Source organism: Glycine soja, chromosome 4, assembly GCF_004193775.1.
Source record: "Glycine soja cultivar W05 chromosome 4, ASM419377v2, whole genome shotgun sequence".
Taxonomy (NCBI): domain Eukaryota; kingdom Viridiplantae; phylum Streptophyta; class Magnoliopsida; order Fabales; family Fabaceae; genus Glycine; species Glycine soja.
The window spans coordinates 14,851,857-14,923,945 of NC_041005.1; the positions used below are offsets into that span (position 1 = coordinate 14,851,857).

Sequence of the window (72,089 nt, forward strand, 5' to 3'; positions counted from 1 at the left end):
TCCATTAAAAAGCAACATTTAAAGAGAAAGGCAAACAAACAACACATTTAAAATGTGAGAATTTAGTAGAAAGTGGAATTTGATCTCTGCAATGTTTTGTACACTAATTTTTTTGCCACACTTGGCCGACTTGCTGTCTCAAACTTGAGAATCACTAGACTAAGTTGTTTGATATTTGTAGGACTCCTAGAAAAGTTGTTGTAGAATTCATTGACTGCTTTTACAAATTCCAAGTACTACCCCTTATTAGATGCTCAGAAAAGTATTCGTTTTTCTCCTGTTATCGTAATATTTAAACATTGAATCTACGACATGATTTTAAACAAGACTTGGACTAAGAAATGTGAAAATACTTAGCAAGAGAGATTTATTGAAGGTCGCTATGAAATATATGCACTCACTGCATCAACTTATCCTGTTTGAGTCCACTTTTTTTTCTTATGACTCATGTACTATGTTTTTAATCACTAATTTTTATATTTCATTTGAAACTAGTAGCTAGCACGCACCACTTTGGTGGCAAGGGAGCATCCCTCGGTATGAAGGTCGTAGATCTCTTCATGAAGTTCTCTCATGACATAGTCTGCCTGTTGGCAGTTCAGGCATTTGAGCAGGGATGCTGTTAACCCTCTTTTGAATAGCTCGTCATCAAGGATACATAGTAGCTAACCTTTCCTTTTAGCCGCTGGGCTTCGTTCTTGTCTACTGGCAACACCCCCCAAATTAGGAAATTCTTGTAGGGGGTCATCCAGTTTGGTTCCTCCTCTTCTTCGGCCATAATTTTCTCAATGTCTATAGTGGGAGTTTGGAGCGTCTCCTGGATGATAGTCTTGAGGTGACCGGTCTTTTTGGTGCAAGCCAATTTGGAGAGCAAGTCTTCTCTGGTGTTGCTCTCCTTGGGTATGTAGTACATCTCAAAGCATTCAAAGTTGTCAATTAGAGTTTTGGCAATGTGGTAGTACTTGAGCAGTACTTTTTCCTTGATCTGGTATCTGTTGGCAACTTGCCCCTAGACAAGATGCGAGTCTGTGTAGCATTGTAGCTTCTTGTTAGTTTTAGATGTGCTATAAGTGCCTCATACTCATCCTGATTGTTAGAGGCTTTAATGTTAAGCTTGAGAGCCTAATCTAGAGTGACATTCCCAGGGACTTCGAGGATAATACATGCCCTGCTTGGATTCGCTGTCCACGTAGAGGTTCCACTAGTCTGGGGTGGTTTGGTCATTTCTAGAAAATTCTGTCAGAAAGTCTACCATGAATTTTATCTTCATGGGGCAGCGAGGTTTGTATTGGAGATCGAACTCTGACAATTCTACTAACCATGCTACCATCCTTTAGGCTTTTGCAACACATGTTTGATGGGGTAGTTCATCTTAACTACCACTTCGTGACTCTGAAAGTATGGCCTGAGACGTCGGGTCGAGGTGATGAGTGCTAGTGCCACCTTTTCTATCATTTGGTAGCACTTCTCAGTGTCATGGAGTATGCGACTAGTGAAGTAGATGGGAAAATGATGCTTCCCTTCCTCTTGTACGAGGGTTGAGCTAACGATTGCGTTAGCTACTAAGAGATATAAAACTAGGCATACTCCTGCCTTGGGTTGACTCAGGACTGGCGGTGTGGCAAGGTCTTCTTGAAGGTTAAGAAAGCTTGTTTGCAGACCTCGTCCCACAGGAATGACTCAGTTTTCTTAAGCAGTTTGTAGAACGGCTTAGCCTTTTCAGTGAGCTTTGGGAGGAGCCTAGACAGGGATGTCAGTCTACCATTCAACTTTTGGATTTCCTAGATATTGGTAGGACTGCGCATCTCTAATATAGCTGTGCATTTGTTGGGATTGGCTTTTCTTCCTTGACTTGGGATCATGAAGCCGAGGAACTTGCCTCCATCGACCCTGAAAGTGCATTTTTCCAGGTTGATGCGTATGTCGTATTTGCGGATTTCTCTGAATCCCTCTTCCAAAACTGCCACGTGTTGGGATATGCTATGGGATTTGACGAACATGTCGTCGACCCATACCTCAACATTTTGTCCGATCTACTGTTTAAAGATTTGGTCCATCAATCTCTGGTATGTAGTGCCTGCATTTTTCAGGCCAAAGGGCATGACCCTGTAGCGGAAGTTGACATCTTCAGTGTGAATGCCATTTTATCTTCGTCTGGGGCATGCATCTAGATCTAATTTTATCTTGAGTAGGCGTCCAAGAAGCTTAGTACTTGGAAACCAGATGCTCCATCGACTATCCTATCAATGTTGGGCAAAGGGTATGCATCTTTGGGACATGTCGTGTTAAGATCGGTGTAGTCGGTGCACATTCACCACTTTTCGTTTGCCTTTCTGACCATGACGACGTTGGCGAGCCAAGTAGAGTACCCGAATTTGATGAAATTAGCTTTGAGGAGCTTGTCTACTCTCTCTCTAATTGTTTTGTGTCATTTTTCTCCCATCTTCCTCTTCTTCTATGATACCGGTTTGAGCTGAGGACAAATGGCGAACTTGTGGCAAATAATGCTGGGGTGAATTCTCGGAATGTCAAATGGCTGCATGCGAACAAGTCTGTGTTTCTATGTAGGACATTAATTATGCGTCTGTGCTCATGGTTGGTGAGGTCCCTGCTGAGTTGCGTAGACTACCTAGGTTTGGGTTTGAGCTACAGCTTAACGAGTTATTCAATAGGCTTTGGCCTCTATCAGAAGTGTCGTTGTGCGAATCTACATCAAATACATCATCCAGGCTTGCTTGGTAGACGGTCAGGGTTCGGACTTAAGACCTTTTGCCGATGCTCATGACTTGAGTACCACCACCCGCTGTGGGGTAAGGCCTTAGAGGCTCCTTTGTGGGAGGATAGGGTGCTACTTTTAGGATTTCTGTGTAGCACTATCGTGCCTACTTTTGATCTTCCTTGGCAGTCATGATCTCTCACGTCAAGGTGGGGAACTTCATCTTCAGATGCAGTGTGGAGACGATGGCTCTGAGCTCATTGAGCGTTTTCCTAATTGTAAAGCTCCTTAAGAGTTGGCCTTGATCAAAGGTGGTCATTAGGTCGACATAGCCTTTGGTCTTTACTATTTCTCCTGCGAAGCCAAGGAGTGGATCAGAATGAGGTTGGACGGTATCAGACAAGACTTCGAGCCTCTAAAATGTTTTCCAATATAAGATGTCAGTAGAGCTGCCCTAGTCGATGAGGACCTTGGACACCATGAAGTTGGTGATTATGATGGAGACAACCATGAAGTCCTTTGGTTGATATCCTTGAAGTCTCTATCGGTGAAAGTGATTATGGGGGTGATAGGTCGACACAGTTGATGTCGATGTCCCAGATATCATGGAAGTGGCATTTGCGGGACTAATTTGACTGCCTTCCATAGGAAAATTCATCCGCAATGGTGTTGATTACACCTTTAATTTGTTGGGTGGGCTCATTTTCTTGTTCCTGCAGAGGTTGTTACTGGCGTCTTTGATGGTGGTGTCTCCATCTTCCTCGATCTTCTACTTTGTCTCTTTTTTTGTCGACATCGTGGTGTCTGTGGTGCTCCTCTTGGTGTCCTCCGGGTCTTGCTTGCATTGCATGACTATTCGACCTTTTCACGAACTGGGCTAGGTACCCAACCTGTATGAACTCTTATATCTTGTCTTTTAGGGCCCAACAATCTTCTGTGTTGTGATCGTAACTACGATTGTATCTGTAGTATTTTGTCATGTATAACCTTGGCATAAGAGGAAGTGACAAAGGTAGTTTTATGGGTACCTCTGGGTTGAAGGCCTCCTTAAGGATTATAGTGCGGTTGGCTGTTAGGGGTATGTATAGCTCATACCCGGGCCTTTTTGGGAGAGGCTAGCGCTTGAACGGCTTGTGTCTTTTGTCCAACTTGTGGGAGTCAGTCTTGGTACGTCCTTCTCTCTTATCGCGCTTTTGTCCAACTTGTTGGATCTCGTTTCTTCACTTGGACATCTCTTCCATCTGGATGTAGCCTTTAGCTCATTCGCACAACTCATCCATGCTACTAAGGTTTTTTTGCACAGACTATTTGCAAACTTACTGAGTTGAAGGGCGAGGAACATGGAGTGTAATGCTATCTCTGGGTTGATATTTCAAATCTAGATAGCAATGCGTCCAAACCTGTCCATGAATTTTTGGAGAGATTCATCATCTTCTTGTCGTAGGCTGGCCAAAGCGGCCGATGTCATACGATGTGACCAGTTGGTTGCATATTGCAAACTAAAACGTACGACAAAAGTGTCGAAGCTATCAATGAAACTTGGAGGGAGTCCACCATACCAGGTTAATGCCACCATTTTGAGAGATGTTGGAAAGACACAACACAAGATTGTGTTGTCATTGGTGTATAGATTCGTTTTTGTGAGGAAAACGTCCAGATGTTCATCTGGATCAGTGGTTCCATCGTACTGCTCTAGGTTGAGTGGTTTCCAACCTAGGGGTATGTCGACTTCCATGATGCGGTCGACAAAGGGGTGTTGACGAGTAGTTCACCCTTCAGGATGGTGTATATGGGAGAGACTAGGATCAACTTAAGTGTTGACTGTGTGTCGGGGGTGTGATTCCTCTTGAGTGCGCTCAGGCAATGTAAGAGCAGAATACTCGACACCCTGTGGGTGTCTGACACGAGCCTCCAGCTGATCATGGTCAGCCTTTAGCTTTCTGAGCTCCTTCTCATGGTGTCGCTCCATCTCTGCAATGCAGTTTTGAGTTGTTGGAGAGTATCGGTAACCATCATGGTTGCTGGAGGAGGATTGGAGCCTTTGAAAGAGATCTCACGTCTAAGGCCAAAATAGGTGCTAACCATGGGTGGAAAAAAGAGGTCGCGGGGTATGTTTTACCACGGCCCCACAGTGGGCGCCAAATGTACTTACCAAAATGTGTAGCTGTTCCATGTTAGGGTGGACGCAGCTAAGGTGCGTTCCTAGATCTCACACGTCGGATGATAAATAACCTTTGTTAAGAGGACAAGAGGGAGGACCTGCTAAATAAAGGATTTCGATGCTCAAGTAAGTACGTGAGTTAGGAAAGTATGAGTGATTATGAAAAGAATGAGATGAAACTTGATATTTATAGAATAGAGTAGGAGCCATGGGTCCTTGTTCGTAGGGATTGTTATGGTGACATAACAACCCTTGCAGATAATTACCGACTTGTAGATAATAGCCAATAGATAATGGTGGCTTATAGATAATTGTATATTTGCCACGTGATAAGAAAATTGCAATATATTCAAATAATAAGTTAGAGATGACCTGTCATTTGAGATCCCGACTATTAAGGACATAACGTCAGTGCTCCCGTGCCAGGATTGACATGTGTCTCAGAGTAACAGATAGCTTACCATGTATATTTTTTGCACCTTGAAGAGTACAATATATATGCAGCGGCAGAGCCGCACAGGATCGATCAGGAGGGAGAAGATATATGAAATTAAAACTTTGATTTTATTGAAACGGAAAGAAAAACTTACAAAGATTTTTTCTTAGCAGAGCTTCTCTCTCTAAAATCTCAAATCTAACTATCTGAAAGGGTGCCTCACAACTGAGCCGAGGACTCCTTTTATAGCCAAATTGTTTTACTGTAGCTACAGTACCAGTTATGTGACCGAAACTATTTGAATAGTACAAGTAAATTACAATTAATCATCATTTAAAGAAATACCAAAATAATCATCTTCATTTTGGTAAAATGGGTCTTCTTCTTCTGAGGAATTGTTATCTTCCTTTTTTGAGGAAGAGCTTTCTTCTTCTTGTTGAAGAATTTGTAGGACTTCTTTCAAATTTTGAGCTAGACTTTCTTTTGATTTGGAGCTGGCTAGAAAAGCAACTAATTGAGACTTTTGATTGAGAAATAAAGAAGTCTCTGTATTAGCAACTTTCAGAAATTCCAGATGGGCTTGAAACTAGATTTTTACTTGATCTGGTGCTACTTTAGATATACCAAACTGATTCCACCACTTGATAAATGCGTGTCGCTGCAGTAATGGAAATTGCTTGTTGTTTTCAGTTTTTCTATAACTATATTGCCATGAAAATATCCATAACAATGCAAAACTGGAAAAATACATCAAATCTGAAGGGATTCGTGATTCCTGAGAATTGAACATTCGTCTGAATTGATCAAACCCTTGTTGGACTTGCTCTGGATATACCTCAGAATTTGGTCCAAAGAAATCCCACCATTGGAGGGACCAATTTGGAAAATTATAAATTGTGTTAGTTTTGAAGTAAATCAACTAGGAATGTTTAAACTTGCTATTTTGATGCCAGAATACATTGGTCCAGGCATTTACATAATCCCAGTAGGTGTAACCTATAAGGTCAAACGGTGTAGAAATTTTTTTGGGTTGATTCAAATTTGTTCCAAATTTTCTAGGTTGTAAAACCTTTAAAATCTGGATAGTTGAATAAGTATTCAGATTTGGGTCATTTGTGTCTTTGAAGTGTTTAATAGACACTGAGTTTGTGTCTATTAGTATGAACTCATAAAAGATTTTTGTTTTATTTGTGGCGGTGCGTTTGAAATGGAAGCCTGGTGGAAATGCCTTGGTCGTGGCTTTGAATGGATTTTTGTCCCAGAATTCTGGCTCCATATGCAAAACAGTTGAAATTTATTTTTGTAAATGTAACTGTTAGTAGCTTTTGGTGCTGGTGTTTTTTGTTGGGATATAGTCTGTTTCCCTTTTGGATTAATTATTTTGGATTGTTTGGAATTTTGGATCATATTTTGTAAATCTGTTTCAGAATCTTCATTAGATTCTGAGGCAATGTTTGCCCAAGTCTTTTTGGCTAGTTTGGCTAGACCCATTTCTTGTAGGGCCTAGAGTGTTTGTATTGACCAAACATATTCGGCCTTTGTTTGTTTTGTGGTTGCAGGTTTTGGGTGTTCCTATATGGATGACTCAGGTTTGATTGTAACTATTTGGGTCGATGACCCTTCATTTTTAGGTTTCTGGGTAGATGACCTGGGTTGGTGACCCAAAAGATGTTGAAGAACTCTTTTTGATGGTTGGCTCTAGTAGGGCCAACTTAAAACTTTTACCTGTGCTTCTGCCTCCCCTTAGGGAGGTTCCCGTTGCCTTAGGTGGCATGACCGTTTTTCTGTAAGGATTTACGGGTGAGATAGTCAGGTAGAGAATTTGAGGTGCCCTTGATGTATTCTATATCAAAATCAAAAACACTTAAGATTGCTTGCCATCTAGCAAAAATTTGTTTAGAGGCAAGGTTTTTGACATCTTTTTGTAAAATATCTTTGGTTGATTTACAATCAACTCTTATTAAAAAAATTTGGTTTAGTAAATCAGATTGAAACTTGGAAATGTACAAAACAATTGCTAAAACTTCTTTTTTAACAGTTGAATATTTTAATTGTGCAGAATTCCAATGCTTTGATGTGTATGCAATGACATGTTCTTGTTTGAGGATACCACCATAACCTATGTTAGATGCATCAGTTTCAACAATTTTGAATGCCTGCGGAATTGGAAGATACATGCATTTTATGGATTGGACTTTGAGTTTGATGTCTTTGACAGTTTGAGTATGGATGTCAAACCAATGAGGCAGATTTTTCTTCAACCTATCATGTAATGGTTTGACAATATTGTTTAAGTATGATACAAATTCTCTTACATAATTCAGACAACCAAGGAATCTTTGTAACTGGGTTTTGTCTAAAATTTGGTTGGGAAATTTGTCCGTGAATTCTATTGATCTATCTATGGGTATGATTGTTCCCTGGTGAATGTTATGACCAAGGAATCGAATTTTTGTTTGAAATAGATTGATTTTTGTTTTGGAGACAGCAAGGCCATTTTGTTTGATGACGTGAATAAAAGTTTGTAAATGTTTGAAATGTTGGTTTATATTTTGGGAGAAGATTTAAAAATCATCTATGTAGACGATGAAAAATTTTGAATAAGGATTGAAAATATCATTCATGATTTTTTGGAATTCTGAAGGGGCATTCTTTAGACCGAATGTCATGACATTCCATTTGTATTGCTCGAAAGGTACTGTAAAAGCAGTTTTGTACCTATCTGATTCTTGTATCTGGATTTGCCAAAATCTGGATTTCATATCAAACTTTGAAAATATTTTTGTAGAATTTAATCTGTTGAGTAAATATTTTTTATTTTGAATAGGATACCTAATCCATTGTAAAGCTTGATTTAGAGGTTTATAATTTATGACTAAATGAGGTGTACCCCGTTCAAGCTTTGATTGTTTGTTGACATAGAAAGCAACATAAGACCATGGGCTTTTACTCTTTCTAATTAAACCTTTGTCCAACAGATCTTTAATTTCCTTTTGGAAATATTGAAGAAGTTCTTCATTCATTTGGATTGGTCTAGCTTTTGTGGGAATTTGTTTTTCCCTAAAAATTTTCTCATAAGGGAGATCGACAATATGTTTCTTACGGTTCCAGAATGCATGTGGCAAGTCGAAAAAAAATTGTTAATTGAATGTGTTGTAACAGGTTTTGGGTTTTCTCTTTTAATTGGGGTTTTTCCAATTGTGACTGAATGTTATTAAAATAGATTTCTTCTTTCTAGAAATTGATCTGACTAATTTCTCTTCTATGAAATTTATGTTTCTTGTGATTGGTTTGGTAGAAAAATTAAATATAATTTTTCTTCCTAAATGAGTGGTAGTTATTCCTTCCTTGGATATCTGAAAGGGGGAATACGACTCTAATGAAGGGTATTCCTAGGATAACCTCATTCTTTAGGTTTTTTACCAGAAGAAAGTTTGAGTTAATCCTAAGACCTTGATTTTCTATGATTGCACTTGATAATTTGTAAATAATTTTGAACTTTGAGCCATTTGCTGTGCTCAATTTCTTTGAGGTTTTCTCAAAGAATTTTGTAGGAACTAATCCCTCTAAAATACAGTTTGAATATGCTCCCGTGTCAAATAAGGCCATTGTGTCCAGAACAAAATCATTAATAATGATTCTAATGTTTATATAGAATTTTTGGATTTTAATCTTGTTGATTAATCCCATAATCATTTCATCTTTTAGGTTTTTATTTTCTTCATTCCTCTCTATACTTTCAAAATCACTATTTTCTTCAAGATGAGATAGGATGATTTGATGAATTTCTTGTTGTTGACGAAGTTCCTTAACTTCTTTTTTCAAATTATTAATCTTTGTTTGGAGATCTTGGATTGTAGTTGGTTTTGCTGAAATATTTTCTAATCTTTTGAATATGTTACTAACATCGAATTTGTTATTTGTAATAAAATCTTTTGGTTTTGGTTTGGTTTCTAAAGATTTTCTCAGATTTTCTCAGTTTTTCCAAGAAAACCTTCTTTTCCTGGGGGTCTGGTATAGAATTGATTATCGTGAACAAGAGATCTTGTTCTCTTGTTAGAGTGTTTATTTCTTGTATCTCTTCATCGTCCGTAGACGACGGTTGGTCATCCTGTTGGATTAGATTGAGGTTTTCTTCAGAGGATGTAGAGGATGTATTTTCCGTTTCTTCCTCCGATGTCTCAATAAGTAGATTATTAATCTGTTTTTCAATGTGAGTATCTCCTTTTTGGAAATCTCTTTTTGTTGAAGGTTTTATTTTCATGGGGTTCTTTCCTAAGGTTTTGTTTCTTCTTTTGTTTTAGATAGATGGGTAGTCCAAATTGTTCACAAAAAGATCTTAAATCTCTCTTCGTTTGGGCCTTCTCTTTGGCTAATTGTCTTTGGATTTTGTCATCCTGATAGATTTTTAAGGCTATTTTTTGGACATACGAAATTAATTGCCCATAACTTAAACTCTCATATGGAATACCTCCATTGAAAGATTGGCTACAAATTTTGTCTCTAACCTTATCTCCTAATGATCTTGGAAGACCAGTTAGAAATTTTCTTTCCAAAAAGGTTGTTGACTATCTTCTCTAGTGTAGACTCTAGTTAGGAAGGCATCTCTATACCACCTAAAATCCGCTAAAGTTCTACACTTAAGAATTGATAACAATTCCATGGACCTATCTTTCCAAAGGGATGGGTCACCAATAAAGTGTTGGGCTATTGTAAAAATAAGTGTATTAATAGCGTCAGGAATCTCCTTATTATCGTCATTGGTAATAACTTTTCCATTGAGATTCGTTTTGACTGCACCATAAATTTTTGATTTTTCATCATTAGTGAGATAATTGTCCCACCATCCTTTTAATTGGCCGGAAAATCCTGCCACTAGGATATCGATGATTGTTTCCTCATAACACTCATGGGATGTCTGGTATGCTGTGGCTACCATGGTCATATCTTGAAGTGTATTCATGATATTGTACTCCGTTTAGGCATCTATATTCCACTCATAGATGTTATTTGCACTAAAGCTTTTTGAAATTACTCTTTCCTCTGTCTTCTAATAGGAGATCTGGGGCGGTTGGTCTTTGGTAACAAAGTTTAGAGGGTGTTTTCCAATGTTTAGAATTTATAGGATTAATGTCCTTCTCAGATACTGAACCTATTTCAGTTGTATTTTTTGAATTTTGGTCACTATCTTCATTAATAACATTAATTAATTTGGAGGTGCTTCTCGTTTTCATTTTTGATGTTTCTTCTGAAGGTTGGGGAGTTTCAGGGATGACCCTAAGAAAACTATCAAGCTTATTTAATAATTCACTATTATTGTCACCTACTCCTTCTATGAGGGATTTTTTTTTTCTCAGTTCCCTAATTTTTTGTTTTGCCTTATCACTAACCTTAAAAGGCTTGAATAAGGGTTTTTCTATAGGGATATATGACGAAGATTCTTCATGACTTTTCTGTTTAGGAGTTGCCTTTGTTTTAATGGATTCCCCTAAAACTTGTAGATATTTATTGGTGTAATTAGCTTGTTCCATTAGGCATTTGATGTCTTTGGAAGTTATTTCTTTGTTAACATCTTTTGTTTTGAACGGACTGGCCATGACAGGTTTATCATTATTGTCTTTGACTTTTAGTAGTTGGTATTGTGCTGTGGGAGGTAGTTCCGATTGGATTAACTCGCCATCCTTGATTTGCCAATTGGTAATGACATTAGTTGTTGAATCACCTATGTTATCTTGTTTCCACGGGTAATCTATGTTTTCTATAATGGTATAGGCATGAAACCAATCAAAGAAAAGGACTTTGATCTTGACTCTTTCAACAAATTCATAAAATTTGTCTTGGATTTGTTTTCTATTTGAACTCTTAAAATGTTCAAAAAACCATCTCCTCTGAGGTTCATTCTCTGGAGAATAGAAGTATTTTCTAAGAGTGTCCTTATTTGATGCAACCCTACCCCGCAAGGGCATTAGATAAAAGACTCTAAGAAAATTGAGCCAGAGATGCAAGAGAAGGCCCTAGGATTCTCATGAGCCTTAGGGTAGATTTCGGGCCCATAGGCTAAGTATGAGCCCGCTTATCTTTGTACATATTAGATTAAGGTTTCATTATTTTTGTGCCTTGTATTTAGAGCTCCATAATATAGGTAAGGTACCCTAGAAATGTAGGATTTTTCAGCCCTTGTATTTTAGGGCACCTAGACTAGTTTTTGTATTAGGGGTAGTTTTGTAATTTCACATGCATTAAGTGAATATTTGATGTGTGTGATTGAAAATAAATTTAATTGAATTGGGAGAAGCCCAATCCAATTAAATTTTAGAGGGGGTGGTGAGCATTTGTTTGCTACACTCCATTGCCACATCATATAGTCACACTTTGTGCATGTCCTTCATGCTTTACATGCCTCATGACACCTAAGCACACTTAGTGGAGAATCTTGGACTTGATCTTGGATTAGTGGGCTGAATCATAGCTAAAATTCACTAATCATAATTAGTGAAATTTTGGCTCCACAAATTCAATTTCAAATTCAAGTGAAATTTGAATAGAAATTCAAATTTTCCTTCAATTTTGTGTGACACTTAGGCTATAAATAGAGGCCATGTGTGTACATTTTTTCAACTATGATCATTTGAGAATTACACTTCAAAGTTAAGACCTCTTTTGAGGCACAAAATTTCATGCTCCTTTTCTCCTTCTCCCTCCACTCATCTTCTCCTACCTTCAAGCTCTTATCCATTGCTTCCTATGGTGGTGAGCTTCTTCTTGACTCATCTTCTCCTTGAAGTGGCATCTCCTCTCAACTCTTATTCTTCTCCATTCCGCTGCCATTAAATCCAATGCCCTTGTGGGGTAGGATTGTATCATTATCTATGCTAAAGTTATCAGATAACATCATAAGGTTCATGCATAGAAGAGCAGGTTAGAGATTGGATCGACTTTTGGTCGTCCTCTTGCTCTTGATTGTATGTTGTTCTAGGTATACTAGAAGTTGTGTCTAATCCTTGGAGGTTTATACTAGTAAACTGGTTTTGTGACACAGATCTAGTTAATCCTACAGGGATTGATCGGGTTCTTATTGAAAAAGACTTTCTTGCCGATTCGTATTCGGATCTTGAGGCTTCTATTCTTGAGGAAAAATAATTTCTCCTATTAAAGTTTATTTCTACCTTTCCGGAGTTATCTTGCTTAATTTGTTCTATAGTTGGAGTGGGCCGGGGGACTGATGATGTGGCCTTGTTCATGACCTATTTTTCAGGAAGAGTTACCTCGTCCTATTTTATGGTTCTTGGGAGAAAAAGATTGGACTTTTTCATATTAGTAATAAACAAAGTTGTCTCTCCTCTTTGTGGTTTTAGAAGGACTCGTGGTGCACAAGTGTTCATGACTTTGTATTGAATCCTATATATTAATGCTGCTAGGGTTGATCATTCTTTCATGTGAAGCCCATGAAAGTGGATGTTTAGGAACAAAGAGTCAAGAATGTTTCTGTCCATCAGACTCACTGTTTTGTTTGGATAACAATTGAAATAGACTGAACCTTGTCCCAAGCTTGTTTCTACAGTTCCTATTAAGGAATCTTCAAATTTGTTGTGCCTAATGTATCTAAGGCACATTAATACTGCGAGATCTATGCTCATATCAATTAAAGGCTTGATGGCTACTTGTACACATCCTATCTGTAGGTATTTGTATTTTCGACTGTGTTCAAAGATTGAATTTTTGGAAAGCAAACGAAATTTTTCCCCTATGTCTTGTCCTAAAGGAATATTATTTTCTACAGATTTGATTATGTAATCAAAATTATGTTTGTCTTTGATTGTCTCAGGGACATACAGTGAGTCCTGAGGGATTTTCAGAATACTTCAGTCATCCATATTTTGATTTATTTCTTCGAATCAGACCTCTTTATCGAAGAGATTATGTTTTGGGGCGACCTTGTGAGTGTGGTTTTCTTGCTCATTGAGAAAATTTAGGTTTCTAGAGGAACTGTTTAAGGATGATGATGAATTAGACTGAAAAGAAATATGGGAGAAGGAACGTAAAAGACGCAACATAATGATTTCATCCTCTAGTATCTTTGCCTTCATTTGGTTTCATAGATATAATTCCATAAGGTTATATGTTACTAAATTTCTTAGATATGAAAAATAAAAATTAACTCTTTTTTTTTGAAAAATAAGAACAATACAATTTGAATGTTACCCTTATAGCCACCAGTATATTATGTCTTAATATTTTACTTGAACAATACACATTAGCCTTACTGTCCTTTCTCATTCATAGGTCTTACTGCTACAGTACCATTCAACTAAAATATCAGACTGCTGTACTTTCAAGAGTACTATTCAAACATGTATTGTTTAAATCAAACGTACTGTACGTCATAGGAAAATATTCTCTGTACATATAATATTTTAGATCCATAAAATCAGTTAACATATGTCCTTATAGATACTATTCCTACTTTCCTATTAGGCTCTGATATCAGAGCTCAGCGGAACGAGATAAGTCGGACAAATAGGAAGTAAGAAAATAATATATGTCAATATGTATAAATTGAGATAAAACTAAAGATAAGGAGTGCAGAAAACTCTAAATGAAATTAGAATGCACGAAACATATAAGAAATAGAAACGACGACAGAGTCGAACAAAATCCATGAGGGAGAGAAGAGAAGAAACCGAAGCGGTGGCAGAGCTGCACAAGATCGGTCAAGAGGGAAAAAAAATATGAAATTAAAACTTTGATTTTATTGAAACGAAAAGAAAAATTTACAAAGATTTTTTCTTATTATCGGCAAACAAGGCTAATATTAAAGGCACAAGTTGTGCAAAGATTTACAACTAGATAGGTTCACAACGTGAAAGCACTCGGAAGAGTATCTTATATATACAGCAATACACTGCATAAAATAATGGCAAAGAAGCTCAACAACAACAAAAAAACATCACACAAACTAAAATAATGGAAAATAAAAGATTTTTCTTTTTCGAGAATCTCTTCTTTCAATAATCATATTTTTTTTCTTGAGCAAATTACATCAATATTTCTTAAAGTTTCATGTAATTATAAGTATTTTCTGCTTTTTTAACCATTACTTTTCGTCTGGTGTAGGAAATTATAATATAAGGTTTGGGGGATATTAGTGTAATGTTTTTAAATATATAAGGAATGTTAGTGTAATATTTTTAAATTTAAAAGGAGATTAATGTAGGAAAATAAAAAAAGGTGACATTATGTATAATTACACAAAATCTCAAAAAGAATGTTATTATAATTTTATCTTTTTTTCTTTTATAAGTCTCAAATCTAAATCTTACTTAATAAATTCAAACTCTCCTAGGCTTCAAAATCACTTTTTTTAAACGGTAAACCTATCCAAATAAAAACTGATTCAGATTATAATCGATTGAAATAATTTAACTTTTGTAGTTGTCCCAAATTAGGACTTAATCAACCCTTCCAATTCCTTTTTTTGCAAAACAAATCGTGATGATGATAATCAAGGCATGCTGAACCAACCCACTGCTGTGAATGGAATATAAAACTGCCCAACCAACAATGTACTGGTCTCAGTGACAGATTCATTGGCCCCATGAGAGGAACTCAAATAAAGATCAGTAGAAGGTGAGGGGGAACAAATGCGTCGAGGTCCCTTAACCAGCTAGAAAAAGATGGACTTACATGGCTGGGATGATAATTTGTGTTACTGTTATGTGCGTAAAAAGATAATTAATGATATATTTAAATTCTTGTTACTGTTACGTGTTAAAAGATAAATTAATTATACATCTTAAATTTATATTATTTGTTTTTTTACCCAACGTTATTGTTAAGCATGACAAGATAATTTGATTATATATTAATATGTATATAAACAAATTTATGCTACTGTTCGGCGTGAAAAGATAATTTGATAACAATAAACGGAATTCAAAGAGAAATAAATAAACAAATTAGTGCATCTTTGATGTGTGGTTAGAAATGTAAATTTGACGTATAAAAATAAAATGAACTGTAAAAATAAGAGTCCCTAAAAATTAAAGTAAGAGTCATGATTCTTGATGAAATTATTTTTGCCTCAAATTAAATTTTATAATTGCAAACAAAAAATGCTGTTAATTGTATCCAGCGAGGAAATTGATAGGATAAATAACCAAATTCTACAATTTAGGCCATAAAAATAAAAAATTTAAATTTAATTTACGAATGTAAAAAAAATATGATAAATTCATCATACAAATAATTTAATAATAAGTTAATTCCTAATCTTTATAATTTAACGTTAATTTGACCATTAAATAATATGACCTAAATATTAAATTGCCCTTAAATATCATAATTTAATAATAAAATAATTTTATAAATTTAACGATAAAACTAATTTATTATACTTTGTATATTTTTAAAAATTAAATTTATATTTTTTTATCTGTTAAGATTAATTTATGACCGCAACACGCCCTCAAATGACGAATTGGGGTTTACAAACATATTTTAAACGGAGAGAGAGGAATATAGTTGCGTTACGTAGACGCGCGTGAGGTGTGAAATTGTTCCCAGGCCCACACTCCATCCACTCTGCTACTACAAGTACGCTTCGAACGTAACGCTGATTAGCAACATCATCATCGTCATCTACAACTAGTAACAAAGATCCAACAAGCAGATCAATCTCTCTCTCTGTCTCCCAATCAAAACAGACATGGGTTTGAAGGTCTGTCTCCTTAATCTATGTGCTTTCATGTGTTTCAGCGTTTGTTTTTCATCAATCATTATATGTCTCCATAATAGATATAATTGTTGAATATCATGCATATCATTCATAGCATTCAATTTTGCTACTGCCTTGTGTTCTTCTATTATGATTTTTTTGTGGGGGGTTTCTGTGCTAGCAAATATGTTTCTTCTTCTGCTATGGATTTTCAGATCCGTGTCACTGTTTAATTTGTTATGGGGTGACGAATTTCTTGGGAATAAAGGGAATTTTTGTTGGTTTTGATTGGTGGGTATTGCAGACTCATCTTGAAGTGAAAGAGATTTGATGGGGTCTGTTTTGTGGCCTCAGAGGATGTAGTATCCTTTGATTTGTTGGAACTTTAGATTGAGTGGCTTCTTCCATAGTTATGCCTTACTTTTGAATAAAAGAAAGTAATAGATAATTGTAATTTCTCTATGTATTCATTTAGATTTTATTAGTAATTCATGTGGACAACTGTCGATTCAGCATAGTACCATAAAATGTGATCTTTGGCTTCAGTTGCTTTAGGGTTTGTAGCAGGAATCCCTTGATCTACTGTTTGTATTGTAGACTTGAGGATACTGATTAGGTTTTTTGGGGAATTGATTGTTCTTTTATGGATCCTCGAATGAATGCAGAAGCACATGCTCTCAAATTAGTAATTTAATTTGCAAAGGGAGATTATTATACTTTCAGTGATACTGGTTATATTAGTAAAGCAATGCTTTATATAATGCTTTTAACAACTATTTATTTGACCAAATTGTGGAAAGAATCCTGGTCTTCAAATGCTGTAATTGGCCTATTCTTTTGCCAGTGTGAAATTTAATTCATCAAATATGCATCCTAAATCTCTAGGAAGGGATGCTAATTCTGTACTCTATAATGATCATGGATAATTGTTAATGTAGTTTAGTATTTTATCAGAATCTTATTTGTGTGTATGTTCTGAATTTTGAACTAGCTTTATACTTCTATGCTTGATATTGTTCTGTCATAAAGAATTGACACTTGAAGCATCACACACTAATTGGGACATGGTCATGCAGGAGGATTTTGAGCAGTATGCTGAGAAAGCAAAGACTTTGCCACCGACTCAATCAAACGAAGACTTGCTTATCCTTTATGGATTGTACAAGCAGGCCACCGTTGGACCTGTCAACACCAGTGAGTGCTCTTGTTTAACCAATATCAATAAATCAATGTCTTTCTACTTTTGAATTCTCACTATCAATAGGTGGTGGTGGTTTTGTAATTCCACCCCTCTTTTCTCTATTAATAGGACTACCCTTATTCATGAATTTTCTGTATGATTTACAGGCCGTCCGGGAATGTTCAACATGAGGGACAGAGCTAAATGGGATGCATGGAAGGCTGTTGAAGGTAGATAAAAGCTAGGTTGATCAATATATGTTTTGTTCTATTACTTTTATGTTTTCTGAGAGACATCAAAACTCTTTTTTGGCAGGGAAATCCAAGGACGAAGCAATGAGTGATTACATCACTAAGGTGAAACAGCTGCTGGAAGCAGCCGGCATGCCTGCTTGATAACATTGTCATGCCTTGCTTTCTTATTCTGTGCTAGAAGTTCCCAACAGTTTGGAAATAAACAATTGCAGTGTTTGAAGCTTTTATTATCATAATCTTATTTATTTCTGATGATTTAGACATGTTGCTTTGAGTTCAGTTATCTGTATCACTATTATTTGAAATGCCTGTAGACAGATGCAGAGGACCTGAAAATTTCTGTCAACTTTTTACTTAAGTTGCTTGATTCGCACTTTCCCTCTCAACTCTCGGTGATATGAATCTAAATTTCATTAGATGCTTGAGTTTGTCTTATACTTGTTGTGTTAAACAAACTCCCAAATAGTGCATATGTATTTTTAACCACACTTTGATGATGTCATGCTTGTTGTACTGTGGCATGCAATGATTTCATCTCATCAACCACAAAGGTTACTAAATTTACTTTAACTCTAGAAGAGTCAAATCTCATCTCACGCGTAAATAAACCTGAATCCAACAGTGCTGTGTTTAGAGTCGCAGAATGAAACTTTCCTAGAAACAACAGATCAGTGTGGAGTTTATCTATGTTGGTATTGGTAGATACGTTGCACTTATATTTTTCCCAACTCTAATGAAAATTTTCATGTCTCCCGATGGAAGCATATCAAACACACTGAACCCATGTTTAATATAGCAGAGGAAATAACTGTCAGGAATTCTCACTTCTTACTCGAAAAATCTTACAAATTAAAATGAAAAATGGTCGTATAAGGACTAAATTTAACACCCCTTCAAAAGACACAACTGTAAGGACAACGTTTATAAGCAAAAACATAAACAAAATATTAGAAAGAAAACGCAAGATAATGTTGATAGTTCATAAGGCTCTTAAATTTAAAAAATAAAATAAAATCGGAACATCACCTTTCATTGGAATTGTTGATATTCCAGTAAATTATAGATAAATGCCACTGATACGATTGCATGTAGTCACAATGTGATAAAAAAAAAACTTTGTTGAGGTTACAATTTTCAGACCATTTTATAAAATCTTGCTTATAAAGTTGAGATGCTAAACAATTTTGCACCATAAACAAAAAGCAAGTCCATTTTCAATTTTGACGTTTCTGAATCTAATATTAGTAATAGTGTTTGTTATTTCAGGATGCATGAGATTTGATAAGATTCTGAATTTTGACTTGGTACCAAATATTCAGTTTAGTCACAATCCCACCGTTCTCTTGAGACCAGACATGAATGCAACCAGCATCCATGTTACACTGGTCCCATGCTTTCTGAACTTCCATAACCATACCTTTTCTGTCTTTTATTTAATCGATTGTAACGGACTGGATACAACGATGTGGCATATGATTATAGGCTCGTATTCTTTTATAAGTCACTAGATTTTAAATAATACTCTAGACCTGACACCACGTACGTAATACAACTATAGAAAGATACTGTGTATAATTAATTTTAAGCCGTTATAAGTGCTAGGTTTAGTTTGATGCATTGTGGTCCTGTAAAAATGCTTTTGTGAGCTTCTTTTCTTGATGCTTTATGATACAACAATGATATCCATATACCATACCATATTTCAGCCGTTATCAGTATCTCTGCTTCTTTTTCACCTCATTTTTTATTCTATTTTTGTTCTTTCTATTCTCGTCTTTTTCTCTCTTTTCCTTCCACCCCAAAATGGAAAACTATTATTTATTTATTTATTTTGTGAGAAATCGAGGTGGCCCTTGGCAGTTAAGTAGTTGTTTTGCTAGATGTAGGTTGGTATTGTTTAAATGGAACGGCATGAATAGTTGGAAAAGTTAAGGCACTTATGAGTACAGTGAGGATCTGGAATACACATAAATTCGTCATCGATCTAACCCACAACCACATGGCCAATTATATATACCGAACAAATCTTAAATAAACACACCAAAGTAGTTGGTACATAAAAATAAACTTAGGGATTTTATATTTTTGAAAATTATTATTAATTTGGTTTATGATTTGTTCCAGAGAAAGACTAGGATGTTGTGTTGAATTGTTGGTGTATCCAAGGTAGAGAACTAATTTGCTCCTGATGTTATTGATTTTGGCATGCTTTAAGTGGATCGATATTTAAAATCTTTTGAGTATGATCGTGCTCCACCCAGTGTAGCTGAGATGTGGTAGAAAATGGATAGATATCTGCAGAAAAGTATTTTGATGCTCAAGTTATAATTAATATATGTTTTTTCTCCTTTTGAAATTGAATTTAATTTTGTCCCTGTAAAATTTTTATCTTCATAAAATTATAATGTGTTATTTTTGGGTCTGAAATAAAATTTAATAGTATTTAAACTTATGATGATAATTGTTTATATCGATTAAATACCGGATGTAAATTGTAAATGTAATATTTTTTACATTGGTTAAATAACGATGCTCAAGTTAAGATTAATTATATATTTTTCTCTCCTTTATTTAAATTTATCACACTTTAATGCAATCATTAGGTGGGATCAGTCACAAGTACACAAGTCCATCTTTCACTCAAATAGCCAAGGATATGTTTGGTTTAAGAGGGTGAATTGAGGTGTTTAAGGAGTGAAAGTTGGGAGATGATTGTTTGTTTTGGGTGAATGTGCGATGCAATTTTTTTAAAATTGTGGGTCTCATGTGGGGTAAAATTTTCACTCCCAAATGAGATGAAAGGGAGTAAATTGTGTTGGCGGGTAAGAAAAAGTGACGTCTTTCCAAAATTGCCTTAGAGAAGATCTCTTGTTTCTTGTGGTTGTTTCTTTATTATTCTTTGCTTCTTTTTGGTGTTAGTGTCTCATTGGATTGTCAACTTAATCAATTATGACACTGAATTAGGTATGACACTGGATTGGAACATTTTGTCAAATTGACTACATAATTGATTGTCATGTTAGCATAATCGATTATGCATTTATTGAATCGTTCAAAATATGAAATAGTTGGTATCAGGTTTGTAACATAATCAATTATGTTTATATCATGATTGATTATGTGGTAAGATGAAGTTGCATAATTAATTATGTAATTTTCATAATCAACTAAACTAACAGTGTGATTCTAAAAAAAAATTGCCGCCTAACAAGTAGGAACCCTACGTATTTAATGGGAATAAAATTGACATTTATTTTATCTCTATTTTTTTAATCTTTTCTTTTTATTCTTTATCTACTACTAATTTAATTAAAAAAAATCGTTTCTTTTACACTTTCTTTCATCTCAATCAAATAACTTTATTTTCTATTCTCTTTCTAGTATCTTTCATATCTTTTCATTTCTTCTCATTCTTTATACTTTCATTCCTCTTCACCTGATATTACCCAAATCTTTTTTCGTCACAAATCATTTGGATATGTATTATTTCAAACAATGAGTTATCTATTTATTTCTTGACATAGGTTTTATAGGAGAGAGAATTTGAAAGACTATAAAATATTTGGAAGGATTAACAATGACTTGACATCAAATTACCCAATTGACAATAATGTTAGTAAATTCATTATAAGTATAAAAGTTATTTGAGAAAGTTTCGGACTTGAACTCGAAATCTATAATTAAATAAATTCAAAAATTCTTACATTAATTTTTCAATGAGCTGAGTGATAAAATAAATAAAATTATATATAATAACATTTAAATATTATGTCATTATATGTATAATTTTATATTATATATATATATATATATATTTTTTTTTTTTGGAATAAACTTTCAATCTAATGAAAAATTTTAAAAAAACATTATCCAAAACAAAATTTTGATCTATTAAAACATTTTTGTGTGGGGTTTGCTAACAACAACACGTACCACTTTTCTGTTTAGTTGGAGTATTTTTTTTTTAAGATAAAGCAAAATTTATTAAAAGATAGTATGAGGACAAGGAGTATCACTGCCCTTTAGTTTGAGTGTGTTAGTTTTTTTTCGATATCCGACTTGGACATAGGAATACCTTTTGTTGGCTCCATCTGCCGATCACTCACCAGAACAAGAATCGAAGAAGCCACTTCTCAGCATATAGGATCAGCATTTAGAGATTTTTTTTTCTCAGCAAAGAGAATTATCATAGATAAACAGCAAGAATCTTATCACAAGGTGTGAAACCAGATCCTTACCACCAACAATACAAATGGTAACAAGAAAAGCGCAAAAGCACTACAAAGAGGAACCATACATACGACCCTACAACAGTAAAAGCTTGAACAAAAAATCTCATCAAAGACGTTTCTTGACTGACAAAAAAAAGAAAGATTTCCTCCTTGAAAATGATAGCATTTCTATGCTCACACAACCGACATCCCCACCACCCTAGATACTAGACATCACCGATTTTCTTCCCCTTAGGTGACCACTATGTTGCCAAAAGTGAGATATACAATCCACTGATAGTAATAATTCAGATTTAATATATATGTGATAGTATTTATTGGTTAAATATTAATAGATTTTATTTATTAATTTACATTTATAGATGAGTCACATGTGAATGTGATCATTAAATTGACTCAATTAAAATTTTCTAATGATTAAAATCACCATAAATTGTCAATAGAAAATTCTCAAGAAGAGGTTTAATTGTTTTCTTTGACCTGAGATTGTCATAATAATTAACAGGTTATTTGTTATGTTTTAATTCCGGACACTTAATGCTTTAGAGCACTTGTTAAATGAATATTGAATATGATTATGATTAAATACATGTAGAATTAATGATTAATCAAGAAGGAATCTATCAACTCTTGGTAATGAGTTTGAACTCTATGAATAAAACTATATCATGGCTAAGAAAATTAAATAAAAGAAGAAATGAATTTCTTAAGTCATTATAAGTTAACTAAAAAAAAGAGTTTGACAATAATACCATACTCTAGAATTAACCTAGAAATGTAAAGATGAAAGAAATTATTGTATTATTCTTCTAATGGTTATTGAAAGCAAAATGTTACTTCATACTATCCAGATGTTAAGCAGTGTTACTAGATGTCTACCTTAACTAATGTATTAATTTGATTAATATATTACTAACTTAGTATTGAACCTACGAGGTCACACATAAACGAGTGTTCTAATCTCTATTTAGGAAATTATTTTAATATTTGATGATCAATTAAATTAGAGAATTTAATATAATCAAATGATTAATTAATTTCCTAAGTGGAATATTATTATATTTTTTGCTAACACAGAAAATATAAATAATATAAATATTTGGTAAAAGAAAAGAAACAAACCGGAGGATTTCATGTTTGTAATTTGGTTTGAAAAGCTCTTACTACAAGTTGGACTTGGTTTATTATTTTTCAAATTGCTAAATTGTTAGCAACAAAAAATAACAAGAAGCAATATTTTAAAATGGCTTAAAAGATAAGATAGCTATTTCGATTTTATCACAAATCTATTATCTTCAGCGTGCTATTAATACAACCCTAGGCTGCACGTTGAATAGACCAGTTATGACTTTTCTTCTCATTCTCTCATAGCACCAATTATTGTTCCACCTGTTAAAATTGTTAACGAATAGAGATTAGTCTCGATTGCAGATACACATGAAATCTTTACATTATTGAAAAAAATATTGCTTTAAGAGCTCATCCACAGGTACACATTTAATATGTCATCTATTTAAATGCAAAATAGATCTTTTTTTATTCCACTGTATGTTTTGAACACTTTTTATATTTCTTGACAAAAGGTTGTCCTTGGTTTAGAGCCTATTATGTGCCAGCTTCCAAATCAAGCATTTAACCTTAGATGGTGTCGTTACCTTCCACATTATGATGAAGAAATTGTTGTCACCCGAGCCTTGTCCCTCACACAATTAAGTAGCTCATAAACATTTTTAACTAAATAACCATGATCGTTGGTGTTGTTCCATTGCCATTCATCCAAAGCCCCTTCTCTCAGTTATATCCCACCAATAACCTCCCATAATTGTTGTACCAAATCAAGTTCCCACACAAACCACTCCCTCCTCCATTATAACTTCCAAGTCCCAATACTAAAAAAGGGCTTTCTACGACGCAGTTTTTACAACGGTAGTTATGTAACCGTCTTAAAAATATAGGCGGTGACATTTTGGTAATTTGAAGCTGCTATACGAAGACGGTGTTACTTAAACCCGTCTTAAAATTACTTCTTCAACGACGGGTACTACAACACTTTCGTAGAAAGCTCAATGGCATTTTTTTAAATTTAATTTAAAATTATTTAAGACGGTGCGAACTTGCACCGTCTTTGAAGCCAAGAGAGACAACGACGGTCATACTATAAACACCATCTTTAATTGGTAGACATAAAGTGTTTAATTAAAATTAAAATATGACCTGTGGCATGCACTGTTAGTCGCTTTTCACGACGCGCTATAGGAATTATACATATTTTCATGTTTAGCTTGATTTTATACAATAGATGCTTCCATTTTTGTGAATTAACGTTGAAACCACTTCAATTTCAGGCTAAAAGAAGAGAAGGTTCAAGTAGCTGGTGTCTCGCTAAGCGAGGGATATCCGCTTAGCGAGTAACATCCGCTAAGCAAGGCATACAACTCGCTTAGCGTGTTGGGAAATCCTAGAAGAGGATCAGTCATAGATGTGCTCACCCAGCGCGTTGCTAGCTCGCCTAGTGAGTCGTTTGTTTCTTCTCGCGCTTAGCGCGCCCAGCTCGCTAAGCCAAAATTCACTTACTCTCACTTAGCGAGCTAGTCTCGCTAAGCGAGCCTTTAGAAGCTGAAACGTCCAAGTAGCCTTTAAAACAAAGAGAGCCAAGGGGAGTTGAAAGGAGAAAAAAAAAGAGTAAAAAAATAGAGCCAAGGGAGAAGCTGAAGCGACAGAAATTGAGCCACCAAGAGAGTTTAGGTTAGAGGAGTGAGATTATGGTTCTAGAGGTTGAAGGAGACATCCCCAATCCTTCTTAGCCATTTTCTTCCACTTAAACTTTGTTCTTCCTTGTATTGATAGTTCATTTCTTGTAATGGAAGGCTAAACCTCTTGGTTGGGAAGTTCTGCTGAACCCTTGATGTAATATTCTTCCACTATTTTTTTAATGTTGTTTTTCTGTGTTCATTGCTTCTATCTATGCTTATTTTTACATGCTTGTGGCTTGATCACCCATTTGTATGTATAGTTAGGATTTTTAGCATTGGAAAATGCTTTAAAGCCTTAGAACTTGGTAGAGCAAGCTAGAAAACTGTATGTCTAGGAATGAAGTGCAGCGATCTAGTTCATATTATGTTGTAGACTTAATGCAACTCTTTTAGGCTGAGTTTGTTGAGGAAGAAAAGAAGACAAAGAGTGAGTTGTCCAGAGAAAAGAAGAAGGAGGTTGTCCTATATACAGGGAAGGAAGCACCATACCCTTTGGTTCCGTCCAAGAAAGACAAGGAACGACACTTTGCTTGTTTCCTTGATATCTTCAAGAGATTGGAGATAATTATCCCCTTTGGAGAAGCCTTGCAACAAATGCCACTCTACTCCAAGTTTCTTAAAGATCTGTTGACCAAGAAGGGCAAATATATCCACAGTGATAATATTGTGGTGGAGGGAAATTGCAGTGTTGTTATCCAAAGAATCCTTCCACCTAAATACAAGGATCCAGGGAGTGTTACAATCCCTTGCTTTATTGGTGCCGTGTCAGTTGGAAAAGCTCTCATTGACTTGGGGGCCAGCATTAATTTGATGCCTTTCTCCATGTGCAGAAGGATTAGTGAGCTGAAAATCATGCCAACAAGGATGACATTGCAACTGGCAGATCGGTCTATTACAAGACCTTATGGCATGGTAGAAGACGTTTTGGTCAAAGTGTGGCAGTTTACTTTCCCTGCAGATTTTGTAATCATGGACATTGAGGAGGATGCTGAAATCCCACTGATTTTGGCCCGTCCCTTCATGTTAACTACAAATTGTGTGGTGGATATAGAGAAAGGTAATCTTGAAATGGGTGTAGATGACCAGAAAGTCACATTTGATTTGTTTGATGCAGCAAAGCAGTCACTTGACCAGAATGTGTGTTCTAAGATGGACGAAATTAAGAATGAGATGGCTTAGATGGCTAGAGCCAACATTGCACAAGACCCTTAGAGGTAACATGCGTCAAGCTAATGACGTTAAAGAAGTGGTTACTAGGAGGCAACCCAACTTTTTCCTTGTTTTCTTAATCATTGTTTTCTATACATCACTGCATATAGTTAGGCTTCAACTTGTTTGTGATTGCTAGAGTAAGAATTCAGTCTCTTTTGTAAGATAGAAGGGTTGGAAAAAGCTTCTCTGAAGTTATGGATGAGGAAATAGCTAAGAAAATTTTTCAGTCATCCACTCACTTAGCTCGCCCTGTGTGCTAAGCGAATCTTACTTCGTGCGCTGAGCGAGTTGTCACTTGCGCTAAGCGCGCCAACCCCCACCCATTGGCTGAAGGGATCTCGCTAAGCGAGACAGTTGCGCTAAGCCCAAAAACCTCTCTGGAATTGCAATTAATGGAATTGGGATAAGCGAGCCAGCTCGCTAAGCGCAACCCAGTGTTTCGCTAAGCGCGTCTATGCGCTAAATGCTTATTACTTTTTGCCTGAACCCCCATGTTAATTGGGCTAAGCGGGTGATACCCGCTAAGCCCAAATATCTCTCTGGAATGGCATTGCGCTAAGCGAGACGATCTCACTAAGTGCGACCCCCACCACAACATCTTGAGGCATTTAAATCGCTAAGCCGGCCACGTCCCGCTTAGTGGAAGTTGCAAACCAATCATAGCTGCAGAACTCGCTAAGTGCGCACCTGTGCGCTAAGCCCAAAACCTTCTTGGGGTTTCTAATTCTTGAATTGGGCTAAGCGAGTTTGTCCCACTAAGCGCATGAGTTTAAATCCTGAAAATTCAAACATCACTGAGTACTCGATTAGCGAGTCACTCGCGTTGAGCGAGACAGTCAAAACTGCCAAAAATAAGACATAACTACCTTAGGCAGTTACTTTGTGCACAAAATTATAACTCCCATTTCATCATTAACATTCACCTGCATTCCTGCACTGTACATTTTGTTCTCTGCTTCTTTTGCCCTCATCTCTATTCATTAACCTCTACAATCCAAGTAAGTACCTCTTACTCTATCTTTTTAATTTCAGTTTTTGAACCCTAGGGTAGAAGACAATTTTGTTTGCTCTGTGATTGTGATTTTCTGTTGATGTTGTTGTTCATTGCTTAGTTGTTTGATTATATGTTGGTAGGGCTTTAGTTTCGTAAGTAATGTAGGTTCATTCATATGCTTTGCTTAGGTTTCTATGCTTGAAAGTGGCTAGGAAGTTGAGGCTTCGAAGCCCTAATTTTTCTGTAAATTTTGATGCACTCACTAAGCGAGCCTGCTCGCTAAGCGAGTTAATCAATTTTGGATGAATTTCTGGGTTTTATGATGAACTCGCTAAGCCGGCCCTGTCCTGCTAAGCGTGTTCATCATTTCTGTTTAAATTTATGCTTATATGTATGAACTCGCTAAGCCACTGCACTAAGGCTTAGCGAGTGTTTAAATTCCAAGTTTTAATTTTTGAGTTCGTATGAACTCGCTAAGCCGGCATGCCGCGCTAGGTGAGTTAGTTTAGTAAGGTCTAAGTCTTTGAGGCTTTTGGTATTCTGTTTGCGGCTAAGCGAGCCACGCTCGCTAGGCCACTGTGCCTCTGAAAGTCAAATAAGCTTGGGCTAAGCGAGTCAGTCTCGCTAAGCCCAAGGCAATTTAGTTGTTCTGAAAATTTGTTCATGCGCTAAGCGAGTCATACTCGCTAAGCGCAATTTCTTCTCTATTTTTGAATAAGGCTTACTCGCTAAGCCAATTAAGTTCCAGTGGTCAAGTTAGGCTAAGCGCCCACTGGCGCTAAGCTTGTGTAGTGTGTCACGCCACGCGAGCCTGTCTTGCTAAGTGCAATTAGCTCTCTGTTAGAGAATAAGGCTTAGCGAGCCATGCTCACTTAGCCAATGTGCTATGTTAGCTAAGCGAGGGTGTCTCACTTAGTCAGAGTCTTTATTTTTCTGTTGTCGCACTAAGCGCGCCCTATGCGCTAAGCTTATCATGTTATTTTCTGAAGGCATGCTAAGCGAGTCTGTCTCGCTAAGCGCCTAATACATTTTTTTGTTTTATTTTTCTACTTCCAGTCTTGAATAAACCTGTCTAATTTTCTTTCCTGTGATTCTTTTGATGCAAATGGCCTCTAGGAAAAGGAAATCAACCGCCTCTTAACCTCAAGAACCATATGACACAACAAGATTCATCTTAGAAGTCGCTTGGGAACGCTACGAGTAGAACGTTCACTCTCAGAACATCCTTCCAGAGAGGAACATTAACTTATATGTTACAGAGTATGATAAGTTCTGTCGGGAACTCGAGAGAATGCGGTGGCATAAAGCCTTGAACATGCAGCTTGATGGTCGCATTGTGGCCCTGGTCAAGAAATTTTATGCCAATTTATATGATCCAGAGGACAAGTCCCCGAGGCAAGTCAGAGTGCGGGGCAAGTTGATAAAGTTTGATGGGGAGTCACTAACATATTCCTGGAGATCCCAGTGCTCCAGAAGAGCACTACTCCATTTTCTCCAGATTTGTCACACACACCCAGACCCTCAGGAGCTTGCTTCCAAACTTTGTATTCCAGGGTGCGGTTTTGTTCTGAACGCTGAAGGAGCACCCTAGAAGCTCCTGAGGAAGGATTTGACTACCCTGGCGCAGACCTGGAGCATCTTTTCATACTCTAACCTCGCCCCCACCTCTCATATGTTTGATCTTAACATGGACAGGGCGAGGTTAGTCTACGATCTGGTGACCAAGATGGACATGGATGTGAGATCTTTCATTTCAGGCCAGATTTCTCAAATGGCCCAGTCCAACTCCTCTTGGCTTAGCTTCCCTGTCCTCATCACTGCTTTATGCATCGCTAGAGGAGTCATCCCAGACTCGTTGACCTTTGAGTCCCTCAACCCTGCCATTAATTTGGCTTATATCAGGAAGAATTGTTGGAACCCAGATGATCCTACGATTACCTTTCTGGGGACCCGCAATGCTAGGGCTCGAGGACCCTCAGACGCTTCTGCTCCTTCTTCTTCTGCCCCCTCTGCTCCAGCTTCTACATTAGCACCACCAGCTCCCACTCCTACACCTCCAACACCCTCCAGCACCTCCGCTCAAAGCTCAGACGCCATGGTGCCGATGCTGTAGAGCCTTCATTAGGGCTTATGCCTGGTGATGCAGAGTATCCATAACCTGGCTCAGTATTGGCCCATTATTAGCATGGGGGATTTCATGGCCCAGATGGCCTGACCAGGAGTCTATCCTTCTCCTTTGGGGGAAGGTGAGGCTCCTACATCCCAGGAGCCGTAGCCAAAGGCTGAGGTAGAGGTTAAGGAGACACTTGAAGACACCCCTGTTGCCACACCGATTGAGGCCACTAAGAAAGGAGACGACACTGCAGATGCCAATTACGTTACAGATATGGAAGCAGCACAGAGCACTTGGGATCCCTAGCCCACTCCAGCTCAGGATACATCATTGCCAGCTCAGGATGCTCTCTCCTCACCTCATGACGACCCTACACCGGGACAGGATGTTTGTGATTGGTTTGTTTTGGTTTAAATTTATATGCACAGTGGTTTGTTTTGGTTTAAATTTATGGTGTTTGTGATTGGTTTTGAATTTGGTTGATTGCATGACTTGAGTGAATTGCTTTTTGAACAATTTACATTTATATGCACAATGGTTTGTTTTGGTTTAAATTTATGGTGTTTGTGATTGGTTTTGAATTTGGTTGATTGCATGACTTGAGTGAATTGCGATGTTAAATCACATGCTTTGAATAAGAATGTGGTAATTAGAAGAGAAATAACATGAATTAGGGGCGTGAGTGAAATTGTTAGTTTGTTTGGTAGGTAAATAGTGAAGGTAATCATTAGCCATAACCCGGTGAGTTGTGTGAACTTTAATCGTGAGAGAACGACTAGCATCGAGTACCGATTTTTGCATGAATCTCTAAATACTGAATGAATGCATGATTTGGAAATGATGAAAGCCGTGATCGATTGAATTAGCCATTTAGCCAAATAGCTTACCCTGTTCATGAATGATGAATCGTTTGCACCCATTTTGAGCTTAAATCTAATTTACTGAGTTTAACCCTAAGCATGTTGAATTATAATCTCCATCTACCTTTCTTTAGGTTGTAGGAGAGCATTATGGTTCAAAGCAAATTTGTTCCAAATTTGGGGGAAGGTATTGGGTGATGATGATTGTGGTAAGACAAGCAACAACCACAGAAAATTACATCAAGAAGCAGCAAGTAAAAACTGCTAAAACAAAAAAAAAATAGTTTTAAGAATAAGCAAAGTTTATGTGTGCTATTGCTTAAGCTAAGTGTCTTCTATGATTGTGGCATTTCAATAGAAGCTGGGAACAAAAGGAAAAGAGGTTATCTAAGGATGAATACCCTCATAGAACCTAAGTTTTCCATCCTAGAAAAACCATGAATTGTTTGTAGCCCAGCCTCATTACAAGCGAAGAAAGTCCTTCAGATTCAAATCGTGTGCTTGTGATTGTATGACATGAGATGAAATGCAAAAGTTTAGACTTGTGTTGTTGTTGATTTGAAGAACTACCTTAAACACTTGTGCTTATAAGAGAAACAGTGACTGTGAGGATTAGGCTTGATGAACGTTCCTTGATACATGTCTTGCTTGTTAGCTTATTTCATTTGTGTTGCTTAATGATCATGTTCATATCTTTGAAGTTCTGCATATCTTTTTGAAGGGCTCTTGGTTGAAGTATTGCTTGCCACTTATGTTCATGTGATTGAATGTCTTGGAACAAACACATTTTTGGTTAACCACTGTGAATTCTGTCACTTGAGGACAAGTAAACTGTTATTTCTTTGCTTGAGGACAAGCAAAACTGTAAATTTGGGGGAGTTTGTTAGTCGCTTTTCACGACTAAGTTTTGTATTGAATATGTGCACAAAATTAGCGCTTTACCTCCAATTTATAGCTCATTTTGTAGGAATTATACATATTTTCATGTTTAGTTTGATTTTATACAATAGATGCTCCCATTTTTGTGAATTAACGTTGAAACCACTTCAATTTTAGGCTAAAAGAAGAGAAGGTTCAAGTAACTGGTGTCTCGCTAAGCGAGGCATATCCGCTTAGCCAGTGACATCCGCTAAGCGAGGCATACAACTCGCTTAGTGTGATGGGAAACCCTAGAAGAGGACCAGTCAAAGATGTGCTCGCCCAGCGCGTCGCCAGCTCGCCCAGCAAGTCGTTTGTTTCTTCTCACGCTTAGTGCGCCCAGCTCGCTAAGTCAAAATTCACTTACTCTCACTTAGCGAGCTAGTCTCGCTAAGCGAGCCTTTAGAAGTTGAAACGTCCAAGTAGCCTTTAAAACAAAGAGAGCCAAGGGGATTCGAAAGGAGAAAAAAAGAGAGTAAAAAAAAAGAGCCAAGGGAGAAGTTGAAGTGACAGAAATTGAGCCACCAAGAGAGTTTAGGTTAGAGGAGAGATATTAGGGTTCTAGAGGTTGAATGAGACATCCTCAATCCTTCTTAGCCATTTTATTCCTCTTAAACTTTGTTCTTCCTTGTATTGATAGTTCATTTTGTGTAATGGAAGGCTAAACCTCTTGGTTGGGAAGTTTTGTTGAACCCTTAATGTAATATTCTTCCATGATCTATTTAATGTTGTTGTTCTGTGTTCATTGCTTCTATCTATGCTTATTTTTACATGCTCGTGGCTTGATCACCCATTTGTATGTATAGTTAGGATTTTTAGCATTGGGAAGTGCTTTAAAGCCTTAGAACTTGGTAGAGCAAGCTAGAAAACTGTCTGTCTAGGAATGGAGTGCATCGATCTAGTTCATATTATGTTGTAGACTTAATGCAACTGTTTTAGGCTGAGTTTATTGAGGGATCAAGGACGAAGTTTAAAGAGAGTTAGGCTCATTCACTAGAGGGATCTTGGTTTGGCTAATTTCTCAGCATAAGAACACTAGGATATCATTAAATAGAGAAAAACACATAACAACATCAAGGAACATTTAGTAGAACGACCCAACGCTTTTTACTTGACTATTTTTAATTCTCAAACTTTGGATATTTAGTTTGTATTTAAATAAATTTTAGAACAAAATCCCAACTTGATATTTACTTAGCTTTCAGTTATACAAATGTTTGCTCACTGAATGTATAATTTCTGAGTGAAACAAATTCCCTGTGGATACGATACTCGGTCTTACCGTTTAATATACTTCTTGTGTGAATTGATACACTTGCCGACACTCCAAACACGCGCTCATCACTGTCATTTTCATCTTCTAATCCCTCGTTGTGGCACTCATCACTGTCGTGTTGATCGAAGCTTCCGCTATGCCATCTCTAGTCGTTTGTTGACCCCAGCTCTCGTCGTGCCATCTCTATAGCTCCCGTCGTGCCATCTCGAGTCGTCTGTTGACCCAAGCTCAAGTCGCTAGCTGTACCCAGGTATTTATATGTAATTTTATTAAAGTGAGGCTACACCGCTGTGTGTGTTGCTCAGTTGGTACATTTGCTTGTGCGTTCTTATTTCTCATATATGTTGCCTCTTTTTATGTAGAGTTGTCGATGTGGGTTTTGGCCTAAGGGTTAACCCTACCTAGCCCTATTTTGAACCCATAGGTTACCATTGACCCTTCACTTACAGAAAGAACAAAATTGCCCAAATCAATTTAGCCCTAGAGTATATGTGTGTTAGGGGGCACTAATGCATGGCTCAACTATGACTATGAACTAGAAAAACCAAAAGGTTAAACAAAGAGAAGAGGATGTTCTTCTTTCCTCCCTTATTTGCCTGTTTTTTCTGTTCTTTTCTTCACTTGTCAATGTTGTTTCTTCACTTTTGGCTTGCTACAGTGACTGTTTGATCAATGTAAGTCATTGCAGGTTATTATATAAATAAAAATTTAGTTACTTCTAACACATTTATTCTATATTTCTTAATCACCTTAGAGATTATGCATAGGCTTCATGTTTACATTGGAAAGCTTGATTTGATAATCATGAGTCACTCTGGTTTTCAAATTGAATATCATGAACTAGCTGACTTTGCAACTCTGAAATGCAAAGAATCATGTGGCTTTCAAACATTATGTAGCTTTGTGGTTTTCAACTTCAATCTTGTCTACCATGTGATCTTCTCAAGACTTTTCAAACAAAAAAGAAAAAAAAGTGTTGAGTTAGTTAAGTTGAGTATAGCAGTCACATTAGCATTTGAGAATCTTCTATGTATTTTTCTACTCATTTTCTAAGGAGTAGATCTAGGCTAGTTATTAGGAAGTGGGAACAACTTTGATGTATTTAATTTATTTGTATCTATCTAGGTTTGGTTTACAGTGGATAACTTGAATACAATGGTGGGGCTAGTATTACCAACATGTTAAGTGGTGGGCCAAGGAATTGGTCCATTTCTGAAAATTAAAATTCCTTATTTACCCACTGCCTAATAAATTTACATAGCAGCCTTATTGCATCTTTGCACAAGTCTTTGTATTCTAAAGAATGTTTAATAGATTTAAGTTATTATTTTATTGAGGTTTAGCCCCACAAGTTTTCATTATTAATCAGCACACTTTTGTATCCACATGAAGTGTTAAAAAAATATATTGTAACTATCTTCCGTTTATAAATTAATTTAACATTAAATGTGAGATAATGCTCAAATGAGTTTGTATTGTTGTTTTGATCCTTGTTTTGGATTCTGCTTCTGACTGAGTCTTTGATTTCTATGTAGTTTTTTAAAAATTTTGGAATATGATAAACTGGTAAGAGTACTCAAAATACACCATAATTCATTAGAAGTCCATTGGAATGCACACCACATTTGGACAGCAAACCAAACATACACACAGTAGTGTACATGAATTTATGGTCCCCTGCCCCAATTTTGTTTTCATTTGTGTTGCATCTCTGGATAGATTTTTTTTTATCCATGTTGTATTTCAGCTCATTTAAGTTGCATCTCTAGATGTTATATAGACTGGGATAAGTTTCACAGTGGCAGATGAAAGCATGTATTTATCTTAAATCTACTAGCTAAGGGATCCAATAGGATGAAAGCACTTACTATTAGAGAAACCATGAATTTCTTGCCTTCTAATCAATAATGGTTATCAAAATATGTGGTTATAGGCTGAAAGCAACAATTTTGACCACTTTAAGGTAAGGAAAAACACAAGGATTTCCTTCCTCTCATGAAGAACAAACCCATTTGAGACCATTATGCACATCAACAATTCAATAGGGAGGACACCCATTCCCTGTCAATAGTCACTAAAGTTTTTTACCTGCTTTCTCCATCAATGTGGCCAAACATTCTTTCCAATCTGAAACTTTGTTATCCCCATTGGCCACCTCAAACATGAATCCAGTTTGTGGGACATAATCTAAAGCACCTAGTGTAACAAAGGCAACATCTTCTTTGCCAATACTTCCACTAGCTGCACAACCCTGTTGTAATGAAAATCAAATGGAATTAGTAGTGCTGGCTATGATATTATAAATAGTTAGCACCAGCTTTTGTTTAGGAGATTTCATGTTGAAGTAATAAATGAAAATCCAAGCAGTGTGTCTATTCGCCAATGATTCCAAAATTCAGTAAGCAATAGCAAATGCACTTAATAATGTCTAAGACTCTAAGGTGGATTGATCATTAAACTTGTTTTGTTTTCTCAAAAAGAAGAAATTAAGGCCTTATGTTGTATCTCACTAATTAACTATTTGTCATGGTCTTGCAGTGTTGTGTACAAAAGGATGAATTGTAATTTGTGTAGCCGACTATGTGATTTGCCGAGGATCGGGCTTGAAAGTGAACTTCTACCTAAGTCTCATTTGTGGTAAATAGAAGTTGATTAACTTTTTGTGTGGGACCTTAAATTTCATTACATGCTTGCAGTTATCATATGTCATGGCTAACACATTATTAGTCATCTATATATGCGTTATTTGATGTATGTAGTTGGAATAAATGCTGATTTCTTTTGGTGTTTTTGTGTGCACTACAATTTACTAAAGATAGTAAATATTGGAAAGCTAAATTTAAGTTTTGATGAATTAAAATTACGAGAGATTTAAAATTAAATCAACGGTCAATAGACCTTTGTACTCCAAAGGTGTGTTTGAATGTGTTGGAAAATAGAATGGAAAGTAAAAGAGGTAGAGGAAATAAGCAAAACTAATCTCTTGTGTATTGAGATTTATCACTTAGTTTTTGCACACATCTAAACTTTTACAGCAAGAGCTTAAACAGAAAAGCTACAAAGTCTCTCATTGTGCTAATTATGACTAAGCTAAAACTAGATAACTAGATATCATTAGCCCAAACTTATAACTAGATTTTTTTATCACAAATAACTTTTAAACAAACTTATTTTTGCTTACAAGTAAAATAGAAAACTTTGTCTGTTAAATAATTTTGCCTTTACATGTTGAATTTTTTGTATACATTTATTTAATGATAACAACATGGACATAAGCTTGAAATCAAAATCTTAATAAATAATAGTTTGATGTCCTTTTATAGTAACTTGTAAATGAAAAACATTGATTTGTTTAAAAGTTTGGGATCATTATCGAACAATGAAAATTGTAGACTTAATTTGTTTCCTCCCATCATATAGAATTTCCAATAGTTACTATACATCACATCTAAATTTGCTTCCTAAAAATAACTACTTTAGCAATAAATTTGTTTCCTAAAATTTGACAACTGCCACCCAACAACATCATAAAGTTTAAATATTGAAATTCAAAGGACACCAACATATGAACCTTATTACTAGATTTCTGAAGTAGGCTTGATTAATTATCTCATGAGCCTTATTTGGTTCTAATTTCAAATCACCTGATAATTTCTAAACAACGATTATGAGTGCACTTCACTTTGGAATTGGCTTACCACTAACTATTGTATACCAAATAGTTACACTAGATTTCTGATTGGTTATACAAGAATTGGCTTACCAATAATAGTTTTCATTATTATAGCACACTTCACTTTGAAATTGAAGTTGTCATGTTTTTCTATGCAGGGAGATTCTAATCACCTAGTGTTGGCTCACCTTTTTTACAAGCCATGCTTTTTAGGGTTGCTTGTAGTGTAGGTAATGATAACATAGTTCTATATGATGATTGTTATTTAGTCCACATAGTACTATACGGTCTTGGCTGTAAGACTCTCTAGATGTTTCAGTTGTCTTTCAAATTGGTTTTTAAATCAGTTGTGTTGTAATTGTAACTAATGTTTGTTGACTTTTAGATAAGGAGCTACGACGACGGTGCTTACATATGCACCATCTTAGAAAGCAAGCTTTCTATGACGGTCAATATGGATAGCACCGTCTTCGAAAGGTGGCTATTTTCTAAGACGGTGTGTTCTGACCCGTCGTTTAAAGTGTTAACTTTCAACAACGTTAGCTTCTACGACGATCGACAACCGTCTTTGTATGCTGTTTTGGACCGTCGTAGAAAGCCCTTTTTTTAGCAGTGTCCACTCCTTCTCCCTCCAAACCCCAACCCATATCCACTATACATGAGTCTTTTTTGTGAAGAATTGGATAAAAGTCTCTCAAATAAAATGCTCAAAGGGTGTTGATGATCCCAAGTATCATGCCAGAAGTTAACTCTAGACCCCTTGCCTAACACCCTTTGCAAATTATTATGAAACCACCCCCTTTCCCCCTCTCTTATCTCACAAATATTCATAACATCTTTCCACCATTGTGACATTCCCGCATCCTTCCTACATAGTCTTACTTCCCCGTAAACTCTCTCCTTCCTTCAACAATCTCCATAACCACTTACCCACAAGAGCCGCCACTAGATTCTTGATACACAACCCTCCATTTAGAGAAGTAAGGAAGTTACTAAGGTACCCCATGTAGGTATAATAATAATAATAATAATAATAATTAGCAACAAATTTTTTTTACATATTTTTACTCATATTTTCTACAAATTCAACATACACTTTAAAAGATGACATATTTACGAGTCAATTCTTGAATTAATCATTTAACAAATTAACTAATAATAAAACGTGTATCAAATTACACTTACCTAGAAATAGCACTCTTCGGCATAGCATAATTAATTTCCCAGCTGGCACATATGTGCAAACTGCAAAACAACTTAGGGTCGTCCATACTTGATCTCATGACTCAAATAGTAACTAACAAGCATATAGGTTTTTTCTTGCAGTTGTGTATGTCTCCTTAAAACCCAGAATTAATCTCCACTCCATCATAGCAGCACAATGTACAAGATAACACTATTTCATCGTCGCATCACATGTGTGACAACTAACTGGGTCGACATATCTATGTTGTGTTGGTGCTGATGATATGCAAAATTGAAATCATGGTCGGAGTGAAGCACCTCTGGAGAAGGTGTGGCATTGCTACGGCAAATAGGGCAACTCGAATGCAAACTCAGCTACATATCAATGCATGGCATGTGGAAAGAGTGCATGCACTCTGGCAACGTCCTCAACTCCTCACGGTCTTCCAAGCACACCGTACATGTGTTGCTATCATTGTCACTATCACCTGAAACCACACCATGATTGATCCAAAGATATAATGTTATGAAAGGCAGTAAAGAGAGAGAGAGAGAGAAAAGAAGGTAAGGACTCAAAGAGAAAGAGCTAGATATTTTTCATTTTATTCCTCCTACAGTGCAATAGCTATATATAGGCACGTGCAGGGTACAAACAGACAAGAAAATGCAGATAGCAAAAAAATAACAGAATTGCTGCCGACAACACTAAACATAATTTTTTGAGCGTCAAAAGCTAAACATAATAGTAGAAACACTGAGGAGGTGTAATCTTCCTCTTGGGCCTCTCATTTTGGGCTTCGTGTGTCTTGCTTTGTCTGTCACTCTCGGAATCATTGAAAATCACCTTGTCCTCAAGGTGATAAATCTCCTTCAAAGAGGCCCAATCTTCCCCGAATGTGTCATCGACATGAAGGCCTGCCCATTGAACAAGCACTTGTAAGCGAGGATCATCCTTGGGACCCTCCCAATAGGTACTGATAATAGCTAGAGGTGTGATCACAGGACGATTTTCCATGTCCTTTGCCAACAACAGAAGTGGTTATGGTTCATTTGTAGCATCATGAAGGAATGGTTTAAGAAGTGAACAATGGAAGACAAGATGAATACGAGATCCTTCAAGTAAAAGGAGTTTGTGAGAAACTACTCCCATACGTTCTATTACCTTGAAGGGCCCATAGTAGCATTTTGCACGCTTGGTATGGGTTGTTCCAGTCACTAAAGATTGACGATAAGAGAAGATCTTAACCATAACCCAGTCTCCTTCATGAAAGCTTGCCTCTCTAGGATTGTTATCAACAAAGTGCTTCATTCTGTCTTAAGCTTTTAACAGTTTTCTGTCTAGGCTATCAAACATGGCCTCCCAATGGACAATAAGGCATCTATTGCTTCAACTATAGAAGATATCATTATATACTGAAGTATCGTTGGTGGTTTCTTGCCAAAGATAACTTCAAATGGTGAAGTTCTCGTGCTTGTGTTCCATGAGGTGTTACAAGACCATTCCACCCATGGTAAAAACTTTCCCCACGTCGAAGGCTTATTATGAACAAAAACTCATAAATATTGTTCAATGATACGATTCATAACTTCTATTTGGCCATCTGATTGAGGATGGTAAGCCGAACTTATGCGTAGTTTCATGCTAGAGAGTTTGAATAGTTCCTGCCACAACTTGCTGATAAATAAAGGGTCCCTACCGGAGACTAAACTCTTAGGCATTCCATGGTGTTTTACAATGATATCCAGGAAAAGATTGGCAACATGGTAGGCGAAATACTGTGTTGGAAGAATCCCCAAATGGATTTCTTTCGAGAATCTATCAACGACCACCAAGATTTTCATATGTCCTCGATACGGTGGCAACCGGACAATGAAGTCAAGAGACAAATCTTTGCACGGCTTGGTAGGAACTGGAAGTGGTTCCAGTAATCCTATTGGTTTTCTGGTTTCATATTTGGTGTGTTGATAGTTAAGGCACTGACCAAAAAATCGACAAACATCATTCCTGATAGTGCTCCAAGTAAAAATTTTCGACAATCTGGCCAATGTCTTGGTGATCCCCATATGTCCACCTATGCGTGTTGAAAGAAATTCATGCAACAATAGTGGGATGATATTCAAGTTACTGGGCAACCAAATACAACCATTCTACAAAATTAAACCATCTGTGTAAGTGTGATCAGGGTGATTATCTGGATGTTCCTGTAGGTCTCACCGGAGAGCTATGAACTCTTGGTGATCAGCTAATTAACGTTTGAGTTCAGCTAAGAATGTGAAATGAGGCATCGACAGTGAGAAGACCATACCCCTGGAAACCTTGGAAGTGCAAGATAGCACATCCACCACTAAATTTGAATGGGCAGACCTATATTGGATGGTAAAGTCATAGCCCATTAATCTAAGATAGCACTGGGGTCTGAATGATTTAAGCCATCAACTCCTTAAGACTCCTATTATCAGTGAGGATAATGAAGGAATGTCCAAGCAAATACTGCCTCCATTTTTTTTACCACAACAGTGATTGCACATAGCTCACGAACATATGTTGAAGCTTGAAGAAGCTTAGGGCAGAATTGTTTGCTAAAAAATGTTATCGAGTGATTTTGCTAAGATAGCACTGCAGCCATTCCTGATCCTAAGGCATCAGTCTCCAAGGTAAATGGCAAGGAAAAATTCGGTAAACCCAGTACTGGTGCGGTGCTTACTGCATCCTTCAAAGTCAAGAAAGCGAAATATGCCACTGATGTCCAGTCGAATTGTTCCAAAGTTAGGATATGAATTAAAGGGGTTGCAATTGTTGCATATCCTTTGATAAAGTGTTGATAGAACCTTCTGAGACCCAAGAAGCCTCGAAGGTCTCGAAGGGAAGTGGGTCTTGGCCATTGCTGAACTACTAGGACCTTCTCGTGAACTGGCTGCACACTTGCTTCTGAAACCACATGTCCCAAATACTCAATTTGACGTTAAGGGAGACAACATTTGGATAGTTTAAGGAAGAATTGGCCCTCCTTGAGTAGTTGAAATGTGCGATCAAGATGGAGTAGATGATCCTCAAAGGATTTGCTATAAATCATAATGCCGTTAAAGAAGACGACAATAAATTTACGCAAATATGGTTTGATTGTTGCATTCATCATCGCCTAGAACAAAGAAGGGGCATTACAAAAGCCAAAGGGAATTACACAAAATTCTTAATGTCCTTGGTGAGTTCGGAATGTTGTCTGGTGCACATCCTCCTCCCACATTAAAATTTGGTGATAACCCTACAGCAAGTCAAGCTTTGTAAACCAACAAGCTCCACCTAGTTCATCCAATAACTTATGGACTGTGGGTATAGGAAAGCGATCTTTAATGGTAATGGCGTTCAAGGCGCTATAGTCCATGCAAAAACGCCATGATCTATCGCGCTTCTTAACCAAAAGAACTGGCGATGAGAATGGACTCTGATTGGGTCTGATGATTCCACTTCACAACATTGCTTCAACCTGAGCCTCAATCTCTAGTTTTTGAAAATGTAGGTACCGATATCGATATGGTCGAACATTGACCAAAACAGAATTTGGAAGGAGGTTAATAGTGTGAGTAATATCGTGGGGTGGTGGTAAGGTAGTCAGAGTCTGAAACAGGCTATTATAACGTTGAAGTAAGGAGGTGATATCTGGTGAGTGTATTGAGGATTGGTGATTTTGGTTAGAAGGGAGCTCAGTGGCCATGAGTTGAATGTGAAAGAAGGCACTTACGCCATATGTCTAAACCATACGCCGGAGTTGCTGGTGATTGATCCCACAAATGTCATCGTCACGATCACCCCGTAATTTTATCACCTGCCCCTGGTGTGTGGAAGCAAAGCTTTCCAAGTTTATTTTGATGATGCCAAAGACTTAAGTCAAGAATCAAGAGTCAAACAAGTTTCAAGAATCAAAGAAAAGCATCAAGATAAGTATAAAAATATTTTTTCAAAAGAAAAGATTGAATAGCACAATTTGTCCAAAAGAATTTTTCAAAGAAAAATATTTTACCAGAGTTTTTACTCTATGGTAATCGATTACCAGAAGGCAGTAATTGATTACCAGAAGCCCAAACAATTTTATAACTGTTTTACAAAGTAGTAATTGATTACCATGGGCATGTAATCGATTACCAATGTTTTTAAACGCTGGATTTCAAATTTCAAGAGTCACAACTTGTGATAAAACATTTTCAAACCTGTGTAAGCGATTACACAACATTTGTAATCGATTATCAGTGTTTCTAAACGTTTTGATTTTTAAATTTAAACATGAAGAGTCACATCTATTGATGTGTAATCAATTACATGCCCATGGTAATTGATTACGAGTGACTGATTTTGAAAAATATATTGTCAAAAGTCACAATTTTTAAAGTGACTAGTTTCTGAAGGTTTTTTCAAGAGTCACAACTTTTAAAGTGACTAGCTTTCAAGAGAGTCAACTTTTAAAGTGACTAGTTTTGAAGAAATTACCAAGAGTCACAACTTTTAACTTGGTTTTTCAAGAGCCATTAAATGGCTATAAATATATGACCATGACACGAATTTCAAATAAATGATTTCAATTCAATTATTCTCAACATCTTTCTATGAGTTTTTGTTCAATACTTGTTTTGTCAAGAAAAGTTTATTGGCAAAAACTTATGCTTATTCTATTTTCTTCTCCTTCATTCCTTCTCTCTCCTACCATAAGAATTCAAAGAACTAACCGTCTGAAAATTCTTTTGATTCATTCCTTCTCCCTCTTGCCAAAAGAATTCAAAGAACTAACCATTTGAGAATTCTTTTGATTCCCCAAACAAAGAATTCAAAGAACTAACCGTCTGAGAATTCTTTGCCCAAACACTGAATTCAAAAAACTAACCATCTGAGAATTCTGTGTAAGAAGCAGGTAGCTTCTTGGTTGTAATAGTGAACACAAGGGAGGGTATATCCTTTGTGGTTCACTTCAAGTAGAGGGTATGATCGAGGCCGTACCCGAATCAAATAAACATTAAAATGTAGTAACTAGGAAGTGATCCTAGGTCATTTCCCAACGAGCAATGATACACCAAATGTTCATGACAGATAGTAGGAAAATAGTAACGAATGGGGAGGGGGTTGTTTGCTTTTGTAAATTAAACAATGAATAGATGTGAATTAGAAAATATCAGAATTAAAACACGTTGCTTCCCCTTGATTCACAAGCAAGTCTCTTATCCTAGGTTACAAGAGTTTATCCATATTCAGTTCAACCACTTAATCCAACCCTAAATTAAATTACTAAGCAAAATTTAACATAAGGCATTCATTATGTGATTAAGCAACACATACACCAATTACTCGTAAATGATCATTAAGCATGAACGTAAATTAAGCGCAGAGACAATTAATCACACACTAAGCATGCATGAATTAATAGCAACAAATTCAGAGTAATTAGTGAAGAGGAAAAACTGAACAGAATTTAACAGTAATAATAGAACCTCAAAGAGAACTGTGCTTGATCCTCAAGAGAAAAAAACGCTGGGGACTTAGCCTTTCATTAATCAATAGAGAACGAAATTATAGATTGAAGAACGAAATTTTATTGCTAAAATGAAAAGTCATAATTGGAATTGCAAAAACGAAAAAAAAGGAGAAAGAGAATAGAGGCCTAAAACTAAAAACGAAAACAGGAGAGAGAGAATAGAAGGGAGGAGAGAAGCCTAAACTAGAACCTTGGTGCTGTTATATAGTTTTCCAGCCCCAAAGCTTACAAATCTATTTTAAATCCAAGCCCATAAATAAAATAAAATAAAATCTAGATAAGATAAGATAAGATAAGATCTAGATGAAATAATATCTAGATGAGATCAAATCTAAATAATATCTAAATAAGATAAAGTCTAGATAAGATAAAATTTTGTAGAATAAAATAGTCTGTCTTCTTCAAGTCCAAGTCCAATTCTGGATTCAAGCTCAATGCTTCATTAATTCCTGAAATTAGATTAAAAACATCAAATTAGCTGAATGGGTCCAAATAATAAAACTGCCTAATTAATTTGACAATTAAGATTAATTAGTACTTAAAATGGTGTAAAAAGGGTTAAGAAATAGGAGAAAATAATGGCACATCAGGGTACATCTACTTGGTTGTTCAAAGAGAACAAGGGAGGGTACATCCTTTGTGGCTCTTTGCTTGTAAAGGATTTTACAAGGTTATTGGAAATCTCAAGAACCGTGGGTTGCTTGGGGACTGGACGTAGGCATGGGTTGTGGCCGAACCAATATAAATCTTGTGTTTACTTTCTTTTTCCCTACACTCTTTACTTTTCCACTGTGCACTTTTTATTTCTGCTTTACTTTTGTCTAAGTTATTGTTTATGTTCTTTACTTTCTCATAACTTAGTAGTAAAGCCTAATTGAATCTAGTAATATTAAGAAGGATAAATTTTAATTAGTCAAGACACATTAATAATTAATTCAACCCTCCCTTCTTAATTATTCTGAGGCCATTTGATTCAACATGGTGCATGAACTTCATAGTCAAGTCAATATAATCCATCAAAACCGGACCCAGTGACTTAAGCCATTGAACACCTAGGACCAGGTCTGCACCGCAAAATGGTAAAACATGAAAATAAACTATGAATTTATGCCCCTGAACTTGGACCAAGACATCCCCGCAAACTTCCAAGCAATCAATCTCATCACCATTACCAACCATCACTCGTAAAGGCTGAGTAGGTTGCGCGCGTAAACCTAGAGTGGCTACCAAATGTTCTTGGATGAAGTTATGGGTGCTACCCCCATTAATCAAGATAAGCACCTTCTTATTGGAGACACAACCCACCAGTCGTAGTGTCTCCGGAGCCAAATGTCCAAAAATGGCATGAAAGTTAATTTAGGCTTGAGATTGGTCATCTTGCTCCTTTGTCACTGAAAATGTCTCATCTGGCGCAATATCCTTCTGAGCTACTTCGTTGTCATCAGCTATTAATAGTAATAGCTTGGAAGAGCATTGATGTCTGCGACTAAACTTCTCGTCACAGTTAAAGCATGACCCTTTCTCTCGGTGCATGGCTAATTCCTCTAAGGACAAGCGTTTGAAAGGTATTGGTGGTTTAGGTGGCGTAGGAAGTAAGGGTGGAGGTGGAAGTTAGGGTGGGGTTGGCGAGGGGTTTGTCTGAGTGGTGCGAGGAACAAAGGAACTTTGGTTGTAGGAACGAGGCCGAAATGGCCAGCGTTAGTCATGAAGCTTCTCTTCTTGGAGGCGAGCTAGAGTTGCAGCTTGAATCATTGAGAGAGGTTGGAGAGCTTGAACTTCGTGTCTGATCTCTGGAGACAGACCAGAAATAAAATAACTCAACAAAAAAGGGGGAGGAAGGCCTATGATTCACTTAGCCAAGGCTTCAAACTTCGAGAGATAGTCATTGACAAACCCTTACTGGGTGAGCTTGAACAAAGAACCTGTAGGATCTTCATAATGAGAGGATGCAAATCGAGCCTCCAAAGCCTCCAAGAGGCCAGTCCAAGAAGTGATTTGTCCATTTCATGTCATCCATTGATACCATGCAAGTGCAGGACCATCCATGTAAAACGAAGCGATCGTCAACCGTTCATTTTTCGGCGTGGCATGGTAGTCGAAGAACGAGTTTATTTTAAAGAGCCACCCGACAAGATCAAACCCATCGAAGCGTGGGACTTCGAGATTCATTCGGTATGGTGGAACAGGCGGAGAAGGAAAGGGAGAATGCATCAAAGAAGAAATTGTTGAATGTTGGGTGGATTCCATAACCGCCAGCTTCTGGAAGAGGTCGTCTAATTTGGTGGACATCGACAACTGGATGGTGGTGAGTTTGGCTATGGCATCTTCTAGTCGATTGAGGTTGGACTTGGAGCGCATTGATTCCGCCATGGAAGCTCAACAAGAACACCAATTGTTGGGAAGGGCAATAGAGAGAGAGAGAGAGAAAGAGACAGAGCTAGATATTTTTCTTGTTATTCCTCCTACAGTGCAATAGCTATATATAGGCACGTGCAGGGTACAAACATACAAGAAAAAGCAGATAACAAACAAATAACGGAATTGCTGCCAACAACAATAAATGGCAAGCACGATTGGGATTTGCAAATCTTACTAACAGAATACTAACAACATTTTTTGAGCGCCAAAAGCTAAACATAATCGTGGAAATGCTGAGGAGGTGTATTCTTCCTCTTGGGCCTCTGGTTTTGGGCTTCCTATGTCTAGCTTTGTCTATCATATAAGGCTACTGAAGTTTAAGTTTTAAACTCACCAACCAGAGTCCTTAGTTCCTATGATAATTGTCCTATGACAATGGTCATAAAAGACTTGATTCGAGTCCGACATATGTCTATATATTAGGTGAATAAAAAAAACTCACCAACAAAAAATATTTTTTATTAATTTTTATAAAAGTAGAAAGTTACATATATTAGCAAAAGGACTTGGCATCCAACTCTCAGACATATATATGTAGAGATAAACGTAACCCATGTGAACCTACCGGTATCCAACTAGTTTTAAGTAAAAGAGTTTCTCTTAAAATTTGTTTAAAGTTTCACTTACTATTGGGTCGGCTTGAACCGCACGATCAATTTTCTTCTTGTGATATGTGTGGGTTGGAATCATGTGCGCCACCGACACCAAGGAAGTGCCCTCTGTCTGTGGTGGCCGTTGTTGTTGTGGGTTTCGGTTTGCGATGCGCTGGTTGAACCAGCACATAGCTATGACATGGTAGATTGAGACAACGAAAGCTGCGGCACGGCAATGAGGAGGATAACAAGGTTGCTTGATAAGGGATCATGACCATCATTGTCACCCATGGATTAAGTGATTCCAGAAAGAAGAAATGGTAGCAGTGATCTGAATTGAGCTTTAAGAAGGTGACAAAGCCGGCCGAAAACGATGGAGTCATATGTTAATTCATTTGACGGTGAATGTAAGAGCTTCGCTATTATTTATTGCCTTCTGATTGAGGTTTTTGCCTTTTTCTTGATTTGGTCAAGACTCAAGACTGGTGCAGATGTGAATAAATACAGTCGTACGTAAGACATGCAAGTGAACAAAAACAAACAAACAAAAACCGAAAAGCAATGAGGATAAGGGTGATATCTTTTTCTTCCGCCTTAGTTTTAAATTTTAATAACCATACTTCTGAAGTGTATAAATTTGGTGCCTGGTTAAATCACCTGCATTAAAACTTTTTTTTTTTATTGGTTTTAAATTGAACGAAAATTTTACTAGTGAAATTTCTTATAGTATATTAATTAATGAGATCTGAAAAATTTAAGTTCAATCGGACAAAACATAAATACAATTATAGACTATCTCTGAAATAGATATCAATAGAGGTCATATCCATAAATCACTCTTCATTTTATCATCTCATTAATATTTTTTATTTTTTCTCTCTTTTTATTATATCATAAATCATATTATCACAAATAAAAAAAATCATATCATCATATTAATATTTTTTTCTCTAAATATAGGATAACATATAACATATAATTATCAAACATTTTCCTATACATAATGTCCGTATCCACGTAAATTGAATACATACTAATTAATTACATGAATGACACAGATATTATAACTTCACAAATAAGCAAAGGTGTAAGCCGTCCAAAGTCATTATCATGTAGATGCATAAAATCATATGTAGTTTAAATAAAACAGGCTTCTTGGCACAAATAAAATTCAACGATTCCCTTCCATGTGCCATGTGGCACACAAGAAAATAAATTATAGAAAAGCTCAACTTAGGTGTGTATTAGCCACCAAGGCTAGTGTGGGAAAGTGTCAATAATAAGTCTCCCAATGTGGAAAACAAGTTTGGATATCCTTAAATTTATTTAATTTTAAATTGATGGATTTTTATTTTTTTCTTCTTTTTTTTTCTCTTTTCTAATTTATACCTAATTGTTCCCCTTCTCTCTCTCCGCTCAATCTTCATATCCTCCATTGTCCCTTCTCTCCCACCATAGCTATTACATCATGACGAGATCTAGAGTGCATAACTCAAACTCGTTACACATCATGTGAAACCAAAAAAAAAAAGCGAGGACTATCGTGTAAGTGCACACATTTGATCAAATTAGTTTTTTTTTTTCTTTTTGTCGGGGCAAAGAACATCGTAAATGCCAATGATGGCATCTCATCATCTTTTTTGCCAAGACTCATCGTCGAAGTCTACATCCAGTCATTGTCTCAAGCATGGAAATCGTCGTGGTTCCCTTCTCGCATTAAGCTCGACGACAAATAATTCCTCTACAAACGCATTAAATGTCGAGGTTGCATTCTAGATCTAAGTTTTTTTCCAGATCTAAGGTTATGTTTTGTGACTACTAAAAAATGTGTGTTTGAGAGAAATAATCAAATCCAAGGTAAAAAAAAACAAGAATCGCCATCGAATTTGAAAACGACCCCGTGTAGGTGGTCTAATTTTGATATTGAGGATGTCAGGAGCGAGTGATTCTTCTACAATGACGACGACGATAATCTTTCAGGTTGCGGCTAAGAGTTTTGTGGTGGTGATGACGGAATGGGGTCGGAGAGAGAGGGGTGGTTGCAGAATGTGAGAAAAATTTCGGTGAGAGAAAAAAAAGGAAAAATATTTTTTTTTAATTTTATCTTGTTTAGGCATTTTCATTGTAGTTCATACTTATATTAATCATTGATTTTAATCCCAGTAGATCTAACGGATATAAAATTTTGACCCAACCATATTCTCTAGTGGAAATTTCAACAAGTTTTCCATGAAACTAAATGCCGTATAATCAAGTAAAATCTCTTGAGATTTGTTAAACTTCAAATAGAAATCCTTGACTACCATCATTTAAATAAATTATATAAAGAAAAAATATGATTGCTTTAGTAGCTAAAATTTAAAAATGATTTCACTACCTTTTCATCCGGAACCCAAAAAAAAACAATCACATGTATATCATAAATGGGTTAGAATTTAATTTTAATGGCATTTTAAATTTTATAATTGCAAAAAATTCCATTAAAAATCATTTCAATTCTTGTAAAGTTCATTATTAAACATGAAAAATATGCGAGTATAAATGAGGTAGTCAACAAAATAACCTTGAGGGTCATTTAGCAATTAAAAAACAAGATATCAAATAATAATTCATGACGAGTTCCATGTTATCCATAAAAAACAACTGGACGATATTTCCAGATATTAATTAATTAATTAATTAATTAATTAATTCAATACATCTCATTGATCTCTTGACGAGGAACTGTATTATAATTTCTAATCCTTGCCATTAAGACAATATAAGACATAAGAAGACAAACAGAAAAATGGAAGAAGCGGCAACAGTCCTCCACGAGACATAAGACAAACTGAAAAGGAAAATGGATATGGGAATGTGTGTTTCTTTGTGATTAGTGATATAATGCATCTTAACCGTTATTCTTGTTTTTTTTGCTGTCACAAATGAGTGGTTCCATCAGCAAATGGACAAATGCATTTAAGATGGATGTCCACGTGGGTGAAGGGAACAAAAACATATTCAAGAATATGCCAACATAAGAAGCACTGGTATGATTTAATTTCAGAGGGATATCCAACTACCACTTTTATGAGTTGAAAGAATATACATACCCACAAGAGATAACTTGTTAGCTTGAGAGGTGAGGCTTTTCCTACAGCTAGCTACCACCAGTCTCTCATATTCTATTGAACAAAAGGATATCTAGAAATGTAATATTCTCTTACACGAGATGCACCTTCCCTCGCAAGAATCCCCTCAAGATCGCCAATAATTCTGGCCAACCATATCTCCAGATTTCGCTGGATTTCTTTGAAGTTGTTCCTAATAGAGTCGAAAGACCGTCTTGTGGTCAGTGTAGTCTCGCTTAACTCATCCCTATAAATATAATGGCTCTTCCCAATTTCAGTTTGCAGTGCCATTAGCTTCTGTCCAGTTTCAGATGCTCCCAGTTGAAGCCGAAATGCTTCCAGTAAAAACTCCGTTTGAGTTTGCGTTCGAAATTCTGTACTGAGGGAGGGTTCGCAAGGATCATTAGCCTGCTCAAAAAGAAAGATATCACGCCCAAAAATGAAACCATGAAACTTTATGTGACAGGGAAAATGGTCCAACTTTAACTAAATGAAGCAATGAAGGATTATATCAGCAGAAGCAGGCTTGCTGTGAGCATGTTGTTTTGGAAGAAAATACACGCATAGTAGCTGGTGCCTCTACCTAATGTAAACTTCAAAGTTAACTCTTCAAAACAGATTAATGTTGTGAATCATGCTTGCATGAAATACAAAATTGAAACAATATACTAATATGAGATTTTTGGTGTCTCTTACAATCCTTATCCATAATGTTGTGCATCATGCTTGCATGAAGCACAAAATTGTAATTCCATTGTTTGCCTTAATTACGTGCACAGTACAATAAATAATGCAAGCTATCATTTTCATCTTCTGGGACGAAACAGTTGATAGGCACACAAAAATAAAAAATATATAATCAGTTGGCACTGAGTTTGTTCCACCCTACAGATAATCACCTTTGGTTTATCCAAGTATATAACACACGGAATAAATATGGTATTCACGCACACAACCATCAGCTTGGGACCAATGAAAAATTATATTAGCAGATTGACCTATCAGAGAATTTATTATCAGAGCATCACGATGATTCAATGTTCTCAATAGAGTTTTATAGGAGAGACCAACTGACAGAAAGTACAAATGAAATTTACTGCAAGGCAGCAGTTGACATCATGCAATTTACATATCAGCTGACATCAAAAGACAAATTTCAAAATATACAGGTGGGTCCATGGGTGTCTTTAAAATCATTAGATGATGTTTAAGTATTATAAGCAAAAGTGAAAAATGATCATTATGATTCCAATTTATAGATTAATTACAATTTGCAACATAGCAAAACCTAAAACAAAAAAAGCAATAAAACATGAGTTACTTACTATTCTTCTGCATAAATCATCAATTTTTTCTGAAATTGCTTGATATCTCTTTGCCTGCTTCTTAATCAAGGATGGCACCTTGGATGGATCATTCTTACCAATCTTCTCCAGATTTAGTAAGTCCTGTTCAAGTAATTTAAGTTTAGAGGAAACTCCAGCAGAATCACCATCAACCTTCCAGGGAGACTCCCTTCTGAGGAAAAAAATGACCCTTCTTTTAGTTGGGGATTAATTCCAAATGCTATAGAAGTTATCTACATTTAGACTATCAATTATTTACCTTGCAACAAAATGCTTTGTATTATACATTGATTCAAGGGATTCATACTGTACATCCTGCAAGAGTATACACATCCATAGTCGCCTATTATAAGTTGCCAAGTAAATTACACTGAGAAATGCAAACAACATAATGGTTTCTATTTAAAGTGGAATAAATACTGTTATGTGAAGTCAAATGACCTTAGGTCTTAACATTACTTTTTGAAACAAAAGTCTCCATCCCTGGTGTCTTATAAAATTTTAGGTAGAGTGGTTCTTTAATACCTTCCAAAAGTAAGAATTCAGATTGAAGATGATCACTTATCTGAAATGTCAAATAGTTGAAGGGTGATCAATGGATTTTAATAAATACCAAGTTTGCTTAAGCCATCCCATGTGATTTATTTATTGGCTGATAATACTCAATAAAACCATCTTTTAGAAACAAACAACCAAACAATAGTGTTCAAGGGACAATTTTATCAAGAGAACAAGGAGTGACTAAACATATAACTACTCAATACTCATGTTATGCACAAGATACTATGAGGGGGAAAAATCAAATTGACTGCAGAAAACACCTAGAGCACCAATTATTAGCACGTTTGGAAACATGAGACTTCACGTTTTGGGGGGAGAAAAAATTAAGTTATACAGTAAATTAGATTGTTAGGGTATTTTTTTTTATGTTTTCAAAATAAATTCTAAGGTGAATAGAATTTGTTTTAAGCAAAGATAAAACTCTTGGATTTTTTTCATTGATAAGAATTAATTCTGGAAGTAGAACCCATAAAACACAAATCTTCATAAGTGATTTCACTTTATCATCTAAACAAAATCAATTATTTTAAACTCACTTTCAAAATATCATTTCCTAACCCAAATTTCATTTTGTTAACATCAATTCTTTCAAAACCAATTCTAACAATGTCTAAAACCTAAAACAAAAGGACCAACTAATTTCTCCCTAGTGGATGCTTTTAAGAATATTCTTATTCTGAATTGTATGTTTTCTTGGTTCAATCAACCACTCTTTACTTCACCAAAAAAAAAGTCAACCACTATTTATTTACAAAAACATGTGATTGCCAACTGGTGGTTGTGGTAGCAAAGAACAAGATGTTTTTCTATCTCAATCAATACATAGTAAGGGAGTGTTTAGATTATCATTTGCAAACTATGGTTTGCCCCAACAAATAAAGGTTACATTTTTCCACTTGTGCTCACACAAGAGTTTGGAACCCAAATGCAAGTGCAAACTGCAAACAACTCGATCATAATTTTGCTAAACAAGTTATTTGTGGATGAAACTCAATTTACACTCTCAAGTCCAAACGATAGTTTGGGGTATGCAAACAATAATAATCCAAACATGCATCAACCAACAAAAATATCAGTGGCTTGAGCAATTAGCAATCATGTCCCCAGCACAGACAATAAATAACCTAGAGAATGAGGCTCCTAGATTTCAGCACTGGACAAGAATGGTGACTATTGCCTGCTGAAAGAAAAGTGGGACCAGACATGCAGAATAACATAACATGCAATAGGGGACAGATTGCTACAAGCAAAGGAAAGAAACAGACAAATAACAATTGGATGGTCCATGGCTCCACCATGAGGAACCACATTATGAACCTAACCAACTCCATCTTAAACTCCAAAGGAAAAAAGAAGGCCTCTCGGACCCCTAGTTGCCATTACAAACCCCGTTCCTTTTTCCTCATACAAAAGTCATGTCTAACAACGCAAAAGTTCTGCCGTACAGGAACCTCCTAAAGCCCATAACCTTGAAAATCGAGCAAAAAGTGGTGCGGTAAAAGAACAGTGCACAGGGTTAGAACCCAGCAGAAACATCTTGACCCAGAATCTTAAACCAGGTCATCCCTTGAAAAAGAACCAAACTTTTCGCCGTAAACCATTTTTTATTCACACCAGATAAAGTATCAATCATCAACCACTTTAGAAAAAAAAAATTAAAAAAACTTTTTAATCCCCTTTTCACTTTTTAGTCCCCACATATAATTACTCTCATTCCTCATTTATTGTCAAATGTAAAGATTTATTTTCGAGTAATTAAAAGCAATCATTATCCTCATTTCACAAGAATAAAAAACAAATTTGATTAAAATTAAAAAAATTGCAAGTGTCATCTTCACCTGTTTCCAGTTTCGACTTTCCAGTTTGTAAACTAAACTTCCAATTTGTCTTATGCATGCGCTGATTAACAAGCATTGCCCAAAAGTAAGACAAGAAAAGACAATTATTTAATCAAAACAAGCGAATATACACACTTTATGTAAAATTTCAGCTCAAAACAGGTAGTAGTAATGAAAGTGAAGCACATTCGCACAAACCTGACAAAGTGAGGCTTTCTCAGCCCAGAACTTAGAAGCAGATGCCATAAACTTAGAATCAAAGCCATTATTGTTCCCGAAATGCTGACTATGCTGTTCTTCATAGATAACATCAGCCTCTTCTTCTTCTTCCAAACTCGTAGCGGTGGACCCCACCATATCTTCTACTTTTTGGAACCACTCTTCACTCTTCTTACCGTAGCGCTCCCTCTCCCTCCCACCCAATCCCTCCTCCTCGATCCTCCGCGACATGAACCCGATCATCTCGTCCCTCTCGGCGACGTCCCTCTCCCCGTGCGCGGCGGCGTCCTCGAGCTCCGCCACGCGCCCCCGCAGGCACGCGATCTCCTCCGCCGCGGCGTCGATCTGCTGCAGGAGGCGCTTCTCCTCCGCCTGCCACGCGTTCCGGTGCGAGGCGAAGATCTCCACCACGCGCGCGTTCGCCTTCGAGTCCTCCTGCCGCCGCGACTTCATCTGCCGGAGCTCCTCCGCCGCCTCCGCCGCGCGCAGGGAGAGGGACCGCACCTTGCCCTGCAGCGCTGGGACGGAGTTGTTCGCCAGCATGGCGAGGAACATCGAGAAGCTCGCGCCTATGTAGGAGCAGAAGAGCTTGTCGGTGTCTTCTTGGAGCCGATGCTTTTCCTCCTCCGCCATTGCGACGAGGGTTTCGGGTTTCGTTTCGGAGTCTGTGTTGTGTTGGGAGTGGTTTTAATGGTGTGCTGCAGCGAACCGATGGTACGGGGAAAGGAAAGAAAAGGAAAGGAAAAGCAGAAGCAGTGTGTTGTGTGGAGTTTGAGAACTCACGAAAAGGGGAACAGTGCCTTTTTGTCGTTTGATGTGTGGGGGAGCTGCTGTCGAGTAAGATACGTGGGTGGATTTGTCTCTGCTTGCTAATTTAACCAGCGTACTATTTTGTTGCTTCCATATCTTTTTATTTAAAGAGGCGTGTTATCATATCAAACATTAGGTTATTATCTAATAGTTTAATTTTATATTATTATCTAATTATAATTCTTATCCGTATGATTACTTTTAAGGCTGTGTTATCGCATAAAATAATAAGACTAGTTGAGAGGTGTTTTAGCTCATTTTTGTTTCAATCCAATTTTAAAATTTGAATATGTGATTAAGTAATTTATGGGTAGAAAAGGAGAAATTTGTCTCTCAACTTTCAATTGATTTTTCAAATTATTCCAAAGAATATTTGATTGGTGGTGAATCCTACCATAATTTAGGATAAATATAAGGCCTTAAAATGAACCACTTAATTAAAATAAATTCAAATAATCCCATGTTTTTTTTTATCCATGATAAACAAAAATTCCTTGTTAACCTCTAATGACTCTAATTTTGCCAAATCATAACCACTTAATGATAATAAATTCAAATAATTTAAAATGACTCAAATGTATTTATCTTTATCTTCATCCTAATAATTTGATAACCATTTTATTTATTAGTCTCATCATCTATTAAAATAAATTTTTATGCGATAACTATAGTAAAAGTTAACAAATTAATCACACATAATAGATTGTGATGGGATGTTAATATAATATTATTCTACATAGTTAATGTATAATATTTTTTCTTGTATTTTTAATACACTCCGTGTTATTCGTTAAAATTTAGAGTTTAATTGTTATATATTATTAATTAATCACAAATTCACAATTTATGGTATGTGGAACTTTTAAAATAGTTACGGTAAGATTCAAAAAATTTTTAAAGATGCACCATGTTTTGTCATTGATTTACAATGTTAAAAAAATTACATTATCAACGTATACCAATTAAATTCTAAAATTTATTAAATAAAGTTTCAAAATTATGAGTGGAACTTGTTAATTAAAATGCGGGACTCCCTAATTTTATAATCTTTTAATAAATTTTAGTTAGTAACAATAAAGAGTTTAATAGTTTCATATGTTAATGTAAATTTTTTTAAATTATTAATTAATTAAAAATCATCAATAAAATAATTTTTAAGATAATTATTATAAAAATTAATGAGCATATTAATTTGTAATTCAATTACAATATAAAATTTTCTTACATTGCCATTTATAACCTATTTTCTAAATAAAATGAGTTTGGAAGTATCTTGCTAGTATTCTCTTAATTGAAATACATATAATTTTTGTTGTCCTCAGTCATAAACTAAACTATAAGAATCCTTTAAGTTATTGAATCAGAGATTACTTATGAAACATGATTACTATTAACTCAAGATAATTTTACATTTAGAGAAAACTAAATACAAATTTCTCTGTTATTTAGATTATTTCTCACATATAAATAATAAATACAATTAAATCTTATATTATTATATTAATGATAAGTTATTGAAATGCATATAATTATTAATAAGATTTTTTTATATTATTATGTAATTTAATAATTAATTAATGTGTAACTAAAAATTGGATGACTTATATTAAAAATAAATTCTTTAATTTCAATATTAAGAAACAAATTTTAAGATTTAGTTTTGATATTGTTTTCCATCATATGTATTCATCGTTTAGGACTATAATATATGAAATTGATCAATCATAAATGTGAACACATCAATAAATCTTATTTTCTTTACATCTTAAGCAAACACATGATTGATCTAAACTTTTTTTAAAGTGTGATGTAACTAACTACAGCCTACGAAGTGTATAAATGTGCTTTGTCAATTCACCTTTTGCTATTATGAAGAGTTGCAAAAAGAAAGGTGGGGTCTGTCCTCTGCCCCTGTCCCCGTAGTGGTATCTTCTTAAAATGAAAATGACAGAATAACAGAGGTAAATGGATCAAAGGTTTTCGTCTGTGGTATAAATTGGTGCATTATAAAAGAAGAGTTGAAAAGAGATTTTTTTTTTAATTCAAATAAGTTGTTAGTCTTTAACATATCACAAATTTTTTGATTTGTTTTATAGAAATTTTACTCTACTTTTGTCTTTAAGAATTATAAAAGTCACATGATTTTAATCTTTCACAAAATAACATAGCTACTCCATTTTTGTTAAATATCAGAATTAAAACTAAATAATTTTTTGATAAAGACTTAAATTAAAAATGATGATATTGTTAAAAATCAATAACTTATATATTACGAAAAATGTGAATCATGAAATTATTTCAGTTTAAATTATTTAAATAAAATTATTTCTTTTAACTAAATGCTGATTTTATCATATTCAACGTGAGTTAATCTCCGGTAACTGCAATTGTAACTTCTAATTTGTTTTGACTAGTTATTCTAATAACTGATTTTAAATAATAATTTGCTGAATGAATCATCATTTTAATCTTTAAAATTCTTGCATAATGTAGTATTATTTTAACCCATGAAATTATAAAAATGTTAAAACAGTCCGTAAAATTGTAAGGCATTAGTTAAAGTAGTCCTTCAATTACTCAGTTAATTTACCATGTCCAAAAATGCTTGAGATAGCTCGTGAAGTATCACAGTGGCTTCTATGTGGCAGAGGCTAAAATGATAGTCGAAGTCCGTGATTTCCACATGAATATAAACTAGAATAAAAATTAAAAAACAATTAACCCATCTAATTTTTTGCATTCAGTTCTTCTTCTTCTTCCTTCTTTATGCTTCGGCATTTTCATTTATGTGCAACTCAAAAACAATAATTTTGCAAATGTGACTGAAGACATTGAGCCATTAATTGAGACATGTTTCCAATTTATGGCTCACTTTATATTCGAATGGTACTGTTGTACTAAAAGAGCTAGAAGCCTAAAAAGTGTGGTAATTCCAATATGATTTTTTAAGCCATGGTTACACAGTTAAAACAAGTTTTAACTTTTAAGAATTAGGATTATGGTGGGACAGAAAGTCGCAAGGCAGAGAAAGAGGTTATATGCATGGATCGGGAGGAAGAAACTCCAACAAAATTTGTAGTTAGTGTGGAAGAATGTGGCAAAATTTGTACTTACTTTGGAAGAATAGGGCATACTGCGATGACTTTGTTACAGAAAGCATGGTTTTTCACCACACTATAAGAAAAATGAAAGAGTCCAGCTAATAATACTATGATTAATGATACAAATCACAAAATTGATGCACCAATTAATAGTGAACAACAATCAATGGCACCAAATTTCACAAGAGAACAATATGGCTTTGATCCAGATATCCAATCTAAAAGTCAACAAGTAGCAAATACTATTAGAATTTTTTATTTAAATAATTATTTTGGGCTAATATTATAAGATAATTATATTAGTTATTTATCATTAGTGGATTTTATATTATGTGATTAAATTAAGTGAGTCCGTTAGACAACTAAATAAGATGATATGAACTTAAATGAACAGATGTGAGTGTTGGCCCATTAGGGATAATGGGAACCCTATTAGGTTAACATACTACTAGAAGGTTGCTTTAATTATAGAATAAATTTTGAGCCAAAACAATAAGCACACTTCTCTTTCACTTTTTTTTTCTGGACACTGATTTTCCCGCCAACTTGTGTGATTTTTCTTATTTTTTTCCTTTATCCAAATCACTTGGTTCTTTTTTTTCTAATTTTTTTTTTCCAGATGTCTAGAAAATTCAGTAAAAATGTCAGCTCAAAATTCACAGTGACCAATTCTCAGTAATTTTTACAAGTTCGTATGTTCAAGCTGTCAACACCAGCGATTTCAGACTTCGAATTTTTTTAGCATGGCATATTGATTGCCTTAGGCTTACTTTCAACCTTCCTATGTATGTTGAACTCACTAGGCTTGTTTACCACATTTTTAGGAGTTCGATATTTACTTAGGATCAAAATTTCAGCTAGTAAATCAATCACCAAAACTCAAATTCACAATAGACACAATCATAAGAAAACCTAAAAGTTCAAGAAAAGGTTCACAATCAAAGACTCCCTAAGAATTTTGCATAAACATGTTAAGGACTAATTAACATATAAGATTTGACTCAAATTAAATTATAAGCTAAAAGAATTTCATACACCCATGAACAAATGAGTTAGAAAAAGAAACAAGAAAAATAAAATTTAGCACAACATAAGAAATCTTATGTGACAAGTTTCATGACTGGACATGACTTCTATGACAAAACTACAATAGGTGAATAAGTCACTCTAGATTTTTGAGGTTTTCTTATACTTTAATGTTTTTGTAAGAATTTTATGATTTAGGTTTCAGCCACAAAAAATAGCAAAATAAAACTCAAAGAACCTAAATTCAACACAATTCATGGTTCAAGAACAAGAACAAGAAATTTGAACCATAGAAAATCAAATCTAGCTTCTATAGTAAGTTTAATCGGTGGAAATTCTAAAAAATCATGTTAGCAACATTTAGCACAAGACATGTGAGGAGATACATGGAGATAAATGAAGAAACAACAATGGAGGAGAAGGTAAAGCTGAAAATTAATGAAGGTTTAAGGAGCACCTACTTGAAGCTCTTGTGCTCTGATACCACTTGATGGAAGCTTGCTTAAGAAGCTTCTATGGAGGTTGGATCTTTGAGCTTCAATGAGGTCCTTCAATGGTGATTTTCAACCATGGAGATGCAGCAGAAGATAAAGGATAAGAGGTGAGAGGAGACGCCATCCACTAAGGAATAAGCCATGGAAGGAGGAGCTTCACCACCAAAAGAGTGTCTTGGATAAGAAGCTTAGAGAGGAAGCTTCAATGGAGGAAAAGAATGAGAGAAAAAGGGGGGGCGCAAAATTGAAGGAGAAAAAGAGGGAGAGAAGTTGAACTTTGAAGTGTGTCTCACAAGTTTCATATTCATCAAAGTTATGACAAGTGTTACACATACTTCTATTTATAGCCTAGGTCACTAACTAAATGAAAGCTTTCTTGAGAAGCTAGAGCTTAGCTACACACCCCCTCTAATAGCTAAGCTCACCCCATGTCAAAATACATGAAAATACAAAAAAGTCCCTATTACAAATACTACTCATAATGTCCTGAAATACAAGGCTAAAACCCTATATTACTATAATGGCCAAAATACACGGCCAAAAAGAAGAAAAACCTATTCTAATATTTACAAATAAGAGTGGACCCAACCTTGGCTCATGGGTTCAGAAATTTACCCTGGGGTTCATGAGAACCATAGGACCTTCTTTAGCCACTCTAGTCCAATCCTCTTAGAGTCTTCTATCCAATACCCTTAGGGGTAGGAGCTAGGTCAAGACATGCTCGTGTATTTAGTTTTGATCTCACTTCATGCTCACTTTGGACAATTCAAAGTGAGCTATAACACTCAGAAGGACAAATGGTACATTAATTAGTTTATATCTCTTTGTGTGCAAGAGGAAGAGAGACGGAAGAAAGACAGATATGAAAGTGTTCATTTAAGCTTGACCTCTCAGAATAAAAAAAAAAGAAAAACTAAGGATGCTCTCAACAAAAGAAAGATGCAATATTTACTTTGGGTATTTTAAGTATAAATCAATGATAGCATTAAATATAATTTAAGGATATGATATTTACTTGTTGTAATTAATGTTTTATATTTTTTTTGCCATCATGATTGTAGTTAATTTAGTATTAACAGATCCTTCCCATTTTTTTTGGGAAAAATGTAAATTATATTAAACCCAAAATGATACAACAATAAACGGGGCATACCCCGCAGCTAGAGAAAAGCAAAAGCCTCCCTAATACAAGAAGACCTAGATCAAGATGCTAAAACAAATGCAACAAGAGCGCTTGTCTATACATAAAAAATTTAATCTTGCTAATAACCTCTATTACAGAAAATTGATAATCTTCAAAAATCAATTTATTCCTAGACAGCCAGATGCAGTAGACTGTAATTGCTATAGCCAGACAACGAAATTTTCCTTGAACACCTGATGTGGATCTGCCCCTAATTAAAGAGTCAGTAATGCACTGCAAAGAAGTGAAACGCCTGCAGAAAGGAGCCAAATCACGAATGTGAGCCCAAACTTGGAGAGATTTTCTGCAAGAAAAGAACAAATGAGCATTTGACTCAGCCTCATTTGAACATAAAGGGCAGAGGGAACCCTTGTTCAAAAAAGCAGCTTTGTCAAGAGTAAGCAGGCGGTTCCTTTTAACAAGCCATAGAATGAAAGACATCTTAGGGGGGATTGTTGGGTTCCATATAATAGAACACCAACAAACAGCAGGCTTGGCATCTCTAATGTATTCATAGACTTTGCCAACAAGCAATTGTTCAATGGTGCTCCAAGATTGAATCCTCTTTTTGGCCTCTACCGTACTTAGCTCTTTGGAGATAATAAAGTCCCTTATTTGAATGATTTTCTTTATCAAAACTGAATCTGATGAAGAAGTATTGTAATTCCACACATCGCTCCCTCTGAAATAGTAATGGTGAACCCACCAAACCCATACAAAATCTTTCTTACAATGAAAGTCCCACAGGATACGGGAAAGAAGCGCAAGGTTCCAGTCCTTGAGATTAAAAAGGCCTAAACCCCCTTCTTTTTTCGGAGAACAAACTATTGACCAAGCAACTAAGGGCTTGTTTTTGCCAATATCCGCTTTGCCCCACAGAAAATTACGGCACGAAGCGTTGATCCGGTCTAGAACAGATTGAGGCAAAGGAAAAATCCTCATCCAAAAATTCGCAATTCCTTGAATAACTGCTCTGATCAACTCTAGCTTACCTGCATAAGATAAAGACTTCCTGCTCCATCCCTAAATCAGGCCAGTAATCTTGGAAAGCAAGGGAGCATAGTGGCATACATTTAATCTAGATGATAAAAGGGGAACACCCAAGTATCTAAAAGGGAAGTCACCCAAGCTAAATCTAGTAAGCTGCTGAATATGAGATAGCTCATAAGGCCTAATACCGGCTGAGTATATGGTAAATTTATCAGAGTTGATGGAAAGCCCTGAAACCCTACAGAAGTGCTGAAGCTTGGCAAACATAGTTGACACAGAAGGGATATCTCATCTAGATAGAAGCATAATATCATCTGCAAAAGCCAAATGAGATAGCTGAATACTTGCACAGTTGGAATGAAATTTAAAATTGGCATCATCCTTGAGGCTGCTCATATTTCTGGAAAAGTACTCCAAACAAAGCACAAACAGATAAGGGGAGAGAGGATCCCCTTGTCTAAGACCCCGCTGCCCTTTGAAGTGGCCATAAATGAATCCTTTGACTGCCACACTAAAGGAAATGGAAGAAACACATTCCATGATCCAAGTACAGAACTGGGCTGGGAAGCCAATGGACTTAAGCATCCAATCCAAGAATTCCCAGGAAATGGAATCATAAGCTTTATGCAAGTCAATTTTCAGGAGGCATCTCGGAGAGGATCTTTTCCGGGCATATTTGTGCAAAATCTCTTGAACTAGGAAGATGTTGCCCATCATATTTTTGTTCTTAATGAAGACAGATTGAGGTTCCCCAATAATAGTCTCAAGCACTGGGGCTATGCGGTTGGCCAAAATTTTAGACACAATCTTGTATAACAAATTACAACAAGATATGGGTCTAAAATGGTTAACCTGGGAGGCCTGATCATGCTTAGAAATAAGCGCAATAATAACATGGTTGATCTGCTTTAAAATTTTTCCAGTTGTAAAGAATTCATTAACTGCCGCAAAGATATCATCACCAATGATATTCCAAGCCTTCTTGAAGAATAAAGCATTGAAACCATCTGGCCCAGGAGCTTTATTGTTATCCATCACAGAAATAACGTTCCAAACCTCTTGCTTAGAAGTAGGACAAAGTAAGGCCGCAAAGCAATCGGTGGGAACCTTAGGACCCCTATTGCAGATTGAAATGGAAGGAGTTTGGGTCAGCTCATGAGCACTAAACAAATTCCTAAAGTGATTCACAAAAGCACGGGCAATTTCATCTTGGGAGGAAGTGTTATGCCCATCCTCTAGCCTTATGGCAGCAATAAACCGACTGTGTCTGTTGCGCTTGATTAAAGCATGAAAAATTTTGGAGCATTTATCAGCCTGCAAGAGATATCTATTTTTGATGAGCTGAGCAAACTTCATAGACTCCGCTTTTCTAAGCATAATGGTTTGCCCTCTAGTGTGATTTGCCAAAGCAAGAAGGAAAGGATCCTGAGGATTTTGCTTTAGAGAATTAAGTACATTGTTATATTCAGCCTCAGCTAGCTCCACTTGATTAGAGATGTTGCTGAACTCCTGCTTAAAAAGATTCTTCAATGGAGCTATAAGAGCTTTCAATTTCTTACAAATCTTGAACATACTACAACCATGAATATTTTGCTTCCAGCCATCTGCAACAATTCTTGAGAAATTTGGATGATCCACAATAGCATTGTTTAATTTAAATGGAGAATTACCTCTAGGCACTACCAACTCAGTGGTGACAACTAGAGGAGTATGGTCTGAAATAGAAATAAACTCCATAACTTCACAAGCAGAATTTCCAAAGGAATTGAATCAGGCCTGATTACATAAAGCTCTGTCCAGTTTGCTCCACACCTTGCCATTAGTCCACGTGTACAAGGGGCCATGAGTGTTGATGCTCCCCAGCCCAAGGTCAGAATAACAATCAACAAAATCTTGCAACTCATAAGCATTGGGCTCAGCTCCATTGAAATGGTCGGTGGGAGACAGAATGGAGTTGAAGTCACCAATGAGGAGCCAGGGGCAGTTCATATTAGCATTGATACTATTCAGATTTATCCAAAGTGATCTTCTTGCCACAATGGAGTGAAGACCGTAGATGAATGAAACCTGAAAACGCTTGGCAGTGGTTTTACAATCAATAGCACAGTGAATCAATTGGGCATTTGACTCCAAAACAGAAAGATGGATCTTATCCTGCTTCCAAAGGATAAGAATTCTTCCAGCATTATGAGAAGCAAAGTTATGGGTGAAGTGCCAGTCACCAAACTTTCTTCTCATGATTTCCTCAACTGAAACCTTATTCAACTTAGTTTCCAACACAACCATGACGTTAACTTCCTTGCAGCGAAGGAAGCTCTGCATCGCATGATGCTTCAGAGGCAAATTAAAGCTTTTGATATTCCAAGAGGCAATGATCATGGATTCGGACAAGAGGAAGCCTCCCCGACCCTAGTTACAGCTTTATGATTTCTTCCTCTTTGGACATCAGCTTGCATATCCTCAGTACGAGTTGTCTTTATGAGTTGCACTTTTTTACTTTTTTTCTGGTGTTTTGTTTTCACCTGAACAAACCCCTCTTCTATAGGATCACCAAACTCAGTGTTCCCTGTTTCTTTGAGGTCAGAAGAATTCTGAAGGACAGGAACATGATTTGCAACCAGAACATGTTTTCTGTGAGGAGAGACAGACAGATTAGTCTGGACAGTCTTTGGATTATCAGAGGGGCCTGCCGTATTGGTATTTGGGGGCATTGCTGAATCACCCACTTGTGGCTGATCCAAGGTGGGGCAGGCTGTAATGAAAACAGGCTTATTCGCAGTGACAGTTTTACAATTAGTGAGGCAGTGCCCAATCATCTTGCAGTGAGTGCAAAAAGAAGGTCTATTTTCATACTCAATCTTTTGCACAAAAGTCTTCCCTGTAGGAAGTCTAAATCGCACTTCATCGATGAGCTCCAAAGAAGCATCAACCTCAACTAAATCTCTAGCAAAAGAAATAGACCCCTTAGAAGCAGTAAGATGGTTAGATCGAATGGGCGAACCAATCTTGGACAGGATTTTCCCTAAGGCTTGAGGATTCCAAAGCTCCAGAGGAAGATTTCTGAGTTTAACCCAGACAGGGATCTTGCTGAGCTCCTCATTGCCAAAGTCAAAGAATGCTGGCATAACCTTTAGCGGTAGGGGTCTTTGAAATATGAAGTAAGGGCCTGCAGAGAGGACTTGGTTCAGATCGTCCTTAGACTCAAATTTAAACACCAGCCAACCACTTTCATGAGTTGAGTATGAAAACTTGACTCCCTATTTTTGGCAACAATCCAGCAGAGCTTTCTTTCCTGGGAAGCGGCCAGCCACATAGCCAATAAGGCTATGTCCCCAAGCCTCTTCCAGGAGCTGCAAATCAGTTTCTTCCAACAACACTTCATCATCAGAGGGTGGAGGGGAGAACTTCATTCCAAAACCTTTGGAAGGGTTTCTGTTATCTTTGAACAAATTGATCCAAGGAGTGGGAGCCTTATTGTTGTCTAGATGCGGTGATGACTTAGAGTCACAGGAGTGAGATGAATCATCATCAGTGGTTGAATCATTGTCCCCTAAGGTGCAAGAAACCTCTGGGGAAGATTCAGATTCAACACTGCATTTCGACAAATTATCAAACACTTGGTGTGCGACATCATCAGTTTTTGCAGAATTTGTCCCTGCCTTTTTTACGATCACCTTGCCTACAAGATTATCCTGTGAAGCAGTATAAGCATTCTGATTTGCTTGGACAACATCCAAGCAACCAGCCAGACCAGAAGTAGCAGATGTTTGGGATTTACCTGAACCTGAGGTAGTACCCTTCACCATAATTTGCTTTGCAGCTGAGTGCGATTGACGACCCTTGTTCTTCCCCATCAGGAGCAGTTCAAGCTGGCTATTGCAAGTAGTAACGAACTACTTCATAGCCCAAGATGAGAAAAAGCGATAGGGCACGCGATTGGAAAAAACAAGGAAAAAATTTGGAGACCTAGGCAGTCAGAACTCCTAAGGATTGAAGAAGGAACCTCAGCGTTTGTAGAGAGCAAAGACCCACTCCGTCGGTGGCCAAGCCACTGGGCAACACCCAAGGACGGAAGGAACCTACGTGACGAGGAGGTTCTTCTCCTTTTTTTGTCAACTTCTTTACTAAAGTAGATCCTTCCCATTTATTTACATATCTAGTGATTTTTTTAATTACATTGATTTGATTAAAATTACAAAGATTTTGGTATAAAATTATTTATGTGAATTTTGTTTGGCCCAAAGGAAGACACAATTTGGCCAAATAATATTTTATACCTATGATGATAAATGTGTGACAATTATAAAGGTATTTTTATGTGAATAATAGTCAACCCAAAGAAAGACTATTACTTAACAAAATTTATTGTCAATATTTGATTATTGCGTTGAGAGTACCAATTACAAATTAATTTATCTAGAAATTAATGTTGTGCTAGGTATCTTGTGATGGGTATATTCAACAAAATATTTGCATGTTCTGTTATATATATTTTTATATAACTAAATTATATGTGAAAGTTGTGTAATTTTAAGACCTCCCATTTATCATATTAATTTGTCTTGTATTTTTCGGTTAAATTGATTGAAACATGTTGTCAAAGTAACCTCTATTGCGTAATTTGATTTGATTGAATTTACATGGATGTTACATGCAATTATTCATGCGAATTGTGCTCGACACAAAGGAAGACACAATTTAACATAATAATTACACGCTTGCGATAGTAAACATGTGGTGATTATAGATAGTGTGTTTTTCCATGTGAATAATGAAATGTTCAAAGACAATCATTATTTGATCAGAGTAATTATCATATAAGTTTTCCATGTGAGCAATGGAGTGTCCAAAGACAACCTTTGTTTGACAGGACTTATTACCAATGTTTGATCAATGCGCTGAGAGTACCACTTGTTATTAGTCTTTTTCAATCCAAAGATCGAAGATTAATGGTGCACTAGGTATCTTGTTTGGGTCTTGAAATTTACCATAAAGATTATTTTTGCATTGTATGTTTATTTTCTCTTCTTTAATTGTTGTTGTTGTTACTACTATGGTTTAAATAACTCATATTATTTAAATCCCAAATATGCATGTATAAAATAATTTTTTGTGGGAGTCCTAAGGTGATATGAGTAATCTTGGTATGCAACACTAGAAAGTAGTAAAACACATTATGCGTTAATTGAAGAGAACAAGAAACTACATGTTTTTGTATCGAAAACCTAGAAGTTTAGAGATCATTGGGTATTTTGATTTTGATTTTTTTTAGAATGTCTTAATAGCAATCAGTCCACATAAGGATCCACATTTAACCATGTTGGTGGAGTTAATATTGTGTTATGAGACATCATACTAGAATTTATGATTGCTAAATTATTGTAACTGGCTTGCCTGTTGTTGCCAACATTAAGTAGTCATCGGATGTTTATTATCTTAGCAGTATTATTAAGGATTCAACCAAGTAAAAGTTTATTGACATAAAGTATTTGGTTGTTAAATAAAGAATTCAAAAAATATAGATTTGTATAGAACATATAGGAACTCATTGTATGCTAGCTGATCCACTTACTAAAGGTATGACACTTAAAGTTTTTCATGAGCACACTGCTCATATGAGTGTAATTCTAGGTAGTACCTTAGTTTAGTGAGAGTCTTGCTTATGTTCTATATCTTATGGTTTACAAACATTTTGTTGTTTGGATTTTCTGCAGAAATAAAGTTGAATTTTATCATTTCATTATCAGTTTGTTTTGTTTGCAATATTTATGTTGTGTTTGGATAGATCTCTATAAAGAATAAAGTTTGGACTAGTTGGAAATAGACATGACTAAGATCACATTGCATGTAATTTCCATGTTGCTTATCCATATTGACCTATGTCATTGAGTGTACTGATGTGGTGGTTATTGGGGTCTAGTTACATTTGTTGTATGACAAAAGCCGCAATGATTCCATTATTGATACATGAGATGAACCAAGTTGTTAAGGTGGAAGTCTAAAGGTAAATAACATACAGATGCGCGCTTACGGATTTTTGATATAATTGTTACAATATGTAGCCCAAGTGGGAGATTGTTGGAATTTTATATTCCAATAATTAATGTGGGCTAATATTATAAGACAATTATATTAGCTATTTATCATTAGTGAGTTTTATTTTATGTGATCAAATTAAGTGAGCCCGTTAGACAACTAAATCAGATAATATGGGCTTAAATGAGTAGATGTCAGTGTTGACCCATTAAGGGATAATGAGAACCCTATTAGGTTAACACACTACAAGAAGGTTATGGTCCACAATAGTTTCTCTTCTTTCCATCTGAAGAGTTACAAAGATCCTATTAAGGAATAAAGAGGTTCCGGTTGAGGAAGAATCATGAAGCCACCGGTTACGCTATTAGCTAGTTATCTGTTTCGTGACATATCCTAAGAAGAGTACATAGATAAAAAATCACCTACGGATTTAGATTATGCTGCATTTGTTTGATCAATTATTATGGACCCAAGTATTTCTAAAACTCTACTTAATAATCTCACTCATACAATCAGGTTAGCTTGTCCACTCAATTACACCTATTGAGGAATCAAAGTCAGGTAATGTCCTAATCCTTTCTTGTTCGGATTCTTGGATAGTAGATTTGTTGAGAGCATTTGTACGTTCATCACTAATTAAGCTAATTAATGTCATACATAATATTATGATTTACAATATATTAAATTATAATTTGTTTTTCCTGTCTCGTATGAAAATTGGCTAAGGTCTCAATTAGAAATAAAGAAAAGAAATTTAGCTGGAGATAAACCATAAGATCACCTAATATCGTTCGTGGTTGACAACCGTGACTCTTTCAATTCAAATAAATAGTCAATAACTATGAATTCAAGTATTTGTTTTTTTTTTTTTAGAAGAAAGCTTATTTCATTTTATCATAGATAAGAGAAGAAATACAATGAGGGATACAATCTACAGTTGCATCACCTCTCAATGAGCTGGTGAAGAAGAATGTGGCATTTACCTGGGGTAAAAAACAAGAGCAAGCCTTTGCTTTGCTTAAAGAAAAGTTTACTAAGACACTTGTTCTAGCTCTTCCTGACTTTTCTAAAACTTTTGAGCTAGAATGTGATGCCTCTGGAGTGGGAGTTGGAGTTGTATTGTTACAAGGTGGGCACCCTATTGCTTATTTTAGTGAAAAACTTCATAGTGCCACCCTTAACTACCCCACCTATGATAAAGAGCTTTATGCCTTAATAAGAGCCCTCTAAACTTGGGAACATTACCTTGTTTCCAAGGAATTTGTCATTCATAGTGATCATCAATCACTTAAGTACATTAGAGGGCAAAGCAAGTTAAACAAAAGGCAAGAAAAATGGGTAGAGTACCTAGAGAAAATTCCATATGTTATCAAATACAAAAAGGGAAAAACAAATGTGGTCGCTGATGCCCTCTCTAGGAGACACACATTGTTTTGTTTCCTAGGAGCTCAAATTTTAGGATTTGATAATATTAGGGACTTGTATGCTTTAGATGAACATGTCTCCCATTTACGAGAGTTGTAGGAAAAAGGCCCAAGATGGATTCTATTTGGCTGAGGGGTATTTGTTCAAAGAGGGAAAGTTGTGCATACCCCAAGGATCCATTAGGAAATTACTTGTGAAAGAGAGCCATGAAGGTGGGCTCATGGGCCACTTTGGGATAGACAAGACCCTTGTCTTACTCAAAGAAAAATTTTATTGGCCTCATATGAAGAAAGATGTCCATAAGCATAACACTAGGTGTGAGGCTTGTTTACAAGCCAAGTCTAGGGTGATGCCTCATGGGCTATACACACCCTTACCCATCCCATCTGCACCTTGGGTAGACATTAGTATGGACTTTGTCCTTGGGCTTCCTAGAACCCAAAGAGGTGTAGACTCTATCTTTGTGGTGGTGGATAGGTTTGGCAAGATGGCACACTTTATACCCTGCCACAAGGTGAATGATGCTTCCCACATCTCAAAACTCTTTTTCTGGGAAGTTGTGAGACTCCATGGTTTGCCTAGGACCATTGTGTCAGATAGAGATGCTAAGTTCCTTAGCCACTTTTGGAAAACCTTATGGGCTAAGCTAGGAACTAAACTTCTTTTCTCTACCACTTGTCATCCACAAACTGATGGGCAAACAGAGGTAGTGAATAGGTCTTTATCCACCTTTTTACAGGCTCTTCTGAAAAGCAGCCATAAGTCTTGGGATGAGTATCTTCCTTGCGTATAATTTGCCTACAATAGGGGGGTTCATAAAACCACTAAGCAATCCCCTTTTGAGGTTGTCTATAGGTTACATCCCCTAACACCGTTTGACCTCATTCCCCTTCCACTGGACACTTCTTTTATACATAAAGAAGGGGAATCTAGGTCAAAGTTTGTAAAGAATTTGCATGAGAGGGTTAAGATCCAAATAGAGAACCAAACAAAGGTGTATTCAACTAAAGGCAATAGAGGAAGAAAAGAGCTAATTCTTAATGAGGGTGACTGGGTTTGGCTCTATCTTAGGAAGGAGAGATTCCCTACTAAAAGGAAATCCAAGCTTAGCCCTAGAGGGGATGGACCTTTCCAGGTTTTGGAGAAGATCAATAACAATGCCTGTAGGTTGGACCTCCCAGAAGAGTATGGAGTCAGCACCACTTTTAACATTTCTGATTTAATTCATTTTGCAGGTGGAGCTGATATTGAGGAGGAGGAACTAACAGATTTGAGGTCAAATCCTCTTCAAGGGGGAGGGGATGATGCAATCCTCCCTAGGAAGGGACCAGTCACTAGAGCCATGAGCAAGAGGATTGGGCTAGAGTTGCTGAAGAAGGCCCTAGGGTTCTCATGAACCATAGGGTAGATTTCTGAGCCCATGGGCCAAGGTTGGGTCCAATTATCTTTGTACATATTAGATTAGGATGCCATTATATTTTGTCCTTGTATTTAGGTACCTTAGAAATATAGGATTTTTCAGCCCTTGTATTTTAGGGCACCTAGACTAGTTTTTGTATTAGGGGTAGTTTTGTAATTTCACATGCACTAAGTGAATATTTGATGTGTGTGTTGGGAAATAAATTTAATTGAATTGGTAGAAGCCCAATCCAATTAAATTTTAGAGGGGGAGGTGAGCATTTGCTTATTACACCCCATTGCCACATCATATAATCACACTTTGTGCATGTCCTTCATGCTTTACATGCCTCATGACACCTAAGCACACTTAGTGGACAATCTTGGAATTGATCTTGGATTAGTGGGCTGAACCATAACTAAAATTCACTAATCATAATTAGTGAAATTTTGGCTCTAAAATTTGGTTCCACAAATTCAATTTCAAATCCAAGTGAAATTTGAATAGAAATTCAAATTTCCCTCCAATTTTGTGTGACACTTAGGCTATAAATAGAGGTCATGTGTGTGCATTTTTTTCAACTTTGATCATTTGAAAATTAAACTTCAGATTTTAGAGCTCTTTTAGAGCACAAAATTTCATGCTCTTCTCTTCATCTCCCTTTATTCATCTCCTTCTTCCTCTAAGCTCTTATGCATGGCCTCCTATGGTGATGAACTTCTTCTAGACTCATCTTTTCCTTGAAGTGAAGTCTCCTCTTTCTCTTCCTTTTCCATTCCGCTGTCATTCATCTTCTAAGAAGAAAAGGAATCCATTGATGAAGAAGATCCTAGGCCTACAAGCTCCAATGGAGCTTACATCACCCCCTCTTGTTCAAGTGAAGGACACCTGCAAATCCAACATAGGAGATCTTGGAGTCCAACTTAACGACGGTAAATCCTGACATTAGTCACCTCAGATTTTTGTAAGTACATTTCACGTCCACCGTGGGGTAGGATGCAATCCTACCCCCAAGGGTATTGGATAGAATATTCCAAGAGGATTGGGCTAGAGCTACTAAAGAAGGCCCTAGGGTTCTCATGAACCTTAGGGTAGATTTTTGAGTCCATGGGTCAAGGTTGGATTCACTCTTCTTTGTAAATGTTAGAATTGGTTTTTCCTTCTTTTGGGCCTTGTATTTTTTCCATTCAAGTAGTATAGGGTTTTAGCCTTGTATTTCATGACATTTTGAGTAGTCTTTGTAATAGGGATTTTTTTTTTATATTTTCATGTATTTTGGCATGGGGGTGAGCTTAGCTATTATAGGGGGTGTGTGTAGCTAAGCTCTAGCTTCTTTAGGAATCTTCTCAAGGAAGCTTCTCAAGGAGGTGAGCTTAGTTATTAGAGGGGTGTGTGTAGCTAAGCTCTAGCTTCTCAAGGAAGTTTTCTCAAAGAAGCTTCTCAAGGAAGTTATCTCAAGAAAGCTTCTCAAGGAAGCTACCTAGTCTATAAATAGAAGCATGTGTAACACTTGTTGTAACTTTGATGAATGAGAGTCTTGTGAGACACAACTCAAAGTTTAACTTCTCTCCCTTTTTCTTCCTTAAATTTCGTGCTCCCCCCTCTCTCTTTCTCTCCCTCTTTCTTTCCTCCATTAAAGCATCCTCTTCAAGCTTCTTATCCAAGGCAATTCTTGGTGGTGAAGCTCATTCTTCCTTGGCTTATTCCCTAGTGGATGGTGCCTCCCCTCTCCTCTTCTCCTTTGCCTTCCGCTGCATCTCCATGGTGTAAAATCACCATTGAAGGACCTCATTGAAGCTCAAAGATCCAACCTCCATAGAAGCTCCACAAGCAAGCTTCCATCAAGTGGTAATCAAAGAAATAAGTCAAGATGAAAGAAAGAAAATAAGAGAGGAAGAAAGAAGAAAAATAATGAAAGAAATGAAAAGAGAAAAACATGCCTCCTATAGTAGTCATAACTCTTGCAAAAGCCTAAATGAAGAACTTCGTGACTATTATGAAGGAAGACATAGGTCACATCTTAGACCTCACTCCCATAGGAGAGAAAAGGAAAGAAAGCCTCAAGAGGCTAACATTAACCTCCCATACTTCCATGGGAAGGACAATGTATTGGCTAACTTAGATTGGGAAATAAGGGTAGAGTAACAACTTAAAAGGAAGTCTACTTCAAAATCTTATGGCTCTTACTCTTATCTAAAGAAAGACCAAGGTCAAGGCATCTTAGGGGTGACACCTTCTAAGCCCAAAGATGATAAGGGGAAGACAATAGAAAATCAACCCCTTAAGGCTAGTATGCAAGAGAAAACTAGCTCCATAAAGTGCTTTAAATATCTTGGAAGAGGGCACATTACTTCTCAATGCCCCACCAAGAAAACCATGATTATGAGGGGCCAAGACATTTATAGTAGCCAAGATGAGGCTACTACTTCACCTTCCTCTAGTGAAAGTGAAGAAGTAAAAGGTGAAGAATCTAGTGAAGAAATCTACCCCAAGAAGAAGGACAACCTTTAATGGTTAAGGAGGAGTGTAAGGAGGTAAGTGTCTCCTCCAAGAGGTTAGCTAAGAAGGAAAGTCATTTTGAAATAAAGACAAATATTAAAGAAACTTCCCCTCTTGGACAACCTCCATATATTCTCCTTTGTAAAAAGACACTTGTTAGCACTGTCACACCTCTTGGGCTTGACGTTATTCCTCAAGTAAAGGAGTTGTTGGATGAGGGTTTGGTTCGTAAGAGCTTAAATCCGTGTGCTTTTTTGGTGCCCAAAATAGGTATTATTAGGCACCAAATCCCTAAAATAAGTGATATGATGAATGTGTTGAGTGTTGAAACCCTATTTCGTAAAATCAGTCATGCACCCAACATTTTCATGAGTCATGTACATAGGGACTCATTAGGTAGGTTTGTTCTTATTTTTGGTTTTCATACAAACTTAGGTGCTCATATGGGACACCTTAGGTTTGTCGTGTTTTTTTGTAGGAATAATCAACATGAAAATATAGAAAAAGGTACGCTTTATTGCATTACTTTCCTTAATTTTTTAAATAGTGATCAAGGGGTTCCCACGGACCCTAAGAGAATAAAGGTCATTCCTGAATGGCCTACTCCACCAAGTATAAGGGAAATCTAGGGCTGCCATGACTTAACAAACTTTTACAAAAGGTTTATCCCATATTTTTCTATACTTGCAGCACCACTTATTGAGTTGGTGAGGAACCATGTTCCTTCATGGGAAGATCTCCATGAAAAGGGTTTTCAGACCTTACCCTACTCTAACATATTCAACACCACTAATACATATGTTTTTATTCTTTTTATAGGTGTCGAGGGAATGAGCCCAGAGTAT

At 36.3% G+C, this 72,089-nt stretch overlaps 3 protein-coding genes across 4 annotated transcripts; 2 read left to right on the plus strand and 1 right to left on the minus strand.

Moving 5' to 3' along the window:
• The first annotated feature begins 15,813 nt into the window (after nucleotides 1–15,813).
• On the plus strand, nucleotides 15,814–17,886 carry LOC114409404 (acyl-CoA-binding protein-like). Of its 2 annotated transcripts, XM_028372852.1 has the most exons (4): nucleotides 15,814–16,030; nucleotides 17,104–17,221; nucleotides 17,375–17,437; nucleotides 17,523–17,886. In XM_028372852.1, the coding sequence occupies exons 1-4, from the start codon at nucleotides 16,019–16,021 to the stop codon at nucleotides 17,600–17,602; spliced, it is 273 nt and encodes a 90-aa protein (XP_028228653.1). In that variant the 5' UTR covers nucleotides 15,814–16,018; the 3' UTR covers nucleotides 17,603–17,886. The 2 variants fall into 2 exon arrangements, with proteins under 2 accessions (XP_028228653.1, XP_028228654.1); XM_028372853.1 differs by lacking the exon at nucleotides 15,814–16,030 and having other exon boundaries at nucleotides 17,077–17,221.
• Nucleotides 17,887–24,172: 6,286 nt separating this feature from the next.
• LOC114410598 lies at nucleotides 24,173–25,625 on the plus strand. Its single transcript, XM_028374560.1, has 2 exons — nucleotides 24,173–24,205; nucleotides 24,840–25,625. The coding sequence occupies exons 1-2, from the start codon at nucleotides 24,173–24,175 to the stop codon at nucleotides 25,623–25,625; spliced, it is 819 nt and encodes a 272-aa protein (XP_028230361.1).
• A 22,463-nt stretch (nucleotides 25,626–48,088) lies between these two features.
• LOC114409405 lies at nucleotides 48,089–53,182 on the minus strand. The gene is made up of 4 exons (XM_028372854.1): nucleotides 52,261–53,182; nucleotides 49,923–49,978; nucleotides 49,643–49,835; nucleotides 48,089–48,725 (listed from the first exon to the last, which is right to left on the minus strand). The coding sequence occupies exons 1-4, from the start codon at nucleotides 52,912–52,914 to the stop codon at nucleotides 48,372–48,374; spliced, it is 1,257 nt and encodes a 418-aa protein (XP_028228655.1). The 5' UTR covers nucleotides 52,915–53,182; the 3' UTR covers nucleotides 48,089–48,371.
• Between the last annotated feature and the right edge of the window lie 18,907 nt (nucleotides 53,183–72,089).

Excerpts from the sequence above, each read along its gene's own strand:
- LOC114409404 (XM_028372852.1), top strand. Across the intron at positions 17,222-17,374 it reads CGTTGGACCTGTCAACACCA|GCCGTCCGGGAATGTTCAAC; the intron begins GTGAGTGCTCTT and ends TATGATTTACAG. Across the intron at positions 17,438-17,522 it reads TGCATGGAAGGCTGTTGAAG|GGAAATCCAAGGACGAAGCA; the intron begins GTAGATAAAAGC and ends CTTTTTTGGCAG.
- LOC114409405 (XM_028372854.1), bottom strand. The coding sequence starts at position 52,914 with ATGGCGGAGGAGGAAAAGCATCGGCTCCAAGAAGACACCGACAAGCTC. Across the intron at positions 49,979-52,260 it reads AGAAAGCCTCACTTTGTCAG|GATGTACAGTATGAATCCCT; the intron begins GTTTGTGCGAAT and ends ATACTCTTGCAG. Across the intron at positions 48,726-49,642 it reads ATGATTTATGCAGAAGAATA|GCTAATGATCCTTGCGAACC; the intron begins GTAAGTAACTCA and ends CTTTTTGAGCAG.
- LOC114410598 (XM_028374560.1), top strand. The coding sequence starts at position 24,173 with ATGTGCTCACCCAGCGCGTTGCTAGCTCGCCTA. Across the intron at positions 24,206-24,839 it reads GCGCGTTGCTAGCTCGCCTA|GCTGAGTTTGTTGAGGAAGA; the intron begins GTGAGTCGTTTG and ends CAACTCTTTTAG.